Source organism: Rhododendron vialii, chromosome 2a, assembly GCF_030253575.1.
Source record: "Rhododendron vialii isolate Sample 1 chromosome 2a, ASM3025357v1".
In the NCBI taxonomy this organism is placed as follows: Eukaryota; Viridiplantae; Streptophyta; class Magnoliopsida; order Ericales; family Ericaceae; genus Rhododendron; species Rhododendron vialii.
This window is the reverse complement of record NC_080558.1, coordinates 21,889,704-21,961,792: the sequence shown is the minus strand read 5'-3', so window position 1 is coordinate 21,961,792 and position 72,089 is coordinate 21,889,704. Positions and strand designations below refer to the sequence as shown.

At 39.5% G+C, this 72,089-nt stretch overlaps 2 protein-coding genes across 7 annotated transcripts; both read left to right on the top strand.

Moving 5' to 3' along the window:
* The first annotated feature begins 35,730 nt into the window (after nt 1-35,730).
* LOC131315968 (auxin response factor 3) lies at nt 35,731-43,282 on the top strand. Of its 6 annotated transcripts, none has more exons than XM_058345229.1 (12): nt 35,731-35,881; nt 36,125-36,447; nt 37,173-37,229; nt 38,085-38,264; nt 38,412-38,496; nt 38,646-38,736; nt 38,804-38,968; nt 40,849-40,968; nt 41,040-41,115; nt 41,355-41,517; nt 41,607-42,718; nt 43,034-43,282. In XM_058345229.1, the coding sequence occupies exons 2-11, from the start codon at nt 36,151-36,153 to the stop codon at nt 42,497-42,499; spliced, it is 2,127 nt and encodes a 708-aa protein (XP_058201212.1). In that variant the 5' UTR covers nt 35,731-35,881; nt 36,125-36,150; the 3' UTR covers nt 42,500-42,718; nt 43,034-43,282. The 6 variants fall into 6 exon arrangements, with proteins under 6 accessions (XP_058201212.1, XP_058201213.1, XP_058201208.1 ...); XM_058345230.1 differs by having other exon boundaries at nt 43,021-43,282; XM_058345225.1 differs by having other exon boundaries at nt 38,082-38,264.
* A 10,628-nt stretch (nt 43,283-53,910) lies between these two features.
* On the top strand, nt 53,911-55,008 carry LOC131315969 (glutaredoxin-C9-like). Its single transcript, XM_058345231.1, has one exon. It carries the CDS (start codon nt 54,063-54,065, stop codon nt 54,510-54,512), a length of 450 nt encoding a protein of 149 aa, XP_058201214.1. The 5' UTR covers nt 53,911-54,062; the 3' UTR covers nt 54,513-55,008.
* Nucleotides 55,009-72,089: the final 17,081 nt, after the last annotated feature.

Sequence of the window (72,089 nt, the reverse complement as noted above, 5' to 3'; positions counted from 1 at the left end):
GCAGGGTTGAAGGTCTTCAACTATTTTGGGTTTCTTGGATTGGGCCTAGCCTACTTTGGTGGGTTAGGTTTTTTTCTTTGTGCTTAATTGTAATATTTGGGTTTTTAGGCCATCTGGTGTTATGGGCTTTATATATAATATTTGAGCTTTTAGACCTCGGTGTTTTGGGTTTTGCCCTTAGGTGCGTATGGATTTGTCCCTTCTGGATGTAATTTTCAACCTTTGGTTAGAATTCTTTTTCTCCCTTACCTTTAATAAAAAGGTACTTTTGTCGATAAAAAAAATCAACCAGGACCTCATGTGCTCGAGAAATAGCTAAGGTGCAACATTAGTACGCATGTTTCGTCGCAAATCATAACTTATTCAATATTTGTGATGAAAACCAGTGGCCAAGATATAGAATTACATGCAGCGGTGGAGCCAAGTTTTAAAGTGGGAAGTGACACTCAAAACTATTTATATATGTAAAATACCCCCTAAAAATATATGCTGCAAGGCAAACCATAATACCCAAAATAAAGTAGACATAATTGACGCCGAAATTGAATTATCGACATTAGAAGTTACTAATTGGAAATGATGACTGGCTTCGAGGACCTAATTAATTTTCAAAAGTCAATACTCTCGTATTCAATAAGCACTACCGGATAGCCTCAGATAATCATTACTCACTAAACATAAAGGGGAGCTCTTGTATCATGCTTTTCTCCCAAAGTGCAACCACAACTAAGAAATTAACACGTTTAGAGGGGATACAAAGGGCATCCGTCTTTGTCCCTTGGCAAGTAAACAAAAACAAGAAATACAAAGCATTACAGCTAGTTGCCAACGAGAGCTAGTGAGCAAAGGAATTACCTCTAAAAAACATATGTCATCTGATAATTTTGGACAATACTACAAGCAATTATAAAAAGAAGGGCAAAGTCCACTTTCATCCCCTGTGGTTATTACTATGTGTGGATACCACCCTAATGGTTCAAAACTAACCACATAATCTATCTGTGTTTTGAAAATGTGCAGATAAACCCCCTGTCATCATGTTTTCCATCCAGATTAACGGAGGTGTATCTCATACGCCTCTAGAATGTAATCTGAGTCGTTCATAATGTATTAAATAAAGAATAGAGTATCTCTATAAAAAATTATCTCAATCAGGTATTAATAACCCAGTGATCTAATTTTTAGTAAATTCAAATTTGAAATTTTAATTTCATAACAAAATCGATTCGACCATGAGCTTTTCATCTTTTGATTGACTTGAATTTTGGCATGGATATAGTACTCGTCAAAATTTACAATATCAACGGTTTGGATTCAATTTTTGGCATAGAGGATGGTGTGGTTAGATTTAAAAAAGAAGAAGAATCAAGGGACATGATGAGAGTAAATCGGTCTTTTAATGTTGTGTCTGTTAATATGGATGGAAAACATGACGGCAAGGGGTCTATTCACACATTTTCAAAATCACAGGTAGGTTATGTGGTCCGTTTTAAACCATGAGGGGGGAATCCGCAGATGACGATAACCACAGGGGGTCAAAGTGGACTTTGCCCTATAAAGAACAATAGGAATGTAATGTAATGTAGTAATTAATTTAGAAGAAACAAAGGTTTACATAGCCGGTATATATAATTTATTTTCAAAGAAAACAATATACGTTATGGCTTGTAAAACCATTGATTAGTTTAAAAATCAAACTTGAGATGGATGACGGTGGCGGCATTTCGGGTGGTGGATCTCACGGCAAGGCAACATGAAGGCAGTAGGAGCGGTGCACAGAGGCGTCAACGGGTCATCCAGCAACGAAAGGGTTTCTTTGCGGTGTAGGGGCAGCAATAGGGGCTGGTTTCCGGGTTCCGATTGCCGTGGCGGAGCATTTTCATTGCTGGCAGCATATTTTGGGTGCTGATGACAGTTCGGATTTTTTAGGATTTATGTTTGGAGTTTGTTTGGCCGCGGGCCAACGTTTGGTCTCGAGTAGCCGTGGGAATTAAGTAATTTTAATTTACAATTGTCTTTGTCCTTTTAATATTTGTAATTTGTAGAGACTAATTAATTAAAAAAATTAGCCGATAAAAAAAAAATTCAAACTTCACAAAATGACAAGTTTCATTAACCCAACTCTTTTATCCTTATTTTAGCTTCTTGGTAAACTAATTTCCTCTTTATTTTTTTCCAATTTCTCTACAAGGGTGTCTCAAGAGGAAGCGGGGGTGGCACGTGCCACTTTCCCTCCAAGTAGCTCCGCCCCGGATTACGTTGAGTAATTTGGAAGCTCCTTGTAGGAAAACAACAAAGTGAAATTGATCACCGATATACAGTAAAAAGGATGAAAAACCCTTCACGTTGTGTTTGGATTCTTGGGTCACACACAACATCTGAAAAATTATTGAAAATAAATCAAATTTATTTTATGAAATATTTTTTATGTGGGACAGAAATTGATAGTAATTAACTTTCGTTTGACGGTAGATATAAGTACTACTATATATAGTTCTTGGACACTTAAATAGTAGTACTCGTTTCCCAAGCCCAATCCATGAAAGGAATTCTTTACCATAGTTTTCGCTTTCTCCAACAACACAATTTCCCAGTCATATGGAGTATATCTGTTTCGATCACATCTTGAACCAATGGCTAAACTGGTTAACATCATCAATAGCCAAACACGATTAAATACCCATTAAATTACAGGAGTGTCTCAATTGAAGCTCCAACAATCCACGACCAGTAGAGGATGCATGGGTCAAAAATGGAAACATATACATGTACCACTAACCCCAGAAGGAGATGTTAATTTTACCGATAATTTTATCATTTGACCTCCAAAAGTGGAAAACATATTTCAGCAAGTGATTTGGGCGCCCCTTTTCTTCATAACGGAATTACATGTCCCTGAGGGGGTCTTGTATATTGTCCCTGTTGTAATAAGGAGGGCCAATTAGCTCCCGGCTTCGTCCGATGAGTCGGTGGGTTTGCTTCTCATACTATTTATTATAGTTCGATTTCTTAGGACAAGTTGCAAGAATGTAATTCTTTGTGAATTTCCAAGTCTCGGTTTCTTTTGATCGGAGCGGATAGAAGACTAATCGAGGTGTGTGAATCAAAAAAATACGAATCGAGATATGCATAAGCGGCTCCAAACATCACTAACCATGGTGGGAAAAAAGAAGGGCGAATTGGACTATTGAGCTACTGGATCCGAATAAGATTTGTCTTTATCTACCCAAAATAACATACCCCAATAAAGTAGTAGTCCATTAAACAACCAGTAGTGGGGTGGGTGGGTCTGACTCAAAAGGGGTAAAGTGAGAAATTTGTACAGTTGTGTTTTTACAAAAATGAAATATATGCAAAGTTGCAAGTTTAGATTCTTTCCTACGCTCCTTTTCGTGGTGCGTGAGGGACACGCTCTATGAGACTATCTTTACTAATTTTGAGATTTTTATTTATTTAATTCTTGCTAGAAAAAGGCCCCAAATAGTTCTAGGGGTATTTAATTAGATAACTATTTATCACCTCCAATTTTTTGAGGAAACTTGTATTTATTTGATAGTACTATAGTGGATCCTACTTAAATTTTTTGTCTAGGCTCTTTCATTTTCAAATTTAGTATTCCCTCTGTTCATGTTTATTTGTCCATTTTCACTTTTTCACATATCTTTTTAAATACAAATATTTAAAAATGTGCAATATAAATCTTATTTGATAGATTATCAATTAGTTTTATTATATGAAAATTTCAAAATGATGAAACTCATTCTAAATTGGAAGATCTAGACAATTTAAGACATGACAAAAATGTCGAAAATGGACCAACAAACACGGACGGAAGGAGTAGATGCGTATGACCGTTTTTCACATTCTTGCATTTTCATTCTTTTCAAAAATGAAAATGGGCAAATGAAAAAGACAAAAATTGCTATGCAAGTGCAATAAACATAGATTTGTTTTCAAGAATAACTTCGTTCACTAACAAGGCCGAAGAAATCAAGATACAAATGGCTCATTCGTTTGGAGGATTTGGTGACAAGATACGAGATGTAATCCCATGGTATCCGTAAATTCAATGTTTGGTGTGATGGTGTCGCAAATTGGGACGAGATTAATTTTTGAAAGGGTTTGTATATCTCGCAAAGACGTGATTTTGAATCAGATGAGATAGAAAAACACATTTCCCTGTCAATGAAGTAATTATGGGGAGATATTGACTAATGTATTTTTCATAAAATTCTTTATTTACCTACGAAGGGTTAAAAGTAGCCCAATAATAAAGTTATGTTAGGTTGTACTTGTCCGCAACTGTTGATCCTTTTTAAGGATTATACTCCCTCCACCCCAAATGATAGTCCAATAATTTATTTCGGCCGTCATTTAATAAATATTCATTTTATCATGTTAATGGGTAAAACTCTGTACAATTATTATTATTTTATCCTTTTTAAAAAGTTAATGGGTAAGAGTTGCTAGAGAAAAGTGGAGATAAAAATTGATGTAAAAATTAAAATGATTATGTCTACTTAATAAGTTAGAATTACAAATATGGATGCGTAAAAGCGGAAGGAGATAGTACGGAGTAACTTTTAACGAAATCTAGTAATTGCACAAGTCAAAATTTTATTTTCTCTTTTTACCATCAAGTCTTTTAGTAACATTATCATTATATTTTTCTTATTGCTAATAACTAAATTCAAAAGTAAAGGGTAAAAGTGTAAATTCATAAACTTTTGCCTCTGACCTTTTACTATAGACAATCCTTTTAAAACACCAATGTTGTGTTTGGATGAATTTTTGAGTTTGGTTTTTGGGGTAATGAGTGGAGAGAGAAATAGAGTAATGATTGAAGATATGAGTAATGAGTGGAGAGAGATAGATAAAGAAAGTGAAGAGAAAAATGAGAGTAATAATTAAAAATATGGGTATTGAGTGTTTTTTGAGTTGAAATCTTTTTTTTTTTAAAGGAAACAAAACAAAGAAAGTGTCTAAAAGGGACCAACAGGGGGACTGTGGAAGTATCAGTGTTTTGATTCATAATTTCAATTTTCAAGACTTGTTTTCCTTTCTTTATTCATCGTAGTTCCAATCTAATAAGTAGCATAAAGTGCGTGTAGGTGCGAGTGCGAGCATGAAAGCGTTTCTCAAAAATCTCTAGAACAATCAAAATTTGTCAGGGTGAATATTGAGAGCACGAGCGCAGAGCGATGATTGAAAACGCGAGCGTAACTGATTTTTAAAAAATTATGTGACTAAGTTTCTAGTAACTAAGTCAAACGATAAAGAAAAACATGGACCTTAATTAGCAACTAGGGTTGATTATGAACGAACCTAGCTACTCAAGTTCGAGTTCGTGTTTGTTCGTTAAAAGTTCATTCAAGATCAATTCGTTACATTAAAAAATTAAGCCCGAACATTTTTTTAAAAAGTCGCTGTCCTTTCAAACCAAGCTCGAACAAGCTATTACTCAGCTTGTTCGACTTGTGATGAAAGTAGGGCGAATTAGCACATTAGAGGCGCGTTTTATTTCATTTTCTACTTGATGCCGTGTTTTGTCTTGGTTTTGTGTTTTTATTATTTTCACAGGTAACAAGGCGGACTTAGCGCCAAGGTTGGAATGAGTGTTTTCGAAGTCGGTTCATACGTTGCTGGGATGCCAAGGCTAAGTCATGAACGTCGGGTGACGTCGGGAGGCCAAACCCCATGCAAAGCTCGGAGAATGATTTTAACACGCACGGTATCGATACCGTAAATGTATGTATCGATACAAAGAATTGCAAAATGGATCAAGAGGCTCAACAGAACTATGGGTATCGATACCCCAATTGCCAGTATCGATACCGCAGGTCGCAACGGGAAATTTTGGTTTTCGTCGTTTCAATTTTTTTATTTTATTATTTCCGAATAATTGAGGTTTCTTATAAATACCCCCAGAACTCTATTTTTAGGGTTCGTACTTTTGATTAGCAGCTTTCTTTTCACGTTCTTTCTTTTCAGAGCTCTTTACTTTTGAAGTTTTCAAATTTTGTTCAAGAACACATCTTCCGGTAACTTATTTTATGTTTCGTTCTTAATTAAAGTTTCTCGTGGATCTTAACTTAGTTTTAATATCTTGTTTAAATTAGATTTCAAACATGATGCAAGTTAAGGTTTATTTTTCTTTCTTTTTATTTTTAATAATGAGTGAGTAGTTTTTCTGAGGTTTGGTCGCTGGGTAAAGGCGCGCCGCGACCCAATTAGGATTCATCTCGCAATTTTCTGCACATTAATTCAATTAAATAAATTTAGTTGGTGAAAACTACGTCCGTTGGACGATCCGAGGCATTGCCAGGGCTCATGTGAGCGGGAACGGGGGACCAAAACCTATTCGCCGCTGTGTACGGGACCGGCAACCGTAGGATTCGCATTCTTCGGGGTTTCCAATTCTCCCTAAATTTAATTGTTTTTTTTAGAACTATGAAAAGCGAGCGGATTCTGATTGGGTAGCAAGCGCCGGATTCCCTACGACCGCACCTCTCTTTTTAATCTTTCAAGCAATCTTTCAGTAGCATTAGTTAATCAATCAACCAAAAGATAAGGGGTGGCTACCTAAGAGCTATTTTAATACTATAACCCGAGGTTCCACAACACACACTTCACCGTTCTTAGTGGATTCGACTCCGGTCTTACCGGGTATTGTGCTACATCGGTCTCAGCCCTACGCTTGTGGCAACCCAATTTTAGGTCTAGGAATCGGTCAAGCAATGAACTTATAAAAAATTCAAGTTACACGAGATCGGCTGTTGTTCGGCTTGATCAGAACTCGGTTTAGATCAATTTGTCTCTTAAACAAGCTCTTCAACATGTTTTTATATTCGTTAGTTGTAACGACCCGGATTTTCGACCCTATTTTTTAAAATAATAATAATAATAATAATAATGGCTTTAATTTTATTAATAGAATTCATATTAGTTCTTTTTCTTTTCTTTTTTTCATATGCATGCATGCACCCCGGCATCTCCCGTACCTCCCTCCCTCCTGCAGCTCCTCTTCCTCCCACATCCCACAGCTCTCTCTCTCTCTCTCTAGCCATAACTTTCTCTCTTTCTTTCCCACCAAGAAAAACCAAATTCGTCCCCCTAGCACGAATCGAAAATTTCTTCATCATCAAGGAAAAATCCGAATTCAATTCGACCCTATCCAATTCCTGCCACCTCTCTAACCCCAAAAACAGTCTCAATCCGTTCATTTCCTAGTCCCATGAACTCAACTTCATTAAATTCGATCTTATCACCTTCTTTGAAATTATTCTATAAATACCCTACCACTTCGACCCACGAGCACACCGCTATCCCCTCCACACTCCACTGAGTAAGAATCAAGAGAAAATAGTGGCCAATTGAAGCTCCAATCCATGGAGTTTTAGAGAGAGAAAGCTAGAGTGAGAAAAGTGGGTTTTGTGCCTAGACCCAACCGAAAACCAATTCAACCATTCCGATCACTTCCTACAAACCAAAACATCCCCAAGTGTCACACCCTCGATTTTTAACATAAATATTAAAGGTTTTCCTTAAATAAAAATTCTCACAATAATACAAATATTATCCAAAAGCCATTTCTATTTCCTTTGATCGCAAATCATGTCCAAAACTCCAAAGCATTTCCAAATTTACATCATTGGCCCAACAACCTAAAACAACTAGATCACATTAAAAGAGAGTTAAAAGTTTACAGGAGTCCTTCATTTAAATAAATAATAATAATACTACAATTTCTACATCTAGAGATAAAGTTTATAAGAGATACAAAATTAACTCTCTGAAGTCGCTTTCAAAATGATGATGGTAGATGTACGTCAAGCACTCCATGCCAATGACCTGTGATGTACTTGAAAATGGTAGGTTGAGCTAAACTAGCCCAGCAGAGAAATCTATACTCGAGCTATATGTAAATGCGAAGAAATATGCACCAGGAATGAATAAGTTTTAACGAATGAACACGGGCAACGAAGGTTTACCAAATAAACAAACGGACATTGACTTCAATGCCTATACGTCTTATCAGGATTTCTATCGATGCACCATTCAAACTAGAAGCTGTACTAAACTCACCTTAAATTGAACAAACCTACAACAGATTCTCAACCACTACATGTATGGACCCGACAATCAATCTCGATTTCACATTCTCAATTACCAAATCTCTTTCCCATAAAACTTTCCTTTTTTTTATTGCAAAATGATTTGTGAAAAACAAGACCAATACGGTTTCACTCTGTTGATTCGAGCTTGAATAGTCGGAGTCTGTTGATTCTGTGCATAAATACCGGAAACCATTGATTCGCTCAAGAATACCGGAGGATTTTTTTTTATCAAAACCCTCTATCCAAAACCAAAATCCATCCTTAAAATAAAATTTTGATAAAATCAATCATTTGTCCCTTCATCGATAACAAACATCAAATGTATCATAAATCACAGGTTAACGGAAACACACTGTTACCCAGACAGCAACCTAGAAGGGGGGGGGGGGGGGGATGAATGGGGTTGCTAATTAAAAATTATCAATTAAAAACTACAAAAGCAAATAATCAATTAGCAAATATATAGAGAGGGTTAAGAAGTGCAAAACCAGTTTATAGTGGTTTGGTCTGAATTTGTCCACGGTCCAGCCTACTCTACTTCTCTCCAAGGCAATCGCTTGAAGGTTCTACTAAAGAATGGAATTACACCAGTAAGCTTTGCGAGTGCTTACAATTACCGACGCTACTAGCTTTCCGGAGGAGCTAGACAACCGCAAGGATTTAAAATACAAAATCCTCAAAAACCCCTTCCAAAAACAAAACCCCTGTTTTTGGAATTACAAAACCAGTGTTTGATTTCTCAAACACTTAATCTCTCAAAAAATAATAGAATTTGTAGCTCACAATTACAACACTCCTCGAAGAGTAGATATAACTATTTTGCTCACAAATCTCTCAAAGTAATTGCATGAAAAATGAAGTGTAGGAGAGGGTGAAAATTGCTCTTGTAATGCTATGTGTATTTTCTCTGCCGTAGCTGGGGTATCTTCTTTTGGTGCAGAAGCCTTTCTTTTATAAGGAAAAAAATATGAACGTTGTGTTCTTTCCGTTGAGTCGAAATCTTTCTTCTGCAACAATTGATCTTCATTAAATGCACCTTATGAACATTGAGCCGAAATTTTCAGAAATTTTGATCTCCAATGATCCCATGTATTAACTGGGAAGCCTCAAAGTTAATAATGGCAAGAGAAGAAACACGGTCGGTCGAACTTATTAATTGCAGACGTTGGTTCTTGAGAGCAACAGAACGTGCCTTGGGCCATTTGCTTTTAACAAGTGTAGAGCAATGCAATCATGTATAGTCTAAGTTACTCATGGGCTAAATACATAATACTTGTGAAATTGATACAAGTGGGCATCCAAACTGATCCATATGGACTTCAAGAGACTTTTTCTTTTTAAATAAAAATGTACACAAGCTGTACACACATTTCGGTTTTGATCAAAAGAAAGGTATTAAAAGAAATTGTTTCTGTTGTGGCCGGAGATGTATCAATATTGTATATCCCTTTCAATAGAACATTTAAGAAAATGAACTTAAAACATTGTTTTTAAGAAATCAATTTTGTCATAGAACATAATCAAAATAAGTTATTTCTAACACGCACATCGCATAACCGACCATTCGTCATATCATAAATCGCTGATTAGTGGAAACGCACATCGCTTAACCGACCATTCGTCATTTCATAAATCGCTGGCTAGCGAAAACGCACATCGCTTAACCGACCATTCTTTTTCAGCCCGGTCATCTCACCTAATGGTGAATGGTGATACCCGTAGTGTCAAATTTCGTCGTATCCGTACGTGTCGATCAATCAATCATTCATAATTTAACCATCTCAAACAGTTTAATCATACATAGGTTGCACTTCAAGCATTCTAAACGATCCACCACATTGATTACCTTTCGAAACGTTCCAAACTACCAATTATATCATGACTACGACCAATAAATTAATACATGACCTTACCTTTAAGTATACCACACATAACGTACCAACCCATCACCACCCTACGGCATACCTCTCGCTAATATTGACACCTAGACCTCGTGGAACAAGCACCAAAGGAATTAGAAAAGAACAACGAGACGGATCATAAGAATACGAATTTCGGTCTTACCTTTCCATTCACTGGACAGACACCCATCTACCCATTCACACTCACCACAAAGTCTCACATGACCCACGACACCCCTAAACAACCTTGCGACACATTCTTCGTTCACAACAATACTAAAATTTTGGTTAATGAGTGTCCAAGGAATAGAATCAAGCAATATGACATTGGAGGACGAGCAACCATGCTTAAGAGTCGAACCAATCAACGAGGGATCAACGATGTCAAAACTATCCAAAAAAAAAACGGATTGGTATCGATACTTGTGCATTTGGTATCGATACCCCTAAGGCTGGAACCCAAAACGACGAATTGGTATCGATACCTGACAAAATGGTATCGATACCTGAAGGTTACGAGTGGCGATTTTGTGCAGAAATTCAGATGCTAGCTCAACAACAAAATCCAATGATCCAAAATACGATTAAGGCATAAAATCAACTCATAAACATATAACAAGAGCAAGAAATCCCTACCTTGAGTTTCAAAGCCGAACCCACGAGATTACTCGAGCCCTTGACTTCAAAACTCGAAATCAACCAGAAAACTACGATCCAAGCTTAAACCCACGGAAATTGAGGTTGAAATCACATTTAGAAGGTATATTTGAGGTTGAATTTCATGGGTCCTTGGTTATTTGGAGAGTTTTTGGTGAGAACTTGAGAGAGAGATTCGGAGGAGAGAAGAAGAGAGAGATAGATGAGAAATGGGGAAAGTTTCTCCCCTGGAGAAATAATAGAGTTGGGAAAATAATCCCATGCTCTCACTACACACACACATACACATGCTCCTCTCGTCTAATTACCCTTATACCCTTCCACGAATACACTACACCGAATATCCACACCAAGCAATTATATTTATATATAAAAAGAAAAATACGAGCCTCAAAATTGCGGGTCTCTACACCCTACCCTCCTTAAAGAAATTTCGTCCCGAAATTTTCCAAAATAAGTCCAACCAAACCAAGTATCATATAGATACGCAAAACCACAACAACTTAAATTATGCAACGGTTCAATAATCATGAAAGTGCTACGTCAAGACTCACATCAATCAACTAAAACAAATGCAGAGTTTACTCTACAACTTCGTTCCCCCTTTTTCCTTGTAAATTCGCACTAATGACATCGTCTTACCCCTTAACTTAATCATGCCATGCTAGGATACGTATTGGATCCTCACCATAGGACACGTCGGCTTCTGACTCAAGTTTGGACCTTTCTAGTGCATGCAATGAATTCGGTTCGTACTCCCTCAATATCTATACAAAGAATGCATAATGAATACCTAAAAGTTTGGTGGCAAGACCAAAAGGTAAGCAATTTCTAAGCTTTCCTTTTTCGCAAAGTTCTTATATATGGTTATTTATCCGAGCACAAAGATCTTACCTATAAATGTAACTCGATTATCCAATTGACTTTCAGAGACTTCCATTTAGAATGGGCAGTGATCAAGCGCCTCTTCCAAGTGGATTTCATCGGTAGTCGCCTGGCTATCCAAAACACACACCGTATCTGACACCTAACCTATCTTTCTAATGGTGAACGCTTCCTTTCCTTTCCAAGACGAGACAAAATCCAATGCGGTAACACCCTACGAAACACGCAATTTCCCACTTCAAGTGATAATGGGCAACGACGGCAATTGACAATATCCTTTGGTCAGTCTTTTGCGGTTAGCAAACTTCAATGAATTCCTCCACCTGTTCAGTCATTCTCCCTTGAGCTTCCAAGGTTCGTTGGCGAATAGATTTCATCGCACCCCTTAATATTAAATCTATCAAGCCTAGAGTATGTGCCAATTCTTCTAAAAGCCACACCAATTTCTCGCACCATGTTGGATCAATCTAGGTAATAAGAAAGGATTCGATTGTCATCTCAAATAAAAAGAGCAAGCCCCAGAACTCAATCAACGCTAACCAAAAATTTCAAGAACGATATTGAGATATCTGGAATTCGAAGTACACCTGAAATCTTTAAAATAATTTTGACAACAAACTCAATGTACAAACTCATGATGATCTGAGAAATCTTGAAACAACTGATCATAACCTTACTGAAGACGAACATGAAATAATGAAAAAGATCCCTAGCAAACCAACTCATACAAGATTGGAAATCGGTTCAGTACCAGATTTGGGGAATACTTTTAACAAGTTGAGATCGAACGTTCCAGAATGAACCATCATATGCCTCCAGAGTTTAGGAACCACGACAGAGTTAAATGCCACTGAGAGTAATTACGGCAATTGAATTCGCATTGAACGGTGCCAACGAATAGATATCAATAAATATGTTATCACAAGAGTTGACTCCAACAATGGGAATTCGAACCGACCGAATAGGCTTGGGCAAACAAACAGATACAAGGCGGATGCGAGTTCAAATCATATGACTTCATAGTCATGGGATCAAAATAAATGATGGCCCAATGCAGGCAACAATGGTAACAAGGTCCAAATTTTAATGGTGCCAACGAATTTGTATATCATACGGTACATGACCATAGATTGGGTTCAATAGGTCGAAGATGCAAATTAAGTACTCGCGTGGAATAACGGTTACAAGCAAATGAAAAAAATGATAGTCGCATCAAGGGAATCTAAACTGACCAATGAAAGCTTATCTTAAGCAGGATGATGTCAAAATAAGACCTCAAATAGGGAACGAGATACATTCGTCAAATTTAATAGCAAAAGTGTCATAGGATGCTCGCCACAAGGATTCGGATATACTCAAGAAAAGCTAGGAACGGATTGCGTAATAGTTAACTCAAATATCAAGAATTTAACGGATTTTTTGGAAAGCTGACGCGCCCATTCGAAAGTCGTTGAAGTTTACTAAACGGCCGTCAAATTCAATTAATTATTAACCGGACTACAACTAAAGATTTGCATAGTATAGCGAGAAAGTCCGAGTCAATCCACAGGGAGCTCGAATATAGCTTATTCGGATTTGTAGATGTAAGGGTTTCCGGCTTTTAGACGGCCAACTTTTGATTTTACTTTGAAAGGTGAGAGATACCCTTATAAAAAAGACTAGAAAATGAATTTGGACTAAGAATTAAAGGCGACAAGGCAATGGAGTTACTAACGCCCGTAACTTTAACCATCTAACAATTCTCAACGAAAACACGATTGAATCGCACGGCATAGGCTATCAACCGGAAGATTTAGCTATGAAAATGGTTAGACTTGATATAGAGTTTGAATAACAAGCTAAACACAAGGCGTGACATCGCTCCCGGAACCATGTGTGCAAGCACATGATCACCGGAGATTAACAACGCCAAGACTTGAATTCAAACTAAATATCAAGGTCATGAACTAGAAGCATAGTTTGGAAAGCGAGCAAGTTCTTTGGTTCTTTTGGCAAACACAAACCGAGACATAGCTCTCGAAACCATGTGAGCAAGCACATGATCACCGGAGATTAACATCGGTAAGTTTTGTTACATAAAAGGGCGAACTACGCACATTTACAAACCAAACCTCAAGTCTTAAGTTGAGAAGAGCAAAATTAACCTAAATCACATGGTGTTATTCCCTCATAGCCAAGCCTTATCTACTACTCACACATAGCTAAAAGACTAGACATGGTAAGAAAATGGAGCAAAAGATTTAACCGAAGAATACGAAAATAAACTTGATTTATGCAAAGGTCCAAAGCATAGTAACAACATTAATAAACGAGAAAATAACATAAGACAATTACCTTAAGGAGTTCTTAAAGGAAATACACTCAAAAGCTTGAAAGACTAACAATGGAGTCCTAGGAAGAGAGAAGAAACACTTAGGCCTAAAAAAGACTAGAAATGGCCAACCTTTCTATAAAAGGCATACAAGCCTATTTATAGGGCTCTAAAGTTAAGTTACAAAGGACCAAAAAGTCCCCAAAATATTCCAAAAATATTCCATAAATGGAAAGTTAAAAAAGATAACAAAAATCTGCAGATTTTCCCAGGCAGTACCGGTACTGGGCAACTCCCAGTACCGGTACCCACTTGACAGATTTTTGGACAAACTTCGCAGGCACGCTCTGGACACTCCCGAACACGGATATAGGTGTTCTTTGAATCGTTGGAAAGCTTGTCGAGTCTACTTTCTAACCCAAGTGGTTTGGATCAAAAGTAGTTTGTACATCAAAAGTTATAACAATTCTACCCTCAGCTAGTCGGAAGGTGAATTGCTTTGGTAAAATCCTCACTTCTCCTTCAATTCCCTTGACCCTTGGGCGACCCGAGCAACCTTTAAACCATCTCTTCATGACCCTTTGGGCACCACAACGTGGTGGCACGTGGCCTTGAGTTCTTGGTTGCACCCAGAGCATTCCTTGGCGTTCAAACCTGCCTTATTTCTACGAATTATCTGAAACACACAAAAACCTACCTTACGTGCAATATCGCATAAAAACGATAACATATATGTACAAACACAACATACTAGAGGACTTAAGCACCAAGAATATGCATTATTGGGTGCTTATCACACCCCCCAACTTGAACTTTGCTAGTCCCTAGCAAACTAAAACAAAAGGTATTAAACTAAGCTATGCAATCTTCCCGAGATTCAAGACATAAAAACTATGCTCAACTACTACAACTAGGCAAGAGTCCAAAACACCTCTTCCAATCCGATCACATGCAATCCATGCACAAACATGTCATGAACTAGGATGAACAAACTATGCCATATTAGGGTAGTCAAGCACACATGCATCACAACGAGTTTCGATTCCAAAACTCACAAGGATACACTCTTATTCAACTTTTCACACAGTGAGATACAAGAGACATCCCATGACAAGCGCTAGCGAGTAAATGCAATAGCCAGAGACAAAAAGCTACGCATGCTATCAAAAGAGTGCTAAGAAAGAAGGGAAAACTAATTATTGACAAGTATGCACGACAAAGGATAAATCATACTCAAAAAACAGTAAATATCAATCATGCATCAAATGGAGTTAATTAGCGTACAAAAGATCAACAGAGGACTTTATTAGTTTATAACGACCTTGGATACAAAGGGAAAGGGACTACAAAAATGTAGTGGCCATCTACTTGCACGGTTCATCTACCATTGGCCACTTCCAACCCCGAACTATCCAAGGTTTGGCCACATATCGGCCAAACACCAAACAAAGTTACCAAAAAGAAATAAAGAAAAACTACTACCTCCGACTCCACCACACGTAGTCGTCATCATCATTCGACTCTTCTTGGTATTGAGCATCGAGCTCTCCCTTTCCATCAAACTCTTTCTCATCCGAAATGTAAGCTAGTCCGGAGGTCAAACCAATCCTCTCATCATAGTATTCAACCCTCTTTCGAATCCACTTTTCCTATTTTATAGCATTTCTTTGATCTTTCTTTGAGTAATAGCGTCAATTGAATTGAGATTTGTAGTGAGAGAGATTGATGGGCCAATTTTGAAGGCTTTGGAGATGGAGATGAAAATTTGGGGCCTTAGATTTTGTAGTGGGAGAGGAGAGATAAGGAATCATGTACTAACTCTTCGTCTTTTTGCATCCCAACTACTTTTATCATATTCACACCACCCTCAAACCTCCGTGAAACATTGAAAACGCACTTCCACACAACCTTCCAAACATCCAGTTACCTAAGTTTGAACAATGGAAGAGACTCGGACTATGGTTCAAAACAAGGACGAGGTGACTCTTATGTGGTTTAATCAAACAAAAATGCCTTGAATCATTTCTTAAGTACGCCAACAACTCCAACAAGATGCATGAAAGATATATACACTACTTAAGTATGAACAAAAGATATTATTTACGCAAATGCGAAAATGAGAACAAAAAAGCATGAGATGCTTAAGAAACAAATCTCTACTCTAGCGATGCACAACACTTGACTTAACTTTTAGGCTCAACTTGTTCATCAATATTCATGTATATGCATGTGACATGAATTCAAACATATAACCAAATTTGACGGGAAACACAACTCTTGCCATATTGACACAATTGAGCATAATTAAAGTATCTAGCATGCGAAATCACTACTAACAAGGGAGGATTGCACAAAAAAGTTAAAAATTTTCCAAAAGCAGAAAAATGAGACAAGTCTCATGAACATACATATAACATATATATCCCTCCCCCCAACTTAAACGATGCTATGTCCTCATAGCATGAAGGACAACAGTATTGAGAGGAAAGAACAAAAGATTGTACCTCCGGGGGAATGTCAACCCCCTATACCTCGACCAAGTTGGAGGCTTTCGTGTCATTGCTTCCCTTCGTTATTGGAACTGCTTCCAAGGCTCACTCTTTCGGCTCCTCCATCAGAACCATAGCTAGTTACACAAGGTCATTGCCGGGGCTTTCTTGGTCTTACAACCGCGACACGTAATCGCACCCATGCTTAGGGCTCCTGAATGCCTCACTCACTTTAGCTTTTAGACCTAAACCACCAAGGCTGGTGTGGTAGCATGCTTACCCAGCAAAAGACTTAAGAACCAACTAACTACTAAGAAGCAAATGACATTAGTACCGCCCAGCTCGTGTTATTTCTGGCCCAACAACTGACAAGTAAAATTAAATCCACCAAATCGTCACGTGATTACACGGGTACTACTTTTCTCCCCATATCTAACTCATAGTGCTGTAGAGCAAGTCATGCAACAACTTGGAGCTAGAGGCGGGTGGCTATACCAGACCATCAAAAGAGAAAAAGAAAGAAAGAAAGAGTTTATGTACTTTTAGCCAAATGCGGGCTCTGAACATTTAATATGCCAATGAGAGCTAATAAAATAGACATAGCACTCCATTCCACACTTCGCTTCAAAAATTGAATCCGACCATGCCACAAAAAATAGATACTTCGAGTACCGCAATTGCTGAATTCATTTCAAAAACTTAAGTTCAACCAAGTGCATAGCCCAAACAAAATCAATTTTCAAATTATTGAGAAATTCTACTATAAGAGGATTGAAAACCAAGTCAACATCCTCAACACCAAGAAAATCAATTAGCTCTATGATTGGTAACTTCTCAAGATTATGCCCACATACATCTTGTTTTTCTAACGAAAAGTGTAAGTAATCTACCTCGCCATCCATTTCCTTAGCGGTGAAAAGATCAAGGCACAGAGAATTCGAAGGGACAATTGTAGCTTCCATGGGCTTCAACTCTTCAAAGAGGGGTTCATAAGCATCCTGTTTAGCCAACAAAGAATACAAGTAATCCACTTCAGCATTCATTTCCTTAGCGGTGAGAGGTTTTTCCAACGGATTGTCATAGTAGACGCCCAATGTGTCAAGCATGTTCATCTCGTGAGCAAGGAGTAATTCCTCTGGGAAAGGATCAAGATACGGAAAATCAAAAGAGACAACCTAAGCGGTGAGGCATTTCTCCCCCGAATCATCACAAAGAGGGGGATCCATTATAGGAGAACTCTGGACCTCAGTTTCATCAATAGGCTCATCACTCCAAGCAGACTCTGAGAAGCTGTCACAATCTAAACTAACATTTTCAACAAAACTATGTGGCTCGATTTCCTCTTCCATGACATTTGGGTTGGACTCTTGACAATGTTGAGTATAAACCCGAGATTGTAAAATTGCGGCCAAACGATCAAAGAAATCTAAGGCTTGAGCGGGTTCTTTTTCAAAAAGTATTCCATCGCACAACATGTCAATGAAAGCATGACTCTTTTGAGAAAGTCCGTTATAAAAATAGTTAGCAATTTAGAAATTTTCAAAGCCATGATTCGGGACCGCAATGAGCAAGTCCTTGTATCTTCCCCAACATGCATAAAATGACTCATTCTCTCTTTCAACAAAGGTTTGAATTTGTTGCTTGAGAACCCCTGTATAATGCATGGGAATGAACTCTTTGTAGAATTCATTTAGCAAATCAATCCAAGTCAGCACAAATTGAGGGTTCAAGGAATTGAGCCAAGTTTTGGCACTATCCCTTAAAGAGAGAGAAAATAAATTCATCCACGCGGACTCTGATTTCACAATGGCACCCAGGGTACCAAGTTTGTCCTTGAAAGCCGCAACATGTTTGTAAGGGTGTTCGTGATCCATGCCATGGAAGCGGGGCAACAAATTGGAAAATTGCATTTGTATCCTAAATACATTGACGGCAGGAGTGGTGGGGGCAACCATGCGAGAAGATGGATAAGCATGATCGGGATAAGAGTATTCCCACATAGTCATGGGGACTATTTCCCCATTTGCCACTGTCATTCTATTAGATAGATAAGACATAAAGTAAACAGGCTAGAGGAGCTATGCCGCCACCTCTTTTCTTAAAACAGTTCTATGGGGTTATGCCACCACCACGGCTATATAGATAAAATGCAGTAAAAAGGCACTTGATGCTCAATCTATCTTCATTACTCCTAAAGTCGAATTGGTGGATCGGTTAGAGGTATCCGCTAAGTTGAGCTCAAACTACACAAAGGAAAAATAAACGGAGTACTTACAGTGGTTTGTCAAATCTCCAAATAAGCTATATAAGAAAGATCCCTGGCAACGGCGCCAAAATTTGATGCGCCCATTCGGTAGTCGTTGAAGTTTACCAAACGGCCGTCAAATTCAATTATTTATTAACAGGACTACAACTAAAAATTTGCATAGTATAGCGAGAAAGTCCGAGTCGATCCACAGGGAGCTCGAATATAGCTTGTTCGGATTTGTAAATGTAAGGGTTTCCGGCATTTAGATGGCCAACTTTTGGTTTTACTTTGAAAGGTGAGAAATACCCTTATAAAAAAGACTAGAAAATGAGTTTGGACTAAGAATTAAAGGCGGCAAGGCAATGGAGTTACTAACGCCCGTAACTTTAGCCATCTGACAATTCTCAACGAAAACACGGTTGAATCGCACGACATAGGCTATCAACCAGAAGATTTAGCTATGAAAATGGTTAGACTTGATATAGAGTTTGAATAATAAGCTAAACACAAGGTGTGACATTGCTCCCGAAACCATGTGTGCAAGCCATGATCACCGGAGATTAACAACGCCAAGACTTGAATTCAAACTAAATATCAAGGTCATAAACTAGAAGCATAGTTTGGAAAGCGAGCAAGTTCTTTGGTTCTTTTGGCAAACACGAACCGAGACATAGCTCTCGAAACCATGTGAGCAAGCACATGATCACCGGAGATTAACATCGGTAAGTTTTGTTACATAAAAGGGCGAACTACGCACATTTACAAACCAAACCTCAAGTCTTAAGTTGAGAAGAGCAAAATTAACTTAAGTCATAAGGTGTTATTCCCCCATAGCCAAGCCTTATCTACTACTCACACATAGCTAAAAGACTAGACATGGTAAGAAAATGGAGCAAAAGATTTAACCGAAGAATACGAAAATAAACTTGATTTATGCAAAAATCCAAAGCATAGTTACAACATTAATAAACAAGAAAATAACATAAAACAATTACCTTAATGAGTTCTTGAAGGAAATACACTCAAAAGCTTGAAAGACTAACAATGGAGTCCTATGAAGAAAGAAGAAACACTTAGGCCTAAAAAAGACTAGAAATGGCCATCCTTTCTATAAAAGGCATACAAGCCTATTTATAGGGCTCTAAAGTTAAGTTACAAAGGACCAAAAAGTCCCCAAAATATCCTAAAAATATTCCATAAATGGAAAGTTGAAAAAGATAACAAAAATTTGCAGATTTTCCCAGGCAGTATTGGTACTGGGCAACTCCCAGTACCGGTACCAGGCTTCAACGAGCTAGAAAATTGATCTCTGGACACCCAGTACCGGTACTGGGAAGCTCCCAGTACCGGTACCCGCTTGACAGATTTTAGGACAAACTTCGCAGGCACGCTCCGGACACTTTCAAACTCGGATATAGGTGTTCTTTGAACCGTTGGAAAGCTTGTCGAGTCTACTTTCTAACCCAAGTGGTTTGGATCAAAAGTAGTTTGTACATCAAAAGTTATGACAATTCTACCCTCAGCTGGTCGGAAGGTGAATTGCTTTGGTAAAATCCTCAGTTCTCCTTCAATTCCCTTGACCCTTGGGCGACCCGAGCAACCTCCAAACCATCTCTTCATGACCCTTTGGGCACCACAATGTGGTGGCACGTGGCCTTGAGTTCTTGGTTGCACCCGGAGCATTCCTTGGCGTTCAAACCCGCCTTATTTCTACGAATTATCTGAAACACACAAAAACCTACCTTACGTGTAATATCGCATAAAAACGACAACATATATGTACAAACACAACATACTAGAGGACTTAAGCACCAAGAATATGCATTATTGGGTGCTTATCAAAAGCAGATTACGATACAATTCTAACAAGGCTCAACTAGGCCAATGAACATGGATACTTAAAGAAACAAAGCTTGGAAAATTGCATTTAGAATACCACTTACTATCATGGATACATCAGCCTCTGCTCAAATCACATCTATTCTCGCCGTGCTTAAGTTAAAGAAGTCAAAGACAACACTTCCATATGGAACGATTAACCCCTGATCTCGACAAATATGATCCATCGATATTTCTCAACACGCGTGGACTGAGATTTCTTTTTTTCAACTCCGAACGTGAACAAGTATGGGATTCTCAATGAATGAAATGCTTCAGAATCAAGAGTATTGTAGCGAATGAGTAGAACAACTAGGGAAAGATGATACCTCAAACAAGTGATGTTTCTAAGAACTAGAGAGTAGTAGGAGGTGGTAGTTTAGCTACGGAACTGCATCTGTTGCTGTTTCAGTATACGTTTATCGTGTTGCACTGAGATTGACTCACCATGTACTCCCAGTTTCTGAGGACAATTTCTCGCCCTGTGGCCAGGTTCACGGCAAGCATAACAAATCCTATTAAGCTGTGGAACTCCCTGTTTCCCGGATGAAGCAGATGGCCCAAGATGAATCTGGTTCTGTGATAACTAATTTAGTTCCCTTTGCCTTTTTCTCCCTTGACTTCCAATATTTCCTGGCGGCATACTTACGCTAATGATGGGTTGCCTTTGTGCATTCTGGGGTTGCAGCTGAATAACTATTTGCTTAGTTCCCGATTGATGTACTAAACCGAACTCATCCTACATTATCTTTCCCTGAGGATAGTTCCTCGCGACATGGTCAAACTCCCCGCAAGTAAAACAAGATTTTTGACCCCTTTGACATTGAGAACGAATATGACCAGGCTGATCACATCGGTGACAGACAATCTGACGCTTAAAGAGAACTCCCAGAGCTTCTAAATGAGATGGTTGTTTTAAGCCTTACTGGCCATGCAAAGACTGATTTGATACCCTTGGTTTCTTGCTTCCTAAACTCTCAACACTCTCGAGAGGTGATCTCACGCTAACAACTTGATGCCTAGCTTCCCCCACATTCACACCGCCCTGCACACCCTCCAGTGTTTCAACACCTTTCACGCACTCAATAATCTCGGGAAACATTACCTCATCCCTAGAATACTGACTCATCTCTTCCCCCCTGTAAGCACTACAACACTGGTGATCATTATCCCCAGTCTCACCCCGCCTAACTCCACGTCTCGATGACATCCTACTATAAAAGCATAAGAAAGAAAATCATCAACATAAATCACATCGCTATCTAATGTAAGGCTCCAACCTTTTTAACATGGGTTAACAACTCTACACCACTCTGCCGTAACATAAATGCAATGCCATATCGATGTACTGACTCATTCATGCAAGCACACATGTGATTTTGTAAATAGATGCAGCGATTTTTGAACCCATGAGACTAGACGTCCCCCCACGGTCTCAAGGTGTTCTAAACCTATGCTCTGATACTAAGTTGTCACACCCTTGATTTTAACATAAATATTAAAGGTTTTCCTTAAATAAAAATTCTCACAATAATACAAATATTACCTAAAAGCCAATTCTATTTCCCTTGTTCGCAAATCATTTCCAAATTTACATCCTTGGCCCAACAGCCTAAAACAACTAGATCCAATTAAAAGAGAGTTAAGAGTTTACAGGAGTCCTTCACTTAAATAAATAATAATAATATTCCAATTTCTACATCCGGAGATAAAGTTTATAACAGATACAAAATTAACTCTCTGAAGTCGCTTTCAAAATGATGATGAAGATGTACGTCAAGCACTCCATGCCAATGACCTGTGATGTACCTGAAATGGTAGGTTGAGCTAAACAAGCCCAACAGAGAAATCTATACTCGAGCTATATGTATATGCGAAGAAATATGCACCAGGAATGAATAAGTTTTAACGAATGAACACGGGCAACGAAGGTTTACCACATAAACAAACGGACATCGACTTCAATGCCTATACGTCTTATCAGGATTTCTATCAATGCACCATTCAAACTAGAAGCTGTACTAAACTCACCTTAAAATGAACAAACCTACAATGGATACTCAACTGCTGCATGTATGGACCCGACAATCAATCTCGATTTCACATTCTAAATTACCAAATCTCTTTCCCATAAAACTTTCCTTTTTTTGATTGCAAAATAATTTGTGAAAAACAAGACCAATACGGTCTCACTTCGTTGATTCTGTGCACAAATACCGAAAATCGTTGATTCGCTCAAGAATACCAGAGGATTTTTTATCAAAACCCTTTATCCAAAACCAAAATCAATCCTTAAAACAAAATTTTGATAAAATCAATCATTTGTCCCTTCATCGATAAACAAACATCAACCCATGTATCATAAATCACTGGTTGGCAGAAACGCACATCGCATAACCGACCATTCGTCATATCATAAATCGCTGGTTAGCGGAAACGCACATCGCATAACCGACCATTCGTCATATCATAAATCGCTGGTTAGCGAAAACGCACATTGCTTAACCGACCATTCGTCATTTCATAAATTGCTAGTTTGCGGAAACGCACATCGCTTAATCGACCATTCGTTTTTAGCCAGGTTATCTAACCGAATGGTAATACCCGTAGTGTCAAATTTCGTCGTATACGTACGTGTCGATCAATCAATCATAATTTAACCATCTCAAACAGTTTTATCATACATAGGTTGCACTTCAAGCATTCTAAACGATCCACCACATTGATTACCTTCCGAAACGTTCCAAACTACCAATTATATATCATGACTACGACTAATAAATTAATACATGCCCTTATCTTTAAGCATACCACACATAACGTACCAACCCATCACCGCCCTACGGCATACCTCTCGCTAATATCGACACCTAGACCTCGTGGAACAAGCACCAAAGGAATTAGAAAAGAACAACGAGACGAATCATAAGAATACAAATTTTGGTCTGACTTTTTTGTTCACTGGTCGGACACCCATCTACCCATTCACACTTACCACAAAGTCTCACACGACCCACGACACCCTTAAACAACCTTGCGACACATTCTCTATTCACAACAATACTAAAATTTCGGTTAATGAGTGTATAAGGAATAGAATCGAGCAATATGACATTGGAGGACGAGCAACCAAGCTTAAAGGTGGTTTAATAGCGTTTAAGAGGTATTAGGAATGATTAAGAGTCAAACCAATCAACGAGGGATCAACGATGTCAAAACTATCCCAAAAAAAAGGATTGGTTTCGATACTTGTGCATCTGGTATTGATACCCATAAGGCTGGAACCCAAAATGACGAATTGGTATCGATACCTAACAAAATGGTATCGATACCTGAAGGTTACGAGTGGCGATTTTGTGCTGAAATTCAGATGCTAGCTTAACAACAAAATCCAATGATCCAAAATATGATTAAGGCATAAAATCAACTCATAAACATATAACAAGAGCAAGAAATCCCTACCTCGAGTTTCAAAACCGAACCCTCAAGATTACCTGAGCCCTTGACTTCAAAACTCGAAATCAACCGGAAAACTACGATCCAAGCTTAAACCCACGGAAAGTGAGGTTGAAATCACATGTAGAAGGTATATTTGAGGTTGAATTTCATGGGTCCTTGGTTATTTGGAGAATTTTTGGTGAGAACTTGAGAGAGAGATTCGGAGGAGAAGAAAAGAGAAAGAGAGACTGCCAAGAGAGAGATGAGAAATGGGGAAAGTTTCTCTCCTGGAGAAATAATAGAGATGGGAAAATAATCCCGTGCTCTCACTGCACACACACACACATGCTCCTCTTGTCTAATTGCCCTTATACCCTTCCACGAATACACTACACCAAATATCCACACCGAGCAATTATATTTATATATAAAAAGAAAAATACGAGCCTCAAAATTTTGGGTCTCTACACCAAGCAAGCCTCAATTTGATCCCAAGGTCCCCTGGTTAAAGAACCCAAAGTCATCTTCTCCAAATTTAGTATTTCCACATTCGGTTGTAATTAACAATTTCTTATGTTGAATTATCTGTTTGTCTTTAATAAAGAAAATTTTTCCTTATGTTAATATTTGATGCCTCCAAGTATATTTGAAAAGAGTACTGCTATTGGTACCGATGGTACAGTAGAGAAAAATGCATCGATGGCCATCGGACAGTCGTCTCCGGCCACCGGACGGCCGATCCGAGCCGTCCAAAAATTTTAAAAAACAAAACCGAGTGGGCTTATGCGGGAATCAACAGCATCTGAGGTGTGTAGAGTGCTTGATCCAAGAACCTCTTTTTAATGTATATACACGTATATACATATATAGATGAAAAAGAGGTGCTCGGATCAAGCACCTTACACACCTCGGATGCCGTTGATTCCCGCGTAGGCCTACTCGATTTTGTTTTTTAAAATTTTTGGACGGCTCGAATCGGCCATCCAATGGCCGGAGACGGCCGTCGGTGCATTTTCCCTATGGCACCATCGGTACCAATATCATTTCCGATTTGAAAAATCGGGACGTTGCAACTTGGTATCAGAGCTTTAGGTTCAAACCCTCGGCTTTGGATAGATTGGGTCGATGACATCAACCTGAGTATATAACCAATATGTCTATAATGTTCTGTCTCCATCTATATACATACATACATATATATATATATATATATATATATATATATATATATATGAATACATGTATATACTTTAATAAATAAAACCCCTTACTAAGACAAAACACAACAGTATCTAAATGGTGGAAACAGGGAATGGATCGCATGGAAACAACAACCAGAATAACAGAACAAACAATGAACAAGATGGGGGCCCTCAACCTAGCAGCCTAATCAGAACTACTGACCTCGTTCAACTCATGCAAGCATTCATTGCTGCTGCCACCGCAAATGGCCAGCAACAACAGGCAGCCCCACACGTACCCCGAAGACCCATGACGAGGAGCCATGTGCTGAATGAATTCTACAAACGCCGCCCACCCGACTTTCAAGGAGAACCAGATCCCATAGTTGTAGAAGCATGGTTAGAAGAAGTCAAAAAGATTCTTAAAACACTAGACATCCGCAAAGTTGTCAATCGAATTGCGCTAACTACCTATCACATGTAAGGGGAAGCTCAACATTAGAGGAAATTGATGGAAAGCATGCACGATGTGGAAACCATGACTTAGGAGAAGTTTGAGGAATTCTTCCTTAATAAGTACTTCCTAACACCGGTCAAACAAGTAAAGGCCTAAGAGTTCATGAGTTTCGAGCATGGCACCATGACTGTAGCCCAATACGCCGAACAATTTGAAGAATTGTCTCACTATGCCAAGACAGTCGTGCCTACTGACGACGCCAAGGCAAGAAAGTTCGAATGGGGACTCACTAAGACTTGCCGAGATGTGGTGGCATAAACTTTCCCCACCTATTCACAGGTAGTGCAATGCGCACTTAAAATGGAGCGAAAAAGCTTGGATTTCAAGGTGAAACGTGAGTAGAAGAAAGCCATGACAACAGTTGGAGGACCTATCCGCTCAATCTATAGCAACAGGAATGCTCCTACTCCCCAAACCTACAACCCGAACTATACTCGCCCCCAACAACCACAATTTAACCAACCTTGGAGGAATCCTATCCAGGGTTTAACCAAAACCCTAACCCTAATCCTAACCAAATCCAGGCATAGAATCAAGGTTGAACCCTTAACCCTGGATCAAACCTCAACCTCTTTCTTCAGAACCAAAACTTAAACCGCCGCTGCTTTTACTATCCAGAAGAGGGACATATTAAGAGTTATTGTCCTAAGCTAATCGGAGGACAGCCACAAAATCAAGGTAAAATAGTAGGGTTTGGGAATCAGAATCAGGCTAGACCAATTGGGATTGGTAACCAACCCAGAGGACAAAATCAGCCTCGCGGTGGTTGGAATCAACCGCTAACTCACATTTTTCAGAACAAAGGGCCAACCTGAAAAATCCAGCCCACTGTAGGGAGGGTGTTTGCACTGCGAGAAACGGAAGCAGAGATGGACCCTGCAGTAATCCAAGGTACCCTCATATACCACGTATGTACAAACTTTATTTTATTCCGGAGCTTCGCACTCATTCATAATTGTTGCATGTGTATCCGCACTTGGACTAGAAATTGAAACCCCTAAAAATGACTATGCATGTGACATCACCATTAGGGGGGGGGGGGGGGGGGGGGTTAAGATATCAATAGTTCTAATCTATAAAGGGTGCGAATTGGAAGTGTCAAATTTACAATTAACATGCGACTTACGAGTAATCAAGATGACTGACTTTGATGTCATACTTGGGATGGATTGGCTGACCACGCACCGAGCTGTCATAGACTGCCATCGAAAGATGGTGATAGCTTATTCACCAGATGGAACGTGCTTCAAATTTAAGGGGGATAGGCAAGACCCTTCTGCACCCAAGACTCACAAAATTAAGTGGCATAACAAACTCACAGGATGGTTAGCAAGCCTCAAGTTGGAGGAAACAGATCGTATGGAGTTAGGTCCTCCCCACATAACATATTAATATGAGGACGTTCTTTCTGAAGAAATTACCGGGACTACCACCACAATGGAGTATAGACTTCATTGTAGAATTGCAACCAGGAACGACACCAATATCCATGGCCCCATACAGAATGGCACCAACTGAGCCTCGAGAACTGAAGAAGCAACTTGAAGAACTCAAAGACCAAGGCTTCATCCAATCCAATACATCACCAGGAGGAGCCCCTGCTTTGTTCGTGAAAAAGAAGGAAGGAACCTTGCAACTCTGCATTAAGGAAACGTTACCCTCTTCCGAAAATAGATGGCTTGTTGAGAAGGTCAACTTATTCTCAAAGATTGATCTACGGTTGGGGTATCATCAATTGCGGATCAGAAATAGAGATATACCTAAAATGATATCTCGCACACGTTATAGAGACTAAGAGTTCTTTGTCATACCTTTTGTCTAACCAATGCCCCTGTCATTTTCATGTGTCTAATGAACAAGATTTTCGCACCGTACTTGGGCAAGTTTGTGGTAGTGTTCATTAATGACATTCTTTTCTACCCGCCAACAGAGAGAGAACACGAAGACCACTTGAGAATTGTCCTACAAGTACTCTAGACAATCATCTATGTGCAAAAGCTAGCAAGTGCGAATCTTTAATAAAAGAAGTCAAATTTCAAGGGCACGTAGTGTCAGAAAAAGGAATCTCAGTAGACGACCGTAAGGGGTCAAAGACTAGAAAAGACCCTCAACGGTATTCGAGATTTGAAGTTGCTTAGGATTAGCTGGCTACAACATGAGGGTCATTCAAGAATTCTCAATTTTAGGTAAGCCAATGACTCTACTAACCCAAAAAGGGGTTAAATTCAAATGGAATGAAGCAAAATGGAAAGATCGTCGCTTACAGATCTTAACAATTGAGGCTGGAAGAAAGGAGCTATCCACCTCACAATTTGGAACTGGCTGAAGTAGTGTTCGCCCTAAAGTCTTGGCAGCATTATGAAAAACAATTCAAGGAAAAGCAAACGTGGTTACTGATGAACTTAGTTGCAAGAACCAAGGACAAGTGGCTAGTCTAGTTATCAGAAAATGGGAAATGATGAAAGCCATTAATGAGTTCAAACTCTAACCCACCGCAAGAATGGAATGAGCTTGCCTTTTTGCCTTGGTTGGCACACTGCATTATATCTAAAAAATTATTCTGGCCCAAACTTTCAACCAAGAGTACAACTAAAGACCGAAAAAACATTTGTAGGATGAGCGATTCACTCCTACCAAAGTCTTCGTTTTCGAGAATGAATTATTGTATTTGACATCTGTACCCTTCAGAAAGATGTACTAAAGGAGTTTTACCATTCCAGCTTTGCCATCCACCAGAAAGCGCAAAGACATATCAAGACTTTCGCCGACAGTACTAATGGAGATCAAGGATCATAGTGAGAAGTGCGTCCAAAGGCAAAAGCATTCAACCTGTCTGAATTCTTCGGCGATATCAAAGAATCAAGGAATCAACTTGAGAACGGACCAATACTATGAGCACCAACTATCGTGTCTAATACTCGCTAATTTCGAGGACGAAATTATTTTAAGGGGGGTAGGTTGTAACGACCTCCCTCCTGCAGCTCCTCTTCCTCCTACAGCTCTCTCTCTCTCTCTCCAGCCATAACTCTCTCTCTTTCTTTCACACCAAGAAAAATCAAATTCGTCCCCCCTAGCACAAATCGGAAATTTCTTCATCACCAAGGAAAATTCGAATTCAATTCGACCCTATCAAATTCCTGCCACCTCTCTGACCCCAAAAACAGTCTCAATCTGTTCATTTCCTAGTCTAATGAACCCAACTTCATTAAATTTGATCTTATCACCTTCTTCAAAATTCTTATATAAATACCCTACCATTTCGACCCACGAGCACACTGCTACCCTCTCCACACTCCACTGAGTAAGAATCAAGAGAAAGCCGTGGCCAATTGAAGCTCTAATCCAAGGAGTTTTAAAGAGAAAAAGTTAGAGTGAAAAAAGTGGGTTTTGTGCCTAGACCCAACCAAAATCCAATTCAACCATACCGATCACTTCCTATAACCCAAACCATCCCCAAGCAAGCCTCAATTCGATCCCAAGGTCCCCCGATCAAAGAACCCGAAATCATCTTCTCCAAAAACAAAGTTTTGGTTTTTGAATCAATTCGATCAAACCAAGGTATTATAATCCTATCAAACCCTTCTCTAAGTATATTTAAGTGTTTTTAAGCTTAACACTATGCCCCAACTGGACCCATGTATCAAAACCATCGCGAAACAAAAAAAAAATCGATTATGCACTAAACCTTGCGGCCGCAACCTTCGGAGCGCAAGGTCTAGTCTTTTTCTATCGGACCACAAGATTTGACCAGTCAAATCATGCGGCTTGACCAGTCAAACCTTGCAGCTGGAACTCCCTTCGCAAACTCCGAACAATTTAATTAAAAATGATTCGAAACGACTTTGCGACCTTACGAACAACATTTTTGACACCTGAACTATTTTTCCTAGACTCCTCGCGCCTCAAAGATAATATCTTGTTAAAATCAAAATTTTTTATTTAATTATCTATTTATTATTTATTTTACAAAGTTTTCAATCGAAACAACTTTGCGACATTATAAACCATGTTATTAATGCCCGAATAATTTTTTTAGACTCTTTACACTCCTAAGATAAAAACCTCGTTAACCTCAACATAATTTATTTATTAGATTATTTATCACCTAATTATTTTACTTTCGGTAATTTTTGGTAATATCTTTATTTAAAATAATCTCGTGACCCTTCGAACCCGATTTTTGACATTCGATCACATTGTATAGGATTGTAGGACTCCTATTAAGAGCATGTTAATTATTCTAATATTTTATCTATTTAATTTCTTTAAATTAGTTATTAATCAATCTAAATTCATAAAAATAAGCCTAGGCTTACTACTAATTGAATAAACTTATTATTATTATTATTATTATTATTATTATTTCCTTTGTAATAATTAGATAAAGTTTCTTGTATTATTATTAACTTCTTGGCCATACAAGATAACGGGCAACGACCCATTCTCAAAAAGTTACGTGATTTCTACACTTATTATTTATTTCAATTATAATTGTGATTATTTGTGTATTGCTCTGACTATTGACTTATATGTTAGATTGGACCCTAGAGACATGAGATTGTATGCAAATAGAATTCACTTAGACGGTGCTAGGTAATGGATAAATTAGAAAGTTTTATGATGTTAGAGATTGCTTGCAGGAGGATTGTGTGAAGTGATTTGAAACTGGCGGGTAGTCTAGTAATGTGATTTGAAACTGGCGGGTAGTCCAATGATGATTTAAAACTTGGCGGGTAGTCCAGTGATATTTAGATAAAATCTGGTGGGTAGTCCATAGATGTTTTGTGTTGATAAAACCTGGTGAATAGTCCATTGATGTTTTGCAATGATAAAATCTGGCAGGTAGTCCAGTGATGTTTTGTGTTGATAAAACCCGACGGATGGTCCAATGATGTTTTGTGATGATAGAACTAGCGGGAATCCAGTGGTAATTTTGATGTGGTAATTAAGGTAGGCAAACTCTAGCTATAGTCTGGACATGACAAACTTTCCCTTGTTGTTAGACTATTGGACACTAATGAATAAGTTTAGTGTGCTACTTCTATTTTACTTTTCTGCATTGATAATATATGGTCACCTACTAGCTATAACGTAAGGGGGGTAGTTGAGTTGGATTATACTACGGGGTGAACTATTTTACTCAGGCACGGATTGTCTGGTATCCGTGTCAGATTTTGCTGAAAACCAAGAGGAAACACAGGACCTGAAGGAAGGTAGTACTATTCAGAGATAGAGACCGAGCCAGAGTAAGCTTGGAATCCGTATCAAGTTTAGAAGTCAGCTCTGAATTTTGTCAAATTCAATACCACAGTCAAATTTAGTATTTCCACATTCGATAATAAACAATTTTTTATGTTGAATTATCTGTTTTAGTCTTTAATAAAACAAACTTTTTCTTATGTTAATATTTAATGTCTCTAAGTATATTTGAAAAATCGAGGCGTTACATTAGTATTTCAAATCAAACTCGAATAATTAACGAACTGGTCAGCTCGTCCGAATCGTTTATCAGTCCTGTAACTCGAACGCTCTCAAGAAGCGCGTGGCTTAAAGCTTATTTTGACGAAACAAGAGAAGAGTGAAAGCATAGACCGAGCCATAGGCCCGTAGGCAATTGGACATGTTGGAAACCCGGTTTTCCCGGGTTGTCAGCCTACGGTCTACGAAATCCTATCTAGTAGGCCTCTGTTTGATGATTAAAAAAAAAAAAAACAGAAAAGTAGGCCTCTGTTTTGGGTTCTTTGCAATTGATGATGGCTTTGATAAAGACCTAACCCTTTTGATCGCCACTGGTACCGTGACACGTTTGTCCATACCTTCCTTATATTGACATAAATACCCTTTCACTTCCAAATACTACGTGGATAAAGGTCAAATGGACTATCAAACGTGATCAATTCACAGTGTCTCAAACGATTCCATTTATTAGGGCTTTTGGCCATGGACCATTCCCCTTTAGGCTGAACCGGGTCATTTGCATGGGATTTTAATCTACGGCCTTGTTCATTTTAGTATCTTAAAATTTCAGGACCCAATTTTCAATAAATTTTTTTTAACTATCTCTCTTCACTTATTACTTTAAAAAATCTCCCTTAAATTCCGAACCGGATAGGATCGGCTCTCAATCCATAGTTTGTACAAGCTCTCAAATTTATTGGCTTCCTTTCCTTTACAAAAATGAGATGTACTTGATATATTAAGAGAGAGAAAATAACAAAAAAAAATGTGCCAAATACTCGATGAAAAGTTAGGAAAAACTTCAAAAAAGATAACTCAATCTAAAATACTGTAATAATACTAAAATTTATTTATTATTTGATTTTACTTTCGTAGTATTTAGAGCAAGTTTATCAGTGCATAGTAAAAAATGCGGATGAACAGTACACATTTTCATTTTACCTACTCACTTTTACCTTCCACACCACAGCAGCATCTATATAATTTTCTCTCTATTCTTTAAGTATTCAAAAATAATATACATGGAGATAGGGAGTGGTAAGGAGGAGAGAGAAAAGGAAACAATATTTTAATGAATTCATTGTGAACAGTTCTTCGGTAGATTAAGCTAACTACTGTTCATGGAGGAAAAATACCTCCCTATATACAGAACCTGGTGCAGCTCTATTTTGGTGTATTTATTAAGTAAAGTAATTAGAAATGTCTATTTTGCTCTTTTAATGTACTTGCTCTTTTAATGGGCTATTAATTGCTTTGGGGGGGGGGGATTAGGAGGGGGGAGGGTAGCTAGAGGAGCCTTTCAATTCAAATAGCCAAAAACAGTTATCCTTGGAAGTACACACAATTCATTGAAGATTTATCATTGCACATAGAACCCCTAGCTTCTCATGATAACAACAAAGAGAGAGAAATACTAACAAAATTTGGTGGTTTTTGGGTTAGAAAATGAATAAAATAAGAAATTATGCGGTGTGAAGCCGAGAAAATGTTTATGAAGGAGTAGTAGAGTACCACTTTTTAAGTTATTTGAGTTATTTTTTCCTGCACAATATAGTGATTATAAATGTACGAAAGGGTTATAATGTTTGCATATTTCTTTTCACCCCCAAAAAAATTACTTTTCGTTTCTTTATTATGAGCAGTTACACTAGTGTCCTTAACACTTTTGCAAAGTTCTTGATCTACCCTTCTTCGAACCTTCAGATTTTGCACAAAAAATTGGATAAATAAGAACAAAAAAAAACAAACTCAACTGGGACTAGCTTAGCTGGTCAGGGTTCTTGTATCTCATTAAGAGGTCACAAGTTTGAATCTTTCTAGTATTCTTTCCCAAGAGGGCTCTCGTCCTTTCTTTCTTTATTTGTTTCGTATGTTGAGTTTATTTCTTGTATTGATTGAGTTGTTGGGCCTGGTTATATCGTGAACTCTCACAATTAATGTAATGTTTCGTGATTTGTTGTAAATGATCTCCCAATTCGATTGAAAAAAAAAAACCAAAAAAAATCCTCATGAAAAGGGGAGTGAAACATCATCATTCTTTTATTTGAGGGCCTAGATTTTTTTGTATATACAATTTCTAATCGTAAATGATCCGTCTTTGAAAAAAATAAATAATAATCAATCGAGTTTTGTGTAGGTGAGCCGAACACTCTTTACTGCTAGTAGGAGTAACTTTCTAGAATTACAATTTTTTCCTGACAAATTGTTAGTATTGCACAAACTTGAATGAATATCTAATAATAAAAAAGATTCTTATATCAAAATCACAGTAACATTTTTATATAGAGTTTAACCACTATAGTTTTTTGTTTACAAAAGAAACTATGCTTACATCATTTGGAGTACACCGGCTTGTGTGGGACCCCCTAAGGTCTCACAAGAATGATCAAAACTGTCAAAGTTTCTTCAAAATATGCTTTTAGGTGTCCTTGTAAAAAATAAGTTCATATGAATATCGACAAGGGTTTGATCAATTGTTGTCCTTGAATTGATGAAGTCCACCGATATCTGAAAGAACTGGTTTTTGGTAAAACCCTTAAAATAATGTATTAAAAATTAAATTGCTTCGATTATTAGTTTGAAACCCGTGAAATAGATTGCATTCAATCCGGTGAATATTAGTTATTGTACACCAAATTGTGTACCCATAGTTGGGGTCTTTTAATTTGCTTCCGTTCTTGCAATTTTTTTTTCTCTAAACGTTTTTCAGTATTTTTTATTTTTCGTAATTTTTTGTTGAGCTTTTCGTCATAATATTTGGGATTAATTGATCATCTTGATGAGAAAAATCTAAAAATTATAGAAAATGTGAACTAATTTTGGAAAAAAATCATATAAGACTACACTTTAGACAAAAATACTATTGTTTGGTAGTTTTTCATCTTTAGTGTTTTCTTTTTTTTGCTTTTGACCATAATTTTGTACGTTTTAAATTCCTCTCTTTGAGACAGATAAAAAATCTTAAAAATATATTGCAAATCTTAAAAAAAAATTGAGAAAAAAACACAAAACGAAGAAGGAAAAAAAGTTTACAAGAATGGATAAATTAAAAAATGAAATTGATTTATACACTCCCCTAATTGATGCAAACTCTTTTTTTTTTGTCTTTTAGCGATTGAATTTACAAAATAGTCCCTAAAATTTTGGAAAAAATATGTGCATGCATGAACTATTTTGTAAATTCAACCATTAAAAGACAAAAAAAAAGAGTGTTTTCATCAATTAAAGGAGTGTAGAAATCAAGTTCTATAAAAAAACAGTAAAGCTAATGGGACCGACGCACCCCATACCGATGGGGTCCTGACGGGCATGCAGTGCTCACTCCGGGTCTCGCATAGGTGATCCGAACCGTTCATACATTGTTCGTTTCCCTTTTTGAAAATAAATTTACAACTCAAAAAATATTCATTACCCCCACTTCCAATCATTACTCTTTACTTATTATCCCTATTTCCAAACATTATTCTCATTTTTTTCTCTATCTCTCTCCACTCATTACCCATACCTTCAATCATTACTCTCATTTTTCTCTCCACTCATAACCCCAAGAAATTTCTCAAAAATTTCTTAAAACCTCATTCAAACATAGCATCAATATATTTAAAAAAACCAGTAGGGTCTTGAAAAATCAGCTCAATCCGACATGTATAAGTGCTCAATCCAATATTTTTTTTCAATTCAGTTTTCAGGATCCAAAATCTGAATGAAAAAATACAAGATTGGATCGAACACTTACACATGTCAGATTGAGCTGATTTTTCAAAAAATCCACTCATTTTAAAAAAATAAATAATATTATTGAACGACTTGGACCATCTATGCGAAATCCGAAGTCAACCCCATGTGTCCATTGGCAGCCATCGGTATGCTATGCTATTGGTCGATGCCAATAAGAAAGGTTCAATAAAAAATTGCGGATTAAAAAAAAAAATGCAATAAAAAATAATTGAGCAACTTGTTGCGGTAAAGGACATAAGCAAGATCTGTTGAATGGGAAGGGGACAGAATAGACATCCGCCCGGAAACAAAGGGAGCCCATGGCTTCTGTTTGAGGATCATCTACGTATGCTTTTACAACATCTCCGGTTCAAAAAAACTACTACTACTTCGTACTTGTCCGGTCAACAAAATAAAATTTTAAAAATAATTTACTTTTTTAAAAAATTTAAATTTTCTCCAAAATAAGAATTGAGATCTTTTGTGATTTATCCAATTATTATTTTCACTTTTAGAAAATGACAACATTTGGGAACATTCAAAAAAGAATACTGGAGACGGCTGGGTTTCTCTAGGCTTTTTGAATTTTTTCTTATTTTGTCTGTATTTGAATTTTTTAAAAATTTTTAGTTTTGCGTCAATAAGGATCACTTTTAAGCGCTTAAAAGTGGTCATTGATCAAAATATTAAGGTAAAATAAATATTTTTTTACTTTTCCGAATTAATTTCGTTAAGACGAATCAAAAAGTCAAAAAAAAATTGGAGCAAAACAAACAAGCGTAAAAAAAATTTAAATAAAAACAAAATATTAACTTTAAAAAAAAGTTAAGCGAAAAGGGATTGAAAATGGTTTTAGACACAGTTGTATCCAAATAATACTTTAAAAAATTGTTTATACACTGGGAATATATGACATAGACTACTGCCAAAATACCATCGATATCTCTTCCAATTTAACCACCACACACACAATCTCTCTCTCTCTCTCTCTCTCTCTCTTCACTCTGTCACGCATCAAAGCAGTAGCTGTTCCCTCCACCCAGCAGTCGCAGCGCTGCTGCTTCTGCAGCCGCTGCAGCTTGCAGGTAAGAGCTACATACACAACACACATATGTATATACGCCAAAGCGTGATTTGATTCCTACAAATCAAGAGAGAGAAAGTAGTAGCAGTAGCAGTAGCATTTTACTCGTTTCTTTTTTTAAGAGAGAGAGTGAATTGCAGGCTCTCTCTCTCTCTCTCTCTCTCTCTCTCTACATCTTCTATATCTATATCACACCAGAGCTCTCAATTCTGTTTCACTTTCACTTTTCTTATTCCTGTCCTAGGGCTTTTTTTTCCTTCCCCGGAGCAGATGTGTGGACTGATCGATCTCAACGCCGCTCACGACGGCGATGAGACCGCGTCGTTCGATTCTACTTCTCCTTCCTCCTCTGTTGCTGCTGCTGGTTTGGCGATAGGTTCGTCGTCTTCGCACGTGTGCCTGGAGCTGTGGCACGCGTGTGCTGGGCCCCTCATATCCCTGCCGAAGAAAGGGAGCGTGGTGGTTTACTTCCCGCAAGGCCACCTGGAACGCGTCTCCGAGTCTCCGGCCGCGGCGTACGACCTCCCTCCTCACGTCTTCTGTCGTGTTCTCGATGTCAAGCTCCATGTGAGTATGCAATTGCATAAATTTTATTATGGTTATTCGTATTTTAGTAAAAGCTTCGTTTTGGTACGAAACACCCTGACGAGCAAACTCAAATCTAAGCATAAATTTGAGTAAATTCTCCTTAATGGTTTGAATAAAAATTTGAGTCCCCCTCGATTTGAGAATAGTTGTAAATTTGAGAGGCACGAAACAACCTTCTAAATTTTGGAGTTATGGTTTCAGTCTCCCTAGATTTGAGTAAAAAATTGAGTGAAGTTCCCTTTAATACAAGTTTGAGTCGCGGAGTGGAGTTGGTTTTAAGGTGGTTTTACTCAAATTCTGTGTTTGAGGAAAAGGTTAAGGGCTGGAGCTTGGAGATACTCTTAACATACATAATATAATGCAGGGTTAGTACTTTTGTGTTCCTATTTTACTTGAATTGGGTGTCGGCAAGTGGGCCAGTGTTTGGCACACTGGTATTTTAAGCTGAAATGGAAAAGGCCAATCTTTTTCAAATCTTCATGCCGCCGTGTGGTTACACTAGAAAATAAACAGAATGTACGTTAATAATGAAGTTATTATGCACCGTTACATTTTTTTCGGAAAATAATGCGGTAGAGATACAATCTGAATGTTGTTGTTTTTCGGGTTTGAGAGTTTGGATTGATGGATTCTACTTGGATTTTCCTGTTTGGACAGTTTTGCTAATTTTGGATTTGTTATGAAATAATCTGTTTTGTGGGTAGGCGGAGGCGGCCACTGATGACGTTTATGCCCAAGTTTCCCTAATTCCTGATATGCAGGTGAGTTGTGGTAAAATATGTTTTTGTGCAGAATCTTTGGATATATGCGGTGTTTGTGTGTGCATGACTCTGCCTTTCAGCACTATGGACTGGAGTCTCTTTGATCAATGCAAGGAAGATGTAAAGTGGTATTAGTCATGGTAGTACCTGATTTTCATCATACCAGGAAATAGACAACTTGAAGAAAGTATACCAAGTTGGTGTTCATTGACAGCGATTTACGGGTGTCTGGGAGGAGTTTGGGTATGAATTCATCGTTTGGTGAGACAAATATTTCACCAAATTTTTTTAGAGAAACTTTTGCAGTTGAGCTTGAAAATATGCAATGACATGGGAGTATTTTAAACAATGAAGATTGGAGCATTCAGTTTTTTCTAAAGAACTTATGAAAATTGGCTTCTTGGGGTAGCCGTTGGGAATTTTTCAACAGATTTTGATCTTGAACCGTTGGAGATTTCATGTCATATCAACCTTTAAAGTAATATATATTATATACTCAAATTTGATGGGAAAAGAGAGCAAGAATTGGAGATGGCCTTTTGGGAAGTATCATTTGGTTAGGATTATGGGATAGTGAATAAATTATCTGCCTTCTAATTAGAATATGCTTTCTCCGATTGCTGTACATGATGTAGGAGAGTGAAAACTAGTGTATTTACCGAAAGAATGAAACCTGAAGTACAGTTTTTCTAGGAAAGGGCCATTTAAATAACCAAATGAGCCCAAAGATATTCTGGAGTGGTTTTTCTTTGTATTCACTTTAGCAGGGTACACTTTTTTGTGGTTTGTTGATGAGTAATTTGAAACCTTTTGGGGTTAAATATGTTTTATATCTCAATTTACTGCATGAAGCAGATTGAGCAGAAATGGAGAAAAGGGGAAATTGATGCAGAAAGTGAAGAAGATGACATTGAAAGTGTTGCGAAGTCTACCACACCCCACATGTTCTGCAAGACCCTCACTGCTTCTGATACTAGCACACATGGAGGTTTCTCTGTCCCTCGTCGGGCTGCGGAGGATTGCTTCCCTCCCCTGGTAATTTTACTCTTTACTTTCTCTTTTTTTTGTTTTTTCGTTTGAATCCAGTTTATTCATATAACCTGAACATGTACACAGAAATCTGCATGCTCAGTTTCTTCTATGCTTTACGATCCTTAGTTTTCCAGTTATTTTTCTCTGTAGGACTATAAGCAACAAAGGCCTTCACAAGAGCTTGTTGCAAAAGATTTACATGGAACGGAGTGGAGGTTCCGGCATATCTACCGGGGTCCGTTACAATATCATAAATCTCATATGCTTCATCTGTTGACGATGAATTTTCTTTGAGTGGAACAATAGGCATTTGACTTGTTATGTAAATTATGCAGATTGGTTTTGATTTTCCAACTTTCTCATCTACTTTTTCTGTCTGAGCAGGTCAGCCTCGAAGGCACCTGCTTACTACTGGTTGGAGTGGATTTGTCAATAAGAAGAAGCTTCTCTCTGGAGATGCTGTGCTCTTTCTAAGGTAGAAAATTCTCAATCTGAATAGAAATAAGAATTGCTATTTAGATGCTTACATTAATCTGTGGCAGGGCTGGTGATGGAGAATTGCGATTGGGAATCCGAAGAGCTGCTCAAGTCAAAAGTGATTCTCCCTTTACAGCTCTCTCTAGCCAGAAGTTGAATGTCGGCAGTATCAGTGTTGTGGTCAATGCTATATCTACGTGTCGCATGTTCAATGTTTGCTACAATCCAAGGTATCCTAAGTGAAATGTTTTCCAGTAGAGGTTTGATTGTTGTTAATGACAACTCTGTGTGGTCAGATATGGCATTCATTTGATGCAGCTGATCTTAATGTACTATTCATTTTGATTCAGCACTGTGTCAGATTTTGTGATGATTTTGAGTGTTTTTTTGGTCTTTCTCGTTTGGAAGTCTCAGTTCAAGACTATAACTTCAAGGTTGGGAACAGCCCCTGCACTCCGGTGCTCCAATGAACAACATTTCTCCAACTTACTATATTAGAATAGTGGTCGATCCTCGGGAGCTACATTTGTAACTTAATGTTTTGCTCACGCGGTTATATTCTATCTTTCCAAGAGTACGACCCAGTACATAGTTCATGTTTGGGGAGCATGCTTGACAGGGGGTAGACATAGGAGGTAAAGAGATCCCCCTCTTTGATCCCCACCCAGGCATTTCTAATCCGAGATAAGGGATTAAGGATGAAACTTCCATATTCTTTGTACAATTTGATTACAGATGAGACCAGAAAGGTCATCATTGGGGCAAATAATGCAATAGTAGAGGAGGAGACACATTCATGAAAAGCGAGAAGCAGTGATGTGGGGGACTGACCAACTATGAATGTCACTTATCTATTGGCTCATTTTGATGGAAAACCGTGTTGCTCAGTACTGAAAGGGACTGCAAACCACTGCGATATTGACCTTCTATACGTGTACAAGTATTTGGGTATTATATGTATGTGCATACTCGCTAGATGGATTTACTGAGAATATGCAACAACTAACAAGTTGTTTCTGAATCAAAGATTTGAGAAAAGGCTAGATAGTTATGTAATAAGTTCACGTTTTTAACAATTTACTGTTGATTTTGATGAGTTTTGTACGGATAGCCTTCTGTAAACTTTGATCCACTTTTAGCATGCACATCTATCACTTTGTTCTTTTACATGTTTTGATAAATATTTTTACTCTCTGCGCGGTTCTCAATAAGTTTCTCTATCTATCTCTCTCAACTCATTACCACTTAAGTCATTACCTCAAAAAAAATTCTCAAAACTTCAAACTAAACAAAGTGAATGGTTTTCTCTTCATAGTTGAGTTTGAAAGTTAACTTTCCCAAAAATTTTCTGCATTAGCAATCAAACAATGAAGCTATAATGTTTCGATGATACCTTATTGATTATCATTTTAAGACATATTTCTTTCATTCCGTGCTAGTACACGTGTTCTCTTAAATTGCGAGATTACCAATGTGAAGTATTGAAACAATGTTGGGACATCGTTGACCCTCTAATGTCTAAACTGTTATGTGCAATTTTAGAACTTTCTATCATGAATATTTCCTGTTGCTCTTTAATTGTTTCAAGTATAGCCAAATGTCAAATTCTAGTTTTACTTGTGTGGAGATATTGGTGCCACAGCGGAAACCTCTATTGTGCATCTGTTTCACATGATGGACTAGATTGATGACCAAAGGGTTTTTTTTTTATAAGTACCAAAGGTTTGTAGTTATAGTGCTTAAGTCTCATCTGCAAATGCTGCCACGCTTGCTAGTTTGACTACTTAAGAAGTGATTCAGTCTTGGAGAATGGAGATTAGTTATATAAAATTGACCAAGATTAAAGCTTTAGTTAATTTTGTCAGCTATATCAACTAATTAACTTCTAGGTCCTCTACATATTCTCCAAATTTTCACTTCGCCTTTCTTTGCTCCTAAAGTTGACATGCTAATTTGTCGGAGTTTTTTATTTGATTTGTACTTGCCTCTTTTCTTTATAATATGTACACTTACTCCTCTGACATCTGATGTAAAAGAATTATGGGTGTGTGATTTGGTTATCTCTTCTCCCGTCCTAACCTTGCCTCGGAAATTCTACTGCATTTTGTAGGGCTAGCTCATCTGAGTTCATAATACCATTCTGTAAATTCTCAAAGAGCCTTGCTCATTCTTACACTGTTGGAATGAGGTTTAAGATGCGTTTTGAAGCAGAAGATGCAGCTGAGAGAAGGTCAGTACTGTTCTGGTTGCAGCATCCAAAAGGATGAATTATCAAATTCTAATGTAGAGCATTTCTGGCAGGTATACTGGCCTGATTACTGGGGTTAGTGACTTTGATCCTGTTAGATGGTGTGGCTCAAAGTGGAGGTCCCTATTGGTATGCATTTGTCTTGGTGGTTCTTTATGTATTTGCATGCAAAAGGTTTTGGTCAGGATGTGCATTTTCTTGAGCAATGTTTGACATTGTGAAATAGGCATTTGTGTTGAGTCACAGCCCGTCCTGTGCTATAAAATTTGCAAAAATGGTGAAGATAATATGACACCTTAATCAAGCTAGCCACTTCGTCTTGTACTTTGATGATCAAGCACCTGGTGATTATTAACCCACTTCGGCAGGTAAGGTGGGATGATCTAGACACTATCCGACATAACAGGGTCTCTCCATGGGAAATTGAGCCAACTGGTTCAGTTTCTGCATCCGGCAGCTTGATGGCACCTGGTATGAAGAGGGCAAGGATGGGTTTGCCTTCAACAAAACCAGATTTTCTGGTTCCCAGAGGTCCTGCGTTTTCCTAGAGATGTTTTGTTCATAAATTGTCTTTGATTTTTTAGTTTGTAGATATTAACCTCCTATTTTACATTGTTCAGATGGGACAGGAGTGTCGGACTTTGGGGAATCTTTGAGGTTCCGGAAGGTCTTGCAAGGTCAAGAAATGATGGGTTTGATATCACCTTACGATGGTGTTGATGTTCAGAGTCATCACCCATCAGAAATAAGGAGGTGCACTCCTTTTTCTGATAATTCAAGGATATCGGCAACAGGAAATTCTGCAATTTCCTTTGAAACCACAGGCTTTGGTGAATCGCTTAGATTCAATAAGGTCTTGCAAGGTCAAGAAACAGTTTCAGGGTCTGGAAGAGGCCTCTTTGCTAACACGGTACATTCAAACATGGCGCAAGGAATCACTGATTGTGTTCGAGCTTCAACCTCTTGGAATGGATGGTCTCGCCTAATGCAGGGTTGTAATACTTACCACAGCCCCTCTGCCCAACCATTACAGGTGTCATCGCCTTCTTCTGTGCTAATGTTCCAGCAAAACCGCATTCCGACAACATTCCATATTAATCTAGCGGATAATAATGAGTTTGGCAACCAGGTTTCGTCCTCTAGGTCCGTGAAAGATGGTGGGAACCTCACATCATCTAGGAAGGAATACCCTCAAGGTGTTGATTCGGATGGTCATCTGAAAGAACGTAATAATCAACTGGGTATCTCATGTTCTACTTTCACAACTCATTCATCATATAAGGGCAATCAAGATTTAGTCATGGCTTGTAAAAGTAGCTGCAGACTGTTTGGTTTTCCCTTAACCGAGGAAAGAAATGCCGTAAGTAATGATTTCAGTCCCAATCAAGTTTCGTCTTGTGAGGAGCGTTTGCTTCCGAAGCCTCCTCCGGTGAGTAAGATAGTTGGGAGCAGTTGTACTAAAGTAAGCGACCTCTATGCCATTAGAGACACCCTTCTTGATATTGCATTGTAGTTTGTTTTTGTGTTGTACTATAAGAACTTGAAAATGGGGAGAGAGTTGTTGCAATGGCAAATGAACTCCCCAACTTCATAGGCTCAGTGATCTGATTTCGAAGCAGTAGTTGGTAACTAGGGATTTGAAAGAGGGTTTTGACTGGTTTGGTGAATTGTTATAACTTGTTCACGAGGATTGCGAGGATGATTCGTTGCTGGTTGACGATTTTGTTTCGCAGTAAGTACCTTTCTTTTAAATTTCTGTAATTTGCACTGTACTCCGGACCCTTTTGGTTTGATTGCTTGTTTATAAAGAATAAGCGAAATAAAAAAGCATGGAGAAAGCCCACTTGTTAGGCAACCAATTGCTTATTTCTCACTGCAGTATTTTCTTACTAATGAGCAATAAGCAAATGAGCCTCCACTATTAAGCAAATAATTAGCAAGTGAACTAAAGCATCTGGATTGTCATGCCTTTGAGCTAGAAACTGAAGCGTGTGTTTCCTTTTGCTTTCAATCCTTATTTTGAAGTATTCTCAGCTATGTTTTGCAGGAAACACGGTGATGTTTTCCGGTAGTGAATTGTTGGAAGATCAGCTTGGTACTGTGTAGAATTTCTCAGCCTATGAATAGATCTTGTAACTATGCTTGTGAGTTGTGGCTTAACTCTCCTCTATGGGTAAGAAAAATTGTACTCTATGGGTGAGAAAAATTGTAGTTGATTTCCTATGATTTTCTGACAGTAGTCTTAACTTGGTAAACAAACTGCTTAGACATAATGAAACAGTTATTTGTCTATCCACCTCAGAGCTCGGAGATGCTTTTTTTAGCCAATATTCAATCTGTGCATATTCTGTACCTGAAATTATTGGCCTTTGCTTGCTTGATGGATTTCTACCTACTTGGTGTGTAGATTCGGAAGTATGCCTTCTTTTTGGTTCTTAAGTAACTTTCTCGTAGTAATCTTTACTCGGTTAACGACTGCTTAAACCAACACGATACACTTTAGTATGGACACTGGGAAATGGGAATGCTTTTTTGAGCGAAAATTTACGTTGCCCAATACTTGTTTGATAGATTGCTGCGTATTTTGATATTCTTGCCTCGAGGATTTGAAATGATGCCTTAGATTTCGTTTTAATTTGCGCTAATGTTGTTTGTCCTCTGTCTGAGCGACAATTGTTTCACTGATCTGGCTTTACCCACTTCTTGTTCATCTGTTCGCTAAGTTGGTTCATTTGGTTTCACTGATCTGGCTTTACCCTCTTCTTGTTCATCTGTTCGCTAAGTTGGTTCATTTGGTTTGGGTAATCTCCGATTCCTGCTTGGGACTTGGGCTATCTCATCATTGATATTTTATGAACCTCCAATCTAAATAGGAAACTAACGTTGAATTCTGCGTAGTTTCTTTTTCTTTTTACTAATTTTTTTCGCCTTATCGCATCACTCCACCACAATCTGAGTGCAGAAGCTGTTTCAAGAAGTCTTTTCAGGGGAAAAAAAAAAGCTGTTGAAAATGACGGAGGATCCATGATTTCCTGGAGTTAGGGTACATATGATCAGTGGTTTTGGGTCTAAACTTCATATTCAGTCCAAGTACCAACTCCACAACTCTCTTTTTTTTGGGTCCAACGGAAATTCAATAAAACTTAAGGAATAGAGTACCACATTAAGAGTGCAACCAAAGTTTTGGGCAACTGAGCATAAGAGCTCACAACCTAATCTAGCACTTGCCTGATATTTAGGCTATCTCTAATTACAAATTCTCTCATCGCGATGGGCATATCATAACAAACACAAGGTCTTCCGTGTGTTAAGCTCCCAACCTAGCAAGGTGGTCAGTGTATTGATTAGCCGAACGGGGGATATGCCCAATTGTAGAGTTAGTCTGAGCCAGTAAGAAATGAGCTTTCATTGATCAGCACACTCTGTGGATGATTGCCTGAGTTTCCTTCCGTGACGAGGTCCACCGCTACGAGTGAATCTAATTCGATCTTCACATTTTCCAGCTTCCTTTCTAGTATGATTTCCAGTCCCTTGTGTATGCTCCATAGTTCCTCCAAGCTCGATTTAAAGCTTCTCTTGCCATAGTATCCCATGATCCAATCTCCCAAATGGTTTTTGAATAAACCTCCAAACTCACCTACTCCATTCGAGTCATACCAGCATCCATCAGCATCCATCCGCATTCAGCTTAATATTTCCAACTCCACAACTCTAGTCTCTCTTCACATCTATTTGGACTAGATTTGATAAATTCACTCAGTACCCAGGAGCCACCAAGGTTTTATTGGTCGTTAACTTGAGGGAGTCGAGGTGCATGTAACTTCATGCATCGGTTATCAAACAAAAAGTTTGCAACGGTTTGGTACTCCAAAATTGAATACCATGAGTTTACGTATAATTCCTCACTCTCCATGAGGATATTGCTACGGTTTACGTGGTATATTGAAGTGGGGTTATTTTTCCGGTTTTAAGAGTTGCTACTAATTAACTGGGATAGAGAGTACGTAATACATAAGTTGCAAAATACAAATGCCTTCCCTGGCCTACAATGCTTAGTTAGGGTTATTTAGTCCTTAAATAATGGAGAAAAATATACTTACGGATCCGTGAAAACATGGTTGAGAACCATATAAGAAACCCTTATTTCATCTAAAATGAACCATATGGAAAATATGTCATTGAATTGCTAAGCCTCGGGATTTGAATAAGTGATCCTCCTTTACACGAAGTCCCAACAATTCCCATATTGCAAGGCATATTCTGCTGCTAAGGCCAAGTCTTGATCGCTTTTGATATCGTCGGTTGCTTCGGACTCGCTATGCCCACCACTGAAGTGAGAATTTCCTCTAGACCTTGATGCCGAAATAGCGGCAGCGTTTCTGGTTAGGGTTTCATCGCCGCTGCTTTTATGATTTGTCTCGCTCTTGCCGTCTCTGGTGGAGAGAGACTGTAGTTGTTTGCCACCACTGCCTCCTCCGCGGAAGCCACCACTGCCTCCTCCTCCGCCGAAGCCACCACCGCCTCCCCGGCCTCCACCTCCCCTTCCCATGATATTGATCTCATATAGGGTTTTGGAAAGGGTTTTACTTTTGCCCCGCTAGGGCGTACGCTTCTTATGGAAGAGAAAATCCTCTAATAAATTGGGTATATCTGAATGGGTATAGAGGCGGATAAAAAAAGAAAAAGAAAAAAGAATGGATATGGATTGAAGCCCCATCTCAGTAAATGGGCCTGTTCAAAAAAAAATAAAAAATCAGTGAATGGGCCAAGTAAAAGTCAGAGTGTGTGTTTATTATTATTATTATATATATCATGAGTTAAACCTAATCTAACCCGGGGGACTTGGGGAGGGGAATGAGTACTTACGGAAATCGAACCTTGCTTATGTGCATGTGAGTATAAAGGAGGCACCAATGGCACTCCGCTCCATTTGCCAAAAAGGCGCCAACTCCTTACCACTGAACGACGAGATGTAGAGTTGGTGAAGTTAGTAACGTGGCAAGATAAGACTTAAAGAGAGGGTCAAATTATGGGCTAGTACTATATCACAAGCATTAGATTTATTTTAAGAGATTAAATTCTCTCCGCCATAGGTGGAAAATCTCAAGTTTCTACAACTTGCATTTGTGGATCCTACCGTGCATGTAATGTGGTAATCTAAACCGTTTATCTTGCAAGACATGCAGAATAGTATATTTACGCAAAAAAAAAAAAAAATTAGCTTGAGCGGATATTGATAGGTATATAATATATCAAAAACTGAATTTTGGTTTGTAAGATGGACGATCTGTGTTTTTAAAGTTCAACTATCCATGACCCTCTATTTTATAAATCAAAATTCAATTTTTGATATGCCTATCGATGTTTAATTTAATTTGATTTTTTGCGTGGGTATACTACTCTCCTAGTCTTACAAGATGAACGGTTCCGATTACTACAATAAATGTAAGGTGGGCCCCATAATAATGTGGTGAAAACTTAGAGTTTACCTATGGTGAAAAAAATTTAATCTCTTATTTTAATCATACCTATCCAAATCATGACTCCATTTTGTCAGGGAAGTTCCCAATTTCCATTCAACACAAAAATTAACAAAATCATGGTAAATTTTTTTTTTAGAGCAGCCAGTTTGTGCATGTGCATATATTGACAAAGTTTAAGTTTGTCTTTAGTTCTCCCTTGCCAATGTCCCTATCGATTTATATAAGTGTTTCCCACTTTTCCGCCACATAGGCGTGTGCGGTATGAGCGTGGGCGTGCCAGGACTTGTTTTTGTCCAACGGTTGTAGGCGTGTGTGTCTCGATCTGATTTCGTATATAATGCGATTGCATGTGACCTAAAGGGTGAGGTCACAAAAAGGTTCGTGATTTGTCACAACGAAGTGGACTTAAAATTTTCAACCGTGTAAGAAAAAGTATAACAAGAAGAATTTTATTATATCGAAATAATAAAGTTGGCAATAAAAATCCGAATCGCTTGTGAAAGTAAAATAGTAAATGGATTGGAATTGACTGAAAATAAAAGATAATTAAACTTTGCTGGAAAGTTAAGGTTTGAGAAGTGCTGGGGCTTTGATGGGTGCGAGGACCCCGTTTTTTCCACCTTGCAAAACTTATATTTATAGGCGAAATTCCATTCCAGCAAAACAACTGCCGACTCCTTCAAAATGAGCCAAGTGTCTCACTTTGCTGACCCATGGCACTTTTTTATCTTATTACTGTATAATCCAACGAAAAAGGATATGACCAACAGTCACTAGTGGGCCACTAAACATGCCCAGGCCAACCTCTATTATTTTCATGCGTGCACATCTCCGAATAAATCAACCTCAAAGGAAAATTATTTAGGGTTTGTTTGGAACTTGTGGAAAAGAAAAGAAAAAAAATAAAAAAAATTTCTTTCTATTGTTTAGTTGGGAGAAAAAGAGAAAAAAAAAAATTTAAGTTCAGTGAATAATAATTTTTCTCTTCTATTTTCCTCCATTTTTTTTCCCTTTCTTTTCTTTTCCATATGTTTCACACATAGCCTTAAGTGTATCTCGCTGCACACCAGATAATAAAATTAATGTGGTTCATTAACAATTAGCCTGAAAACTCATAAAAAATAATCCCAATTTAATTAATATTTAATTAAATGACATTCCAACGTTTACCCAAAATTTAGTGCCAAAAACGGTTATAAACAATCGGTCTTGCTATTGTCAGCTTATTGAGCTGACGATAAACACAGTAGAAGATAAAGAAAATATGTATTTCTGTGTACTTTTTACGCCCTTTAATACACATTTACAGATTTACTATTGTCAATCCATTGGACTAATTTTAAAATTTTCTTAAACAATCGGCAACGTTGTTATTGTACCTTTATTTTATTTTTTTTGACATGAATTGTACCTTTATTTGTGGGCTCTGAATTCACAAGTTTTGCCACTAAATTAACATTAATCCCCGACAACTTTAGACTGTCCCGTGAGTTTCTTCTTTCTCCGAGTCTATATTCAGCCACTTTTTCTCTTTGAATTAAAATCAAAGTTGTAATGTCATGCGAAGCTTCTCAATATTTTGTTTATAAAATAATGACTCATTCTCGTGTTTCTACGTGGACTGGAACCAAGGGACAATCGACAACCTTTACTTAGGGCTACAAATGAACCGAGCCGCTTGTGAGCGGCTCACAGCTCGGCTCGTTAGTGGCTCGTTCAAACTCGGCTCGGAAGTTAAACGAACGAGCTCGAGCCGATTTTTTCAGCTTGTTTTGTAAACGAGCCGAGCTCGAGCAAGAATAAGCTCGGCTCGAGTCGGCTCGCGAGCCGGGGTATATATACTTAAGTTTAAGATTTTTATTGTTATTTCATAATTTGTTCTTTCCGTTTTCACTTTCCAGTCAACCAAAGGAGGAGAGAACACACGCACACTAGTACACTCCCGCTCCATAGGAAAATGAAAGATATATACCTTCACATTCAAAATATTTTTGGTTATATTAGGCCTATGTGATGATATATATACATTTTCCGTTAGTCCGTTGAGGCTCGTGAACAAGCTCGAGCTCGAGTCAAGCCAAGGCCTGCTCGGCTCGTTAAGTTTTCACTGAGCTCGAGCTCGAGTTCGTTAAAAATTTAATAAACAAGTTTGAACACTGTAAAGCTCGACTCGGCTCGTTTGCAGCCCTACCTTTATTCCTTCCAGTTTCAATAGTAGTAACGGATTTAGTAGGCACTGGTTTTTTAGACCCATATAGACGTGGTTTGATAGGAGGGATTAGAGGTAAGATTGCACTATTATCCTTCCACCCAATTTAATTCCGTGTTTGTGTGACATTTATAATTTATCAAATATTCCCTTGTTTACCCTAAAAACTAGGGTTGTTCACGGTCTAGATTGATCGGATTTCTATGAATCTAATCATAATCTGTATCTCTCAGTTTTTAGAAAATACAATCCAATCTTAATTCAAAAGTCTCACGGTTCGGTCCCAATTTTATTCACGAATTTTCTTCCATAAAAATAAAATAATGCTACTACCAACTAAAATTGTGGGAACTCATCCCAAGCAAGGTCCCACATGGGCTAGAAATTGAAAATTGAAACAGAATATAAGTGATTCCGACTAACTACTGTATAACTTGATGTTAACCTTTTGAGTCACGTGCTTAGGCGAATGGTTATCAAGTTAGCTGAGGCGGGTTATTATAGTTGGTATCAGAGCACTACCTTGGTCTACATGGTGGAGGCCACCTCTAGAATCTGGTACAAGCATACTGATTGTGCTGTACAGAGCTAAGTGTCACATCATGACTGACTAGTTACTGTATAACTTGAGGTTAATCTTTTGAGCCACGAGGTTAGACGAATAATTAGCAAGTCAGCAGGGGCGGGTCGTTTCAAAATGCAAAGTGCAAACACTAATTAGTGTTATGGAATGTAATAACTAATTTGCAGCTTTGCTGGTTTCAAGGTTCAGATAACATTACAGCAAGTTAGTTCTATTGTTCCAGTCCAGAATCGGCTAAGACAACAACCAAATAAAGTCTAAGCATTGTCCAAATTCCACCAACAAAATATTTAAATTCTGGTCAAGCATTATCTACTTATTACCTTAAGTTTGTAGTATTGTCACATTAATGTAAAATTGTTAAAAAAATTCATAAGTATTAGTAAAGTTATAATTATTTATAAATATTATACACACACACACATTTTAAAATTTTTTGTTTTTTTAAAACGATTTGGTTCGGTTAATCCACAGTTTTGAAATGAAAATCCAATTCTGATCCGCATCTCACGGTTTTAAATTTTTTGAATCCGTGTCCGAACCATTAATTCATGGACAAAATCCAAAAGGCACGGATCGATTTGGTCCAAACCGGTTTCACGATTCTCGATTTTTCTTGGACAGCCCTACTAAAAACGATGGATTAAGGGCAAAGTTACCAAATTGGAACTTTATGGCTCTGTTTGGTAAAGTTTATATTTTTTGTTTCTCATTTTTATTTTCAATTATTTTGAAAACAAGCCTAAAAAACATGTTTTATGGGTTCAAATGTATTAACTTTTTTGGGTGATTTCTGGTTCAATTGTCCAAAAATTTAATGTTCTAATTTTCAATCTGTTTGAATCGGAACGAAGATTTTATTTTTATGATTGTCCAAAAAATTAATTTTACTTTATGGGTTCAAATGTAGTAATTACGAGCATTTAAGATAAAATGATAAAAAAAAAAAAGATCTTCGCACCGATTTAAACAGATTAAAAATTGGAGTACTTCATTTTTTTAGACTGTTTACATATTAAAAAATATGGTTAAAAATTTAAGTGCCCTAATTTTCAATCCGTTTGAACCGGTGCGAAGATCTTATTTTTTAATCATTTTTAATGGTAGTTGGGGTTAGAGAAATTTTTTTGAGTTCAAATAGAATCGCTCGTCTATAAATTGCACTATGGACAATATGGACAGTTGAGCCACTAATCCTTGTCAAGCGGTATTCAAAACAAACGTATGACACACGGGATTAACCTTGTCCGCTGTTGAATCCCATGCACAAACAAATATGAGATATGAGGGACTATACTCTCAGATAGTCTCCTCCCTAACAATCCCCTCATTATAAATAAACATGAGATATGAGGGACTATACTCCCAAATAGTTCCTTCCCTAATAATCTCCTCACTAATAATCCCACCACAATCCCATCTAATACAATCTCTCTAATCAAACTAGGCCATACAGTGATGGATTTCGGCTTCTTTAGATGGCATTTGTCTGAAAGGGAATCTTTGATTGGCTACTTGTCAATTTTAGGTTTGGATCTCGGATTGAGCAGAAGATTGCTCCTTGAGCATGATGCCATTTTCTTATTCCTATTATAATCTTGTAACAATTTCAAGATTAATGACTTCTAATGATTTTTTTTTTCACTTTGGTTTGTTGCTCTTAGTTTTTTTTTAACGATTTTTAGCGTTTTTGTCTTTATTCAAATTTTCTTCAGTTTTATTAATTTTGCATCAAACTTTTGTACATTATTGGTTTGTCTTAACAAAAGGAATCGGAAAATCTAAAATTTTTTACTTCCTTTTGGGCTTTATCTTGGTTATTTTCAAAAATATTTGAATAAAACTAAAAACTTTTGACGAATCAATAATTCAAGAAAGTTTGGTGCAAAACTACTAAGCGTGAATTTTTCCTAATAAGGACAAAATGCCAAAAAGCCAAAGAATGACACCTTAACCCACTCACCTAAGCAATTGCTCACTAAGGAGTAGGACTTGAGCCGAGCTGCCCAAGAGCAGCTCGTGGCTTAGCTCATCTTATTTAGTAGTTGAGTCGAGCTCGAGCTTGATTTTTAAGTTCATTTACTAAACAAGCTGAGTTTCGAGCTTGACTTGGCTTGTCTGCACCTCGACTACACAAACCCAAACTTCCTGACGTCAGAAGTCAGCCCATAACGTAGTCCGAGAGCCTTACCTATCTTTCGGATGGGCCCAACATGAAACAACTGGCCCCCTTTTCGTGGCGGTCCAATTTCCTCAGTGTCAAAAACTCCCATGTCAAGAAATTTTTCGGTCATTGGATTGTGAGATTTTTTAATTTTTTAATATTTTAAATCCAACGATCGAAAAATCTCTCGACATAGGGGCACAAAATTTTTTGGCAATGAAGATCCTTCCTCATGGTTGAAGTTGGGCAAACATATGTTGCAGTACTTGTAAATCAGTATAGAGGAGAAAAACTTGCAATCCGTAAAAAAGTTATGTTGCTCAATTGAGCGTAGTGCCGGCCCAACCCCAAGGTCCAAGAGGCCTCGGCCTTGGGCATCTCAAAAATCCCAAATTTTAGGGGCACTCCAATATTTTTATTACTTGAGTTTGAGTAAGACTTTTTTTAAGCCCAATAGAATGAAAAAATGCCCATTTGAAGGTAATGAGTCAGCCCAACCCACCATCCCATAAGTCAAAGTGCCCAACCCATCATCTCATAACCTAACCCAAGTGCCCAACCCATTAAATCCCTAAAATCATTTCCCCCAAACCGCTGAATAACACCTCCCAAGTTAACTATACCGATTAGTATTGCCACGGGAAAAAAAAAGCTTTTCAAAGTTGAAATTGATCAAAAATTATCTTCGAATAATTATGTCATAAGAAAGACTAAATGAGTTATCCATGTTATCAATTGAAAATAACTTGGGGAAAGAGAGGGATTACGCAAATTTAATTGATACTTTTGCTTCTAGAAATGCAACATAAGTAATATTCAAGTGAAACTCATACATTCTTAAGATAATATGTATTTGCCTATTTGAAGACTTTACATTTTTGTGTTCGTATGTAATGATTAGTAGAACTTTATATTGGTTTGACTTTCTCATATTGTGATTGTTGCTATAAAAATTGTTAAGTATTAGCTCTTTAAAGGCACAAATTTTTTTATTAGATTTTGGACACTAAAAACTCTTGGACAGACCTTGATCGCACACATCCAAAAGTTTCGTTGATTGTCGAAACAAATGGCTGAAATTACATGGAGCTATGAATAAGTTTCAGAAATTGATATTCACGTTCTCTTTTTTAATGCAGGCGCTGCACTAAAAAAGAGAACGCGAATATCAATTTTCTAAGTTTCTCTCGAGTATGGAGCAGGGGTTGGGGCAAAAGACTTGAAAGGCCAATCCGTGGTCGGCGAGAGATTTGGTTTGGAAAGCCAAACAGGGGTCCACCTTCCTAGGAGGCTGGCTGGCTGGCTGGCCCCTATCTATGACTGAAGGCCGCCGTTTACTGGACTAGAAATCCGTCTGACCAAATCAGTGACGCAACGCCACGTCAACAATTGCAAGAGACGTCATGACCTCCGTCATAGCGTTGACGCTCAAGTCTTCCTATCCTACCGGCCAGCCGAGTAAGGAAGTAAGTATCCACTGTATACCCAGCCCACATAACATAACAATGGGTGTACTCTTGGCCACCTGCACTCCACTCCCGTTTTCACGTACTTGATTTTAGGTTGCATTCTTTTAAACTTTTATGCCTTTTTTCTTTCGAGTGTTTTGTTCATTTTAATTTTTTGAATTTTTGTTAGCTTCATGTTGTATTATTTGGATTAATTATCCATCTCGAAGAGAGGAGTCTAAAAAGAGAAAATTATGACCAAAAGAAAAAAAAATTCACTAAAGATGAAAAAAAATACCAAAATGATGTCTTTTTTTTTTTGACTAAAGTGTCGTCTCATATAAATATTTTTTTTAACGCCAGTCCACTTTTTTTTTTTTTTGGATTTCTCTTGTCAAAACGAATGATTAAACCCAAAAAATTAACGACGAAAAGCTTCAAGTTGCAAAAAGTAAAAAATACCAAAAAAATATTTCAGACAAAAAATTTACGAGAACGCGGCCTAGCCTTAATCTTCTTCATCAAGAATTTTAGAAGTTTGAAATATTTTTGAAAGACATTTTATTTTTGTTGTTCACATTTTTCTCAAGCTCACACACAAACCCTATGCGCATGTTATTACTATGTGTATTTTATCGGATGTCCCCGAAGGAACGTTATTACTGTGTATTTAGTATAAAAAAGTTTTACAAACAAAGTATTTGTACAATAGATGGTTTGAGATTATATATGCAGCAATAATATGTTGAACAATGATGCTACAGTTAGTCTAGTTGGTCGGTCGGTTTGTCCCCTATGCAATAAAGCAATTTGTTCTGAAATTATCAAGTCCATTTGATCTGATCAGAAGGAAATTGAGTTGAGGAGCGCATAAGCTGACTTGGAGCTGGACAATCCCAAAGTGGCCTAACCCTTCTTTAGTGGCCGGTGGAAGACCATACCACGTCATAGGCCCAACATACCAAATTCCTTCTCCCAGCTCCACCAAAACCGTAACCTTATAATCCCCCCAATCCATGCATATGTTCTCCCCATCTCCTTCCCTTCCCTCCTCTCTCTCTCTCTCTCTCTCTCTCTCTCTCTCTCTCTCTCTCCTAATTCAAGAAACTCTCTCTCTCTCTCCTAATTCAAGAAACTCTCTCTCTCTCTCTCTCTCTCTCTCTCTCTCTCTCTCCTAATTCAAGAAACTATGCAATATTCTATCCCATACACATCAAAAAGAGCAATTCCTCTTTCCACCTCCAACTCCTCAAACTCCGACGGCTCTAAGCCGCCACCGTCTGTAAATACTAATCAAGATTCCATCCAAACAGGGGCAAGTGTGTCAAAACTGGTGTCCGAAAATTCTGTCATAGTGTTTGGGAGGCGAGGGTGTTGCATGTGCCACGTCGTGAAGCGCTTGCTATTGGGTCTCGGCGCAAACCCGCCGGTCGTGGAGGTGGACGAAGACCAGGAAGCAGCGGTGATCGGAGATTTGTCGGCTATTTCAGGCGGCGGGGGAAATGGCGGGGAGGGGATGCAGTTTCCAGCGGTTTTTGTTGGTGGGAAGTGGTTTGGTGGGTTAGAGAGAGTTATGGCTACTCATATTTCTGGTGAATTGGTTCCTATGTTGAAACAAGCTGGAGCTCTTTGGCTTTGACTAATAATCAGCCCTTCTAGAATTAACTCTCTCTCTCTCTCTCTCTCTCTCTCTCTCTCTCTCTCTCTCTCTCTCTCTCTCTCTCTCTCTGTGTGTGTTTTGGATTGGGTTTTTGAGGAATCATAAAAAGGTTTCTTCTTTTTCATTGATTTGTCTTTTCTTTTCCCACATTATACTGTATTTCCTAATGAAGTGCTCCGTGCGTCCCAATAATAAATGTCCAGTCCGCAAAATAAAAATTTTAAAAAAATACAAATGTTTTAAGGAAAATTCAAACTTTTTTAAATAATTTACTAGATATCCACAAGTTCTTCTAATTAATGAAAAAGTTTGATTTTTTTTCTTGTAGAAAATGTATTTATTTTTAAGTTTTTGTTTTACAGATTCGACATTTATTTTGGAACTGAAGTAGTAGCAGTAGATTAAGAAGGGCTATAGATACTGTTTGATCATGTAATTTCGCTGTAAACGGTGTATATATGAGTGGGATTAATTTGTTTTACTTCGTGAATTAATTCCCTGCACCCGCCCTAGAACGACTAATTTAGGGAAATCCCCCTCTACTCCTCTAGCAAGAGGTCCAATTAAACTGGGGTTAACGTGTTATATAGTATGGACTAGTTCAACGCAAAAAATGACTGTGTACGGGACGTGAAAATCGAATCCAGACGAAAGATTTCTTAAGGCTTCAAATAACTAACACTGCGTCAAGTCATGTTCTTAAAAACTTTCAATTAAGAACAAAATCGTGGGTAAACGAAAGTCACAATGGTATACTTTTTTTATTTTTTGAGTGCACAAGGGTACGTATACATACGCTTGTATCATAGGTTGTAGAATACGTAACTAATTTCATCGTTCATTAGTGGAGGGTCCATTTGAATATGAGCAATTATCTGTTTATTTGTTTGCGTGTACATATGCTAGTTCCACCGTCCATTTAATTGGTCCATGAAAATTTAACTACCATTTCATCTGTAAATTATTGGAAGGTTTAATTTTTTACTACCATTAAAGTACTTCTTCAAATTCCAGAAGAAAATTCAGATAATTAAGGACAATTTTGTGAAATATATAGTTGCTAGGAGAATTGGACTAGTCCAACTATGGGAACTTACACTAATTTTTCACTTGGTCAAGTAGATTCGAGGGAAAGAATATCATAGCTTCGCCGAAATGTTGAAACCAAACCACTTAAATTTCCATTTTCTTTTCACCAGACCTTGGGTTTGATTTGACTTTGATCGATGTCCTATTCTTTCAAGGCCACTTATATTTGCATTTTCTTTTCAAGGCTGCGCGTTTCTCCTAAATTTTTTTGCCTAATTTTTTTTTTTTGGTATTTTTTACTTTTCGCATTTTTTTTGAGATTTTCGTCGTAATTTTTGGAAGTAATCATGACGAGAGGGATCAGAAAAGTATAAAAACATGGACCGATGTTAGAAAAAAATTATATAAGAAGACACTTTAGATTAAAAAAAAAAAAAAAAGAATAGCTGTTTTGCTATTTTTTCGTCTTTAGTGATTTTTTTTTTATACTTTTGGTCATTTTTTTTTTTGGTCATAATTTCAACTAAACGTCCATTCAACGGAAACAACTTGTCTAAAGTCCTCAAGTTACTGACATACGTTTTAGGGAAACCCAACTCTTTTAGTCAAATTATATGGGGCCAGCTACCTGAATTCATTAGTATTTTTCAATTAGCCTAGCTAGTCGCAGTTGTTTATGGTCATCTTGCTTTGCTGTTTCCATGAATTAATGGTATAATAAATATGGTCAGCCTTAGTGGTCTCGAATACATCTTGTCACACACTTGTTTAATTTTGCACTTTAGCTTAGTTGACAAGAATTAATGGAGTATTTAGTGGGAGACTCATAATGCATTTTCCCTGTTAATGTGGATGAAGTTATCATCAATTTGGACATGCTTGTACGTACACGTGTAATCTTTTTTAGTACAAACAGTTTGGACAAGTTTATGCACGTAATTTAAAAAAAAAAAAATTTCAAACGGAATTACATGCATCAAACGGAAAATAAACCCGCAATTATATTAAGCCCAACTTATAATCCGAACAATTAATACCTATTTTGGGGAAGAATGAAATAATCCATGCTTTTGGCAAGGATTGACTCCCTTACCTTTCCTATGCACTTGTTCAAGAGAGGCCAATTAAACAAACCCTAATTGGTTTATTGTAATTTAAGTAAAGTTTATTTTTAACATTACCGCCTTTCCCCTTTGGTTGAATTTCCCTTTCCTCCTTTCCCTTAATAATATGTTACTTTTGTTGATAAAAAAAAAAACATGGCTTCGCTTTCTCTCTCTGCGAGAAGCATTGATGTACTGTATTTGATTAATTGAAAATTTTGGAATGATATGCATGAAATTGAGAAGAATCTCTCTCTCTCCCTCTCTGGACATTCGCCGGTCGATATGTGATGATGTAGACTCAAGATTTATTAAATAAGAAACTTCATCATTGTGTTTTTCTTGTATTATTATCATCATCCTTATCTTCCCACTGTTTATCATAAATAAATCAACAGCCTATTGACACAGATACTGCACAGATTTCAACGTGGGATTCACTACGGATTCTACACAAATTGTCCGAGCACCTATAGGTATTAGATTGAGCTGATTTTTGCGTGAGCCATTGAAAATATATTTTACATTTAATGAAAGGATCAAATTGTTTGTGTGGGACCCATAGTGGGCCCCACATTGAAATCTGTGCAGAATCTGTGTAAACAGACTTATTGTAAATAAATTAATTAGAGACTTGTGTTGGAAAGTTTACCCCCTTTCCGTACGAGAATGAAGAGGTACTCATGCATAGGGATTGTCATTTCGTCCGATCCGTCCGTATTCGATCCAATTCCTGCTCCGAATGGATCGGTAATTTCGATCCAATTCCCCTATCCTCCCTCCCTCTCTCCACTATTTTGTCGATTTTATAAATGTACAAATTTTGTTATGTTTAATGAGAGAAATACCTCATCGATGATTAGGAAAGAAGGTTAGAATGTGAGAATTTTTTAAGAGTTTTCTTTGGAGTGGCAACACGAACAGGGATGGGAGAGGGATATACGTAAGCTGCTAGCGTGGATTTTTGTTAATTTCCTTTTTCTATATATTTTTCCGAAACAAAAAAATAAAAAGAGCAATGTGGACATACCGGTACGTATAGATGGATGAGTATAATCTATATATAGTCAGGCCGATATAGGAAATCCAGGTCCAGCCGGTTATGGAGGAGTTTTCAAGGAGGAAAGAGGTCATCGGGTCATCGGCTTCTTTGGGAGGCCGGATGATTGTCAGTGTCGGCCTCGACGTTTGGGTTGTTTAAACCCAACCTCAAGCTTGGTTGCCGCCTTATTATTAAGTCATAAGAAATTAATAAAAAATACAAGGCAAAAAAAACAAGGTCACAATGTACTTTTAGTTTGAATTCTATCAAAAAAATTAAAATTAAAATGAAATTTGGGTTATAGTGCTTTATGATTTAGCATGATTCGATTCAAAAAAAATTGATGGGTTTCTATTTATTTTATCTTTCATTTTTTAAAATTTTGATCATTGTTCTATATTTAATGATAAATTGAAAAAAGAAATATTATGGACCAACTTGAAAAAATACAAACCTACTTAAAAAATGGTTAATTTTTCTATTGAAGTTTTTTTTTTTAATTTTTAAAATTGGTGAGTTCTATGTATACATTATATACATATGTGTAGCAGGCCGAACATGAGTTCGCTACTTAGCAACCGAGCCCGTGCCTTGCCGAGCACGCATCTTCAGCACGGCTCCCGTCCCTGTTCTGCGTCAACCATTTCCTTGACCACAGACTCGTCGTCAGATCGTCTCGTTGACAGCCACCTTCCACGGCAAATCACCTGTGACTGTCCTCTCCTGTCGATCTGACGCCCGATCGACGAAGGCGTGTTCGGCCACCCGCAGGGCGAGGCCACTGCCGACCACGGCTAGCCACTGGTTTTGCGTATCTTTCCACGTGTAAAGACGGTTATAACAAGCAATGATCATGAGCGCACGTGGGTGTGCCAGCTCAGCCCTAAAAACGGTTACCAGATCTATTTTGGTGACGTCATGATGACACTGCCTGATCTGTGCAAGGCACGTGTTAGTGCTTGGAGAGCAAGTGAAGGGATTCTATAAATACCTAGCAGTGAAAACCCTAGAGAGGTACATGCTACTACATACCCTCTGATAATCTTCTGCCTACTCTCTCTACACATTACTCATCCCCACGCCGGAGGGCCTTGCCGGGACAACCCCCGGCCTGGTCTTTAGTCGTGCGCTCATCGTGCAGGCTGCGTGGAGAAGGCTAGGAGACCACTGAACCAACGAAGGAAGGACTCGAGCCGGAAGAGAGGGGCCACACAATTGGTGAACCCGACGTGAATCCTTCTCAGCCTCTGATCCAAACGGCTCAAACTCTTTTCCAAACCACATTCTTCTTAAAAAGACGGTCAAAAACTCAAACAGCGATGGGCGGAGATCCACAAAACGTTTCCGTCTCGGGGGCCAAAGACACCAGTGGAAATGCAATCCTCCCACCGTTTTCAGAAAGGCACATGTCCATCTCACTCCCCCCAGATTCTGGGCTTTCTCCGGCCGCAGACGACGTAACAACGGCCTACATCCGCCTTCTGCAACGACGAGACGACGAAAGGGACAACGAACTTGCAGCGCTAAGAGCAGAAGTGGCCCAGATGAAGCAACATATGCAGGACGCAACCCCAGCCGCCTCCAGATCTACCGGAGGCGGACGACGGAAGCAAAGAAATTCTCCTCCTCCTCCTCCTCCTCCGCCTCCGCCGCCCCGAGACCACCCCAACGAGGCGGGCCACCGCATCTCCGTTAAAGACCGCCTTGGGTTTACGCCAGAAAAAGGGGACGCCAGAGAAATCATCCTCTACAAACGACCTACAACATCTGGTACACACCACTCGAGATCCCACCACGAGCGAACCCGCACAAGGGACACCGAATCATTCACGAGCACGTACTCGACTGGTCGCACGGAGTTCTCTCGCACAACGGCCTCACGCCGAAGCCGAGACTCCGTCGAAACCAGGCGCCACGTCTCTGAACGCCTCGGTGGGATACCACCAGAAAACTTGGATAATGAGAACGATGTTCGGCGTAATGGCAAAGGCTTACGGATCGAAAGGGCGGAGAATGGGAACAGAACCTATTGCAACAAAGAAAAGTCCGTCGACCACCCCCGAAGGGAAACTACGGACCTGCGGGACAAGCTTCGCAGCCGAGTACACGAGAGAACATCAGAAAGAGAGAAGCACCCAAAGAGGCCACGCACGGACGAGCTAGGCAAACCACCGCGTCCTGGATTTGAACGGCAACTAAAGGACCTTGGTATCTCACCCTTCACCTCCCAAATCATCCACACCATCGCCGAACCCAATTTCCACCTACCAAAATTCACGAAGTTTGACCCAAGCAGCTGCGAAGCTTACACTCACCTCATTCACTTTCGCCAAACCATCGAGCTGTGCACTACGAAGGATGAAATCAAATGTAAAGCATTCCCATCCAGCCTTGGCTCTCTTGGACTCCAGTGGTTCAACAAATTGCCCGCTGGATCCATACGGAACCTGGCTGATCTCGAACGCGCCTTCAACACCCGCTTTATCACAAGTAACAGGACAGCAAAAGAGCCCGAATCCTTATCCCAGATGAGGAAGCTCCCAAATGAAACGCTAAGACAATACGCCGAGCGTTATTGGCAGCTGTTCAACGAAATTCCAGGAATCGATGAATATTGGGCTGCGCGTACTTTCAAAAACGGTCTCGAAACCGGCAGCAAGATCCTAGACGAACTCGCCATCCGCCCACCACACGGCATGGGAGAATTAATGCGCGTCGTGGAGAGATTCTGTGCTCTTGAAGAGTTTTATGCGGACCGTGCGGCACAGGGCATCCCAAGCTTGACAGCATCCTTCACCTCGGCCACAGCCCAACCGCCGGCACCAGCAATCATCCAGCACCCCCAACCCAAGAAGCAGGTGCACAACATCAAAGAAGGGAAAAAACGCCAGCCAAAAGAGCATGACTACGTGGCCGAAACCACCCACTTCAAGGAACCCATTTGGTCTTTTCTGAAAGAGATAATGCGGCAACCATGGTTCGAGTGGCCGACGGGCAAGCTCGGCACAGACAATGGCCAAGCTGATCAGAACCCAAGAAAGAAGTGCTCGTATCACAATGAGCTCGGCCACTACACAACGGCATGCGCCCCCTACAAGGCACTATTGGAACGTTTGGTGACTCAAGGCCATCTCGATCAATACATTGACCGCTCAAAAACGCCCACCCGGCAGACAAATCCCAACCCCAATGAACAGCGCCCACTAATACACGTTATCCACGGTCCAGTGTCAAAGGAATTTGAATCAACTCTTCAGGCCGACCTTAGCCGCGCATCAACTTCCAAGCAGGTACTCGCAGTAGGACCTGGATCCAAACGTCCACGAACAGAAGAGTTGCCGAAATGGACGATTACTTTTACCGAGCGCGATCTTGAACGTGTGCAAACACCACACTCCGACGCTCTCGTCGTAATCGTCCAAATTGGAGTGCATGACGTCAAACGCATTCTTGTCGATCAAGGAAGCTCAGCAGAGGTCATGTACTACGACCTTTTCAAAAAGCTGGACCTACCTGAGTCTGCCCTACAACCTACCGACGTACCCCTCATCGGCTTCAACGGTGCACCCGTCTGGCCGCTGGGCCGAATCTTCCTCCCAGTCGTCGTCGGCTCAAAAACTCTGACCGTCGAATTCATCGTCGTCAACGCACCAAGCCCATACAACGCCATCCTTGGCCGAACCTGGCTCCACGGAATGCAAGCCATTGCTTCTACCTACCACCAGGTCGTCCGCTTTATCGGCGCCACAGGACGACAGGAAGATTTGCGAGGCGACCAAGTGGCGTCTGTAGGTGGATAAATTCAAGTAGTGCTCTGAACAGCACTGGAATGCAGCGGCTTCACGTGCCTCTTGAACGTAACCCTAATTCGTCAGAGAAACCCTTATCCTGCAAAACAGACAAGGAGTGAGCGCACCTTTGCCTCTCGTGGCAAAGGCCCTCCGATGCCTTTGTTAGTATTTCGTACTAATGATCAAACCCTAATTACCAGTAGGAAAGCAATAAGAATGCAGTGTATTGCGTACCTTTCACCTCTAGGTTTACCTCATATTTATAGATTTATGGATGCTTGCTGTCCAAGCATCCATGTTGCCATAGGATTCCTAACTCGTATAGGAAACCCAGGATATCAAGGAGTCTCGTTTCCTTTATCAGTTTATGGAAAAGAGTCCTTTTAGGAATCTTTTCCTTTAAGAGCCGAACATCCCATATTCGTTGGGTATCTTTCTCAGATCCTATATTCTTGGGATCTTTATCCCTTTATGGGATATGACTACTCTGGAACCTTCCAGAATGTTCCCTCAAATAGTACTTCTCTCTCTGTTCGGCCATCTCATGGCCGAACAGATGGCCTGGACCAATTACCTCACGTGTTACTGGTCCTGAGGAAATAATTTGAACCATATCCTTTGTAAGGAGCTTTCCTCCTGTTCGGCTCTCTCTTGCCGAACAAGTTTCTATGAACAGTGGCATCTCATGTCACTTTTCTTGTATTTGGTCCTAATAACATCTCATGTTATTGTACCGAGAATCGTACAACCTCTCTGGACTATTGACTTCTCATATCAGTGGTCCACAGTGCGTTGACCCTCAGTTGACCATGCTCGGGCTCATTTTGCACCTGTTCGGGAATACCTCCCTACAATTGCTCCCCAGCTTTGCTCGTTTATATTTTACTCAGATGACGAGTAAAGCTTTTAAGCGAACAAATTCACTTTGTTTCTGCACCTTATTTCACATATTGGTGCAATATTTCACCACTTTGCTTAAGAAAAAATCATCTTTTCTTGTGGCCGTCACAGGCTTTTAGCCCTAACCTTTACACGCGTCGATCATCGTATTGCGTTCCATTAAATACGAGCTGACGTGTTTATGGGAAAACGGAACGCTCAAACGGCGTCTGGTATGACGTTTCACGTACGCCACCCACTTTTGGGGTATTTTTGGGTTTTCGTCCCATTTTTCAAAACACCCCAATCTTCCCCTTAGACTCCCTCTGCAGAAGAAAAAACTGTTCAAGCGTTCGCCCGCCATTGAAGCTCTGTTCATCGTCTCAAGACCTCTCCTTTTAAGGATTCCATCGACTATTCTCGTAAGTCATCATTTCTTCTTCTTACAACTCCATTTCTCTAGTGGATTGTTTTCAACCGCAGTTTAGGGTTTCATTGTCCCCATTGTTTTACACTTCGTAGAATTCCAAAATCCTATCTGGTAATGGGTAGATTTCGTAGGCACTGTAGTACTCCTCAAGCCATGGCTAGTTTCAGATCTCGATATGGGATTCCTGACAACGTAGCTACTGTTTTGGCTCCTGAGGATGCCATTCGTGAAAGCTTCGATTTTGACACCCTTCATATTCCAGTAGTAGCCGTCGTTGAAGGCGGAGTTAGGTTTCCCCTAGCCCCTCTGCTCCGCCAAGTCTTAGCGTATTACAGGCTTTCGCCAATGCAGGTTTCTGCTAATTTCTTCAGGGTAGTTATGGGCATAAATACCTTAAACCAAATGTTAGGGACTTCGCTAGGCCTGTATGATATTCACCATCTATACAGTATTTCCAGAACTGGGGATGCCCTTACTTATTATCTAAAAAGTAGGGATTCTAGAAAAAAGCTAGTCCTTGAACTCCCTGACTCTGCTCGAGGGGATGACGACGACTTCCTGATTGTCACGGGCAACTTCGAACCCAGAGATGAGGACGGCCAAGTGATTGGTTTTCATGCCCCTCACATATTCGGGAGCCCACGTTAGTGCTTTTCCCTAATTTCATATGTGTTGTCCTTTTTCATAGGAAGAGCTTTTTCGTGCTTCTAATTTCGTTGTGCCTTTTGTTTTCAGCATCAAATATCAACCGTGGTTATAACATTATAACCCCTCAAGTTCACGTAGCTGATATCAGACGAGCACTTGCATTCAACGGCGAAGGGACATACCTTGCAGGCCGAGCAAGAGCAGCCCAAGTACTTCTCAGCTACAAAGCTTCATATGGTGGGTTTATTGATCGGCGAACCCGAGCAGCTGATAATCCTGCAGTAGCTGGTCCTTCAAGACCAGTTCCCGAACAAGAAGAGAGGCGTTCCCAGACTCCTCCAATCTCTGACGAGCCTATCCCCCTTGCTGAGGAAGCTTCCAGTTCCACATCCAACTCGTCTTCCAGCGGCCGTACCTTCTCAACTTCAGAGATGAACCGGCCAATTGACTTGGGCAGCCTCCTCACCATTCCTGGTAGAGGTCGTGGTCGGGGCCAAAATGTTCAAGGTCGTGGTCGTCGCCTCCAAACTCAAACAGATGCTCCCCCTGGATTTTCCCTTGAAGAGATTGAAACCCTTCACCGTGAAAAACGTCAACGAGTGGAGGAAACTCAAGAAAGACCCCCTACATCCTCCTCATCTCCTGCTCCCCTCTGGGCTCCTCCATTCTCACACGGGAGCCGAGCTATCACTGTTCGGGACAGTGTTGAGTCAGAAGGCACTGCCCTTGCCTTGTCTCAAGCTTTTCTGCTGCCAGGAGATATGCAGAAGGAGGTGGCAAGCTCGCCTGACAACCTTCTAAGCTCATTCATGTCTCACAATGCCAAGGTAAAAAGTTTGCTTTTGTAAATCATAGCATACCATAGCATTTGGTTTCCATGTTTAACTATTTTGATCGTTCCAGGTGATGCAAAAAATGGTGGCTATGGCTCAAAAGCTTAGCCAGTCTGAGCCTCAACGTGTCAAGCTTGCAAGTGAGAATACCAAGCTTCAACGTACCATCATTAGGCTCGAGAAAGAAAGGAACCAAGCCTTGGCAGTGGCAGATGGGCTAAAGGGACAACTGAAGGGGGCGGAGGACAGTCTTGCTCAAACTTTGAAGGAGCTTGAGACGACCCAGACTGAAGCCAAAGCTGCTTTTGAGAAAGGATATAATGAAGGAATCAAGATTGCCACGGAGAGCTATACTAGCCAAATGCCTGGGATACAAGACCAAGTCTGGGTGGCCTCTTGGACAGCTTGCCTTGCCAAGGCTGAGATTCCTGAATCATCTCCTCTATGGACCAACATTGAACTACCCAGTGCTGCTAGTCAAGAGGAGGATGTTGCTGAGGAGACAAATGATGAGCAGGAGGTGACCGTGTCTGCTGAGCAACCTGTGTCTGAAGTGGAGCCTCAAGTTAATATGACCAATCCTGGCCAAAAGGAAGTCAGTGATGGTCAACTTGGAGATGAAAATCCCATAGAAGAGCTGGCTGCTCCAGTAGCTCCTATAATTACTCCTGCAGCTGTCCAAGATCTCACAGAAGATGAATGAGCTCTGCCTTTCTTCACATCTGTTTTTGAATTATTCCTGTCAAGATACCTTGTCCACATGTTGCTGATATGGATGTTTTAAGATGTTTTAAGTATTTCGAACTTAATTCGTTTCACGTATTTAAAATTTTCACGTACTTTTATGCATATATGCGTATGCTTCCAAGTTTTACGTACTTCTCGTAGAGTTTAAGTTTCACGTACTTTAAACGTTTAAGTTTCACGTACTTATATGTTTGAAATTTACACAAGTATTTCGAACTTGTGTTGCAACTTTTAAGTGTCACGTACTTAGAACAATCTCTCAAGTATTTCGTACTTGTTCGTACTTGCGTTCTTTCAAGTGTCACGTACTTTAAAGTATCACGTACTTAGAACAATCTCTCAAGTATTTCGTACTTGTTTGAAGTTCACACAAGTGTTTCGAACTTGTGTTCAAGTATCACGTACTTAAAAGGATATCCTATACCCTGCTCCCCAATACGAATGAGGGAAACCAATGTCGTGATTTCGTATTCAAAACAAATACCAAGAAAACAGCAGTCTAGACAAAAAAAAACGTAACTTCATTTATAAACTGTAAAACCCAAGAGGGCGTTACTCGTATCCCTTGTAAAAATAACAAAACTAGAACACAAGAGAGTTTTATTCGTAACTCCCACACAATCACGATGTGCATAAAGAAAAATTATATAAAAAACTTTCTTAGATTATGGACATTCCAAGGTCTTGGCACTGGGTTCCCATCCAAGTCTGCCAATCGATAAGCCCCAATGCCTGCGATTTCTGTAACTCGATATGGGCCTTCCCAATTTGCCCCCAGCTTTCCCTCATTAGCCACTTTAGTATTGCCGAGCACTTTTCGTAGCACAAGGTCTCCAACACCAAACTCTCGTGGGTGTACATTCTTGTTATAACCTTTGATGAGCTGCTCTTGGTATGAGGCCAAGTGCACCAAGGCCCGTTCTCGTCGTTCCTCGGCAAAGTCTAGCTCAATCTCCAAGGCTTTGTCATTTCCTCCACTTTCAACCAAAGTGGTCCTGTTGGTCGGCAGACCTATTTCTAATGGAATAACAGCCTCTGTTCCATATGCTAATGAATAGGGGGTCTCTCCCGTAGACCGCCTAGGCGTTGTTCGGTATGCCCATAGGACCAATGGCAATTCATCGGGCCATTTCCCCTTTGCTTTATCCAAACGTTTCTTAATCCCATCAAGGATTGTTTTGTTCGAAGCCTCTGCTTGTCCGTTGCTCTGAGGGTAAGCTGGAGTTGAATAATAATTTCTTATCCCATACTGGGCACAGAAAGTTTTGAATTTCCTCTGAAATTGCGATCCATTGTCTGTAATCAACGAATAGGGTACCCCAAAGCGAGTTATGATGCTTTTCCACACAAACCTTTCTATCATAGGTTCAGTAATCTTGGCCAACGGCTCAGCCTCAATCCATTTAGTGAAGTAATCTGTTGCAACTAATAGGAATTTTCGATTCCCAGTTGCTTTGTGTAGTGGACCCACTATGTCCATTCCCCATTGAGCAAACGGCCAAGGACTTGTCAGTGGCACCAGGTCCTCGGCTGGTGTTCGAATCATTGGTGAAAATTTCTGACACTTCTCACAAATTTTTACGTACACCTTAGCATCTTCTTGCATGTACGGCCACCAATACCCTTGGGTGATTGCTCGGTGGGCTATGGACCGACCACCAGCATGGCTTCCACAAGTCCCCTCGTGAATTTCGTGGAGGAACTTTTGCACCATCTCAGGATGCACACAAAGCAAGTAGGGTCCTGTAAAAGACTTCCTATATAGTTTTCCCTCTGGGGATAACCAGAACCGAGCAGATTTGGTCCTGATTTTATGTGCCTCCTTTTTGTCCAAAGGAAGTACTTCATCTCGTAAAAACTCCACTATTGGGTCCATCCAACTTGGTCCTTGGCTCACGTCCAAGACCATCTCTACACTTCTGCCAATGCTCGGCTCAGCCAAATATTCTACGGCTATTTTTCTTCTAAACTCAGATGGCACAGCTGCAGCTAACCATGCCAATGAATCTGCATGAGCATTCTTTCCAGAACTTATCTGTTCAATATACACTCTTTCGAAGGTATCGAGCAGATCTCTGGTCACCTGTACATATGCCGCCATCTTCTCGCTCCGGGTTTCATATTGCCCGGACAGTTGATGGACCACGAGCTGTGAGTCAGAATACACCCTAACTCGTTTAGCTTTTAGGATTTTTGCACTTCTCAAACCAGCTAAGAGTGCCTCATACTCTGCCACATTATTTGACGCACTGAACCCTAGCCGAACAGATAATTCTAACATTGACCCTTCAGGGGGCAAAAGCACAACTCCAATTCCTGAACCGGTGTTGCAAGCTGATCCATCAACAAACAGCTTCCATTCCAGGGGATCTTGTTCAGCTAATGCCTGTTTCTTCGTTACAGGAGACTTTGCTTCACACTCCTTTCTCGTAGGAGGCAGAGGTGCAACCGCAGGTGAGAACTCTGCCACAAAATCTGCCAACACCTGGCCTTTGATTGCTGTGCGCGGCTGATAGTCGATGTCATACTGGCTCAACTCAACGGACCAAGTTGAGATCCTTCCCGAGAAATCTGCCTTTCGGAGCAGTGATTTTAATGGGAACTCAGTGTAGACCACAACTTTATGGCTCTGGAAATAATGTGGCAATTTTCTAGTTGCTGTCTTTAGTGCTAGGACCAGTTTCTCGAGGGGCAAATACCTTGTTTCGGCATCTAACAAAGTTTTGCTCACATAATAAACTGGGATTTGCTCGGATCCCTTATCTCTTAAAAGTACTGCACTTACAGCATGCTCAGAAACAGCTAAGTATAAAATCAGAGACTCACCTGTTTCTGGAGTCGAAAGAAGGGGAGGAGAGGCCAAATATCCCTTTAGATCCTGAAAGGCTTGTTCACATTCTGCTCCCCATTCGAACCCTTCCCTTTTCTTCAATAACTGAAAGAAAGGTCTGCACTTGTCACTTGATCGGCTAATAAATCGATTAAGAGCTGCTGCCATCCCTGTTAATCGTTGGACTTCTTTCGTTGTCCGAGGGCTTTCCAGATTCTGTAAGGCTTTTATCTGGTCGGGATTTGCCTCTATTCCCCTTAGAGTTACAAGATGGCCCAAAAACTTTCCAGAGCCGACTCCAAACGCACACTTCGAGGCGTTGAGTTTCAACTTGTATTTCCTCAAAATCTCGAAAGCTTCTCTCAAATCTGCTATATGGCCTTGCCCAGATTTACTCTTTACCACCATGTCATCTATGTAAACCTCCATAGTTTTGCCGAGCAATTTTCTAAACATGATGGTCGCCAGTCTCTGATACGTTGCCCCTGCATTCTTCAATCCAAAAGGCATGACATTATAACAGTACAACCCTCGTGGTGTAATGAAAGACGTCTTCTCCTGATCTGGCCCAAACATTGCAATTTGATGGTATCCTCGATATGCATCGAGAAAACTCATCCGTCCATATCCCGCCGTTGCATCAACCAACTGGTCAATCCTTGGAAGAGGAAAACTGTCTTTAGGACACGCCTTGTTTAAATCTGTGAAGTCGACACATACGCGCCATTTTCCGTTCTTTTTCTTGACGACAACAGTATTCGATAGCCATTCTGGATAATAAACTTCCCTTATTGCCTTGGCTTCCAACAAGTGATCCACTTCTTCGATTACAGCGTCAACGTGCTGTACGGCTGCCCTTCGTTTCTTTTGAATGACCGGTTTGTGCTGTGGATCTATATTCAAGTGATGGCAAATAACATCTGCATTTACCCCAGGCATCTCCTCTGGTGTCCAAGCAAATACATCGACATAAGTTTTCAAGAAACTTATTAATTCATTTTCTTCCCTTTCTGGCAACGATTCCCCAATTAGAAAATACTTATCTGGATCAGTCTCGTTGATCAGTGTTTTCTTCAAATCCTCAACTACCCTCTCGGTTGGGTCTTTTCCAATATCCTCAATGGTCGGCAGATCCGGAATTTCCACGGTATTAACATGGTGGGCATTATGGACTCTTTTAATGATGGAAACCAAACATTGTTGAGCTATCTTTTGGTTACCTTTGATGTGCTCAATCCCATTAGACCCTGGGAACTTTACCATCTGATGGAAAGTTGAAGAGACTGCCCTCATCTTGTGCAACCATGTCCTTCCTATAATCACGTTATAGGAAGACGGTACATCCACCACTAAGAAGTCGGTTCGCAGCACCACCGTCCCAGCCCGAACAGGCAGAGTTACTTTGCCTAACGGCCAAACTGCTCCTGCTCCAAATCCGACCAATGGAGTTACTGATTGTACCAAATCTTCTTGTGTGAGCCCCAGTTTCTTGAACGCATCGTAGTATAGCACTTCGGTGCAACTTCCTGAATCCACCAGGATTCTCTCCATATCATATTCCCCAACTCGTAGGGTTATGACCAAAGCATCATTGTGAGGTACCTGGACTCCTCCCAGATCTTCATCAGTAAAAACTATGCCTTCGTTGCTTGCCCCTTCGTTGCGACCTCTTTTCTTCCCCAACTGCATCACATGTTGGTTATGTTTTACTTGCCTCTGAAGCAATCTCACCTCATTTCTCGTATAAGGTTCGGCTAATCCATGTATCATATGGATTACCCCTTTTGGATTTTGTTCGTAATCCAATTCCATTGCTTTGTCTTTATCCTTGGAATCCTCTTGGATAAATTCTTTGAGGTAACCTCGTGAGACCAAATCATCAAGATGTCGTTTAAACATCTCACAGTCCTCTGTCATGTGACCCCAATCCTTATGGTAACTGCAGTGCTGATTCGTAGCACGTTTTGCATCTTTATTCCCACCAAGAGTTGGGGGCCATTTGAAGTATGGTTGATTCTTTATTCGATAAAGAATCCTGTAAATGGGTTCTTTCCAAACCGTGTTTATTGAAAAGAATGACTTGGGATCCGGAGCTTGTTTATCCTTGTACTGCTCTTTCTTCGCCTGCCCATAGTCTTTCCTTTCACGATAAGTTTTGGGCTCTGGCTTGTCAACTTTCTTTATAGGCCCCTTCGCTTGCTCGGCGGCCAACTTTCCATCCTCTCGTAGGATGTCATCCTCGTTCCTGGCGTGCTGCTCAATCCTTTCCATTAATTTTGCCAATGTCTGCACGGGACTCATGTTTAGAGATTTACGCAGTTCCCCCCGAACAGGTAAGCCCGTTTTGAACGTGGCTATAGCGTATTCTTCACTACATCCTTCAATTTCGTTGAAGGTTTCCCAGTACTTCTTTGCATAAGTTCTGATCGGCTCGTCCTCTCCTTGTTTCATAAAAGAAAGACTCTCAAAGGTTTTGGGAGCTTTCCTGCTCGTCAAGAACCGTGCAGTGAATTCCTCGGCCAATTGCACCCATGTCCGGATGGAGCGCGAGCCCAGTTTGTGGAACCAGGACAGAGCAACCTTCCCCAAACTCGACGGGAACATTTTGCACATGATTGCATCATCCCCTTCATGCATAAACATCGCTTGCTGGTAATGCTGTATATGGGCCACGGGATCAGCGTCTGTCTCGTAGAGGATGAATGTCCCGTGCTTTACCCTGGTCGGCAATCTAGCCTCCTGTAACTTTCTTGCAAAAGGGGAGGATGCTATATTCTGCAGTGCTTTCCGTGCTGCTTCCCGTGCAGTCATGGCTTCATCCTCTGGTCCTTTCTTGGATCTAGTTCGTTCCCAATCGGAATCAGGCCTCTCGTACCTGTCCCTATGATGTTTTCTACTCCCTTCTTCTTCGGGGGTAGAACTCCGACCTCTGCTTCTCCTCTTTCTTGGAGATATCCTCCTTCGCTCGGGTGTTCGGATCCTGCTCCTCCCTTTTCGTGGAGAAGTTTTACGTCGCCTCGGGGTCAGACTTCTGCTTCTGCTCCTCCTTCCTCGTGAAGGAGCCTTTTGGTACTGTACCAAAGCGTATTCACTGTCTTTAGAATTTCTTCGAGATAGTCCAGAGTCTTCCGGATGTTCTCTGATTCTCTCTAATTCTCTGATCTCATGTTCTCGTTTTTTGATCAAACGAGCATATTCCTCGATTTCTTGTCTCTTCTTATCAAGAACGTCTTCGCTACGGTATATACTCCTGGAGTGTGCAATCGATTCATCCCCTCGATGGGATTTAGTCCTTCTCGTGGACTTCGATGCCGTCTCTCCATCTCTATTTCTGGAGTTGCCATGGATAGTAAGGGGGTGGCCCTTACTCGTGGTCTTTTTGTGTCCTCCTTCGGGCTTTCTCGGAGCCCCGGGTGGAGACTTATCCCCTCCTCCAATTAGCACATCCTTCGGGTCGTGTGGCGTTGCTGGCTCTACTTCCACCATGGTCGTATTTCAAAGGGAACTCTTTCGTTTCCCACAGACGGCGCCAATTGTAGGTGGATAAATTCAAGTAGTGCTCTGAACAGCACTGGAATGCAGCGGCTTCACGTGCCTCTTGAACGTAACCCTAATTCGTCAGAGAAACCCTTATCCTGCAAAACAGACAAGGAGTGAGCGCACCTTTGCCTCTCGTGGCAAAGGCCCTCCGATGCCTTTGTTAGTATTTCGTACTAATGATCAAACCCTAATTATCAGTAGGAAAGCAATAAGAATGCAGTGTATTGCGTACCTTTCACCTCTAGGTTTACCTCATATTTATAGATTTATGGATGCTTGCTGTCCAAGCATCCATGTTGCCATAGGATTCCTAACTCGTATAGGAAACCCAGGATATCAAGGAGTCTCGTTTCCTTTATCAGTTTATGGAAAAGAGTCCTTTTAGGAATCTTTTCCTTTAAGAGCCGAACATCCCATATTCGTTGGGTATCTTTCTCAGATCCTATATTCTTGGGATCTTTATCCCTTTATGGGATATGACTACTCTGGAACCTTCCAGAATGTTCCCTCAAATAGTACTTCTCTCTCTGTTCGGCCATCTCATGGCCGAACAGATGGCCTGGACCAATTACCTCACGTGTTATTGGTCCTGAGGAAATAATTTGAACCATATCCTTTGTAAGGAGCTTTCCTCCTGTTCGGCTCTCTCTTGCCGAACAAGTTTCTATGAACAGTGGCATCTCA

Excerpts from the sequence above, each read along its gene's own strand:
- LOC131315968 (XM_058345225.1), top strand. The coding sequence starts at position 36,151 with ATGTGTGGACTGATCGATCTCAACGCCGCTCACGACGGCGATGAGACC. Across the intron at positions 38,969-40,848 it reads AATGTTTGCTACAATCCAAG|GGCTAGCTCATCTGAGTTCA; the intron begins GTATCCTAAGTG and ends TGCATTTTGTAG. Across the intron at positions 40,969-41,039 it reads GAAGATGCAGCTGAGAGAAG|GTATACTGGCCTGATTACTG; the intron begins GTCAGTACTGTT and ends CATTTCTGGCAG.
- LOC131315969 (XM_058345231.1), top strand. The coding sequence starts at position 54,063 with ATGCAATATTCTATCCCATACACATCAAAAAGAGCAATTCCTCTTTCC.